This window comes from Nicotiana tabacum, chromosome 19 (assembly GCF_000715075.1).
Source record: "Nicotiana tabacum cultivar K326 chromosome 19, ASM71507v2, whole genome shotgun sequence".
Taxonomy (NCBI): Eukaryota; Viridiplantae; Streptophyta; class Magnoliopsida; order Solanales; family Solanaceae; genus Nicotiana; species Nicotiana tabacum.
Window position 1 is genome coordinate 148,316,223 of NC_134098.1, and position 71,706 is coordinate 148,387,928.

Here is a 71,706-nt window from a genome sequence, read left to right on the forward strand (position 1 = left end):
TGTTATCTCTGTTGTTGCACTGCATATTAATATTGGGACTACCGACGTATTCCGGGAGATCCCCCAGCACTGCATATTTATTTTGGGACTACGGACGTATTCCGGGAGACCCCCCCTCCCCCGTACTACATAATTAATTCGGGACTACGGGACGGTATCCCGATAGATTCCTATGTGGTTATATCGGTGTTCGGAGCTGCTAATCTTCCATGCTTAAGTGTCACAGGGTGACTTATACTCGAAGGATATTACTTGAAAAGTTTATATTTGAAAAGTATTTATCTTGAAGGAACTATGTTTGAAGGATATTTATTTGAAAGTGTTATACTTGAAAAGTATTTATCTTGAAAGAACTATGTTTGAAGGATAATTATTTGAAAAGTTTATATTTGAAAGGTTTTTATCTTGAAAGAACTATGTTTGAAAGATATTTATTTGAAGAAAGTATATTTCAAAAATAATTCCTTATTGGAAAGGATTATATTCTAAAGACCTCAATTTAAACACTTACGGGTGAAAGTTTACACTTGAAGGATTTGACTAAATTATTGGGGTTTGTAGGCTGAGACCTAATGTGAAAACTATTGCAGCTGCTGAGTTACTACTTGCCTTTACTGTATCGTGATTTTCGGATTTGGGTTGTGTTTCCGTTCATTCTTCAGTGTCTTATTATGGTGTTCGGCTGTTACTTGCTGTTTTTCCTTCCTTATTGCAGTTACTATGTCGTTAGCCATATTTCGGGGTCCTTAGATAGATGTCATGTCCTGTCATCCCTATACTTATGCTTGTTCAGTTTATTAGACCAGTGGGTGTCTTGACTAGTCCTCGTCACTACTTCACAGAGGTTAGTCTTGATACTTACTGGGCACCGTTGTGGTGTGCTCATGCTACTTTTCTACACATTGTTTTTTGCAGATCCAGGTATTTGTTCGTTAGCTAGCTGTGTGGACTGTTGCTGCGGAGACTCAAGGTAAACCTGCCGCTGCGTTCGCAGGCTTCGGAGTCACCTTCAAGTTTTCATTTTGCACTGTTTATTATTATTTTTGGACAGTTGTATTTAGAAGTTTTCTAGCAAACACTCTGTAGAGCATATAACTTGTACTACCGATTTTGGAAATTGTAAGAGATTTCTATTTAACTTGTTAGATGTTATTTAAATAACGTTGTTTCAATTAATGTTAGGTTTACCTAGTCCCTAAGACTAGGTGCCATCACGATACCAAACGAAGGAAAAAATTGGGTTGTGACAAGCCGGATCCTAATATCTCGTCCTTTTCTTAAACTACACCTGTTAGCCCCCAATAGGGTATAACTGAGATGGGTGTGACCAATTCTACATACTTTTGTTACTGTTGAAGGTAACTCACAATGCTTATATTTTTCTACCGGAGTTGAAAATACCGATAATCTTCATTAACTGGGTACCTCGTACCCTTCTCATCTTGCTCTTTTTACTTGTTGAAGATTGTATCTATCTTCTGAATATCTCATTGCCTTTCACCATAGGGGTGGATAGATATTCTTTCCCTTAAGGCTCCTTATCAAGAGACTTACACGTCTTAGTACACACATGATCTACTGAAGACCTTACATTTACTTATTATAAGAATCATGCAAAATCGAGTTCCTCTGACTCAACTCTTTCACATCCACTTGCAATCTCTTACCAACCGTCTTTCTAGATGCAGGCATCGTCGTATTATGAATAAGATAGAGTTTAGGAAATTGAATTCTTACAACTGATCTCTACCACACGATCTAGAGCAATAAGAAAGAGTGACAGTCCTAAATGCCATGTAGCCTCCTGCTTATAAGTGTGGTGCACAACAGACCAATAAACAAGACTCTACTAGACACGGCTTGTAGACTCGCTAGGACAGAACTGCTTTGATACCACTTCTGTCACACCTCGAACCTAGGGGGCGAGACCGGCACCCGATGCCTCACCTATCCTTGCGTACCAACTTGCGACTAAGGGAGTCTGAACATATATTGTCATACTTTGGCCATGGGCCACATTGCAATACAATTTGCGAACGCTGACTAAACATCAATATAAAGCTGGGCCAACAAGGCCGTCATAACTACTACAGCTGGCAAACCAACAAAATATACATACAAGGCTTATAAGCCCAACATACTGCACTAACTGGCAGGATATGTCTACAAGCCTCTACTGATGGATGTACTGTGATCGGAACAGGGCCCCGACCTATCCATAACATATATATACATATATACACAAGATGTACGCAAAACCCTAGACCCGGCAACTCCGAAGGACGTGGAGCTTACCGATCAAGCTGAACTCGGGCAACACCTACTGAGGAGGTCTACCCGTCTATCTATCTGACTGAACCTGCATGCATGAAATGCAGCGTCCCCGGCAAAAGGGACGTCAGTATGAAATAATGTACCGAGTATGTAAGGTAACAGAATAACTGAAAGTTGAGACTGAACTGATAATATAATAACTGAAAGGAACTGGGAATCAAAGATAATCTGAAGATATACTTACCTGTTGATACCGACTCAACTCTCTCAATATAGTAAGTAAAATAGCGGTTTGGCCTTATAGGGCTCGGTATATATAACTGCTCTGCCCTGGTAGGATCACTCATAGGCGCTCGGCCACAGTAGGCTCGCTATATAACTTACCAGATCAGAGGTTGCCCAATAGGGGCCTGCCCACCGATTATAGCTCGATAGTGGTGAAAATACTGTAATACTGTATATATATATATATATATATATATATATATATATATATATATATATATATCTCTGCTCTCTTGACTGGAATAAGACAATACTCAATTGAATATAAAGTCCCGATAAGGGAGAATACTATAATTTATAAGACTAGGATAATGTACATAAGTTCAGGAATACGAACTTCTCTTTATGCCTCGTTATCAAACTCGTGTAATTATGAGATCATCCCAAAATGAAGGAAGGGCTTAGCCTTAACATACTTGGAGTAGGGAAAACTCCGTATGATATTCTTGAGAAATATTGCATCGTACTCCCTTAGAATCGCAAAATCTCACGTTGCTTAAGATGTTATGAAATCAAGTGCTCCATCGTGTGTTATTTTGGTGTTGTAGTAGGAAAATGTTATGTATTCTCTTAATATATTCTAACATGTCTTTGTAATAGAAAGAACATTATAATTGAATCACTTGAACATCTAAAGACCAAATGAAGCATAATGGTTACAAATCTTCTAAGTATATGTTTTACACATAATGAAGAATGTAGTGGCTTGTGTTTATAACTTTAGTTTGTCACCTTTAAATTTGATTTATGAGTCACTTAGTTTGAAGGGTGGGCTGCAACGTTGAGAAATTTAATCTTTATCCAATAATTTTCTAATTAATTAGGTAATATCCCATTACCCAATAATTAATCAATTATCCACATAATTAAGAATTATCTCAAACTATTTAAAATACTACTCATTTTTAATACACCCTCTACATCATACTATCATGGTCATGTAGTACCTTGTATGGCACTAATCCATAAATACGGGATATTGTAGCTTGGACCATATTTTATCTCAAAATGTCCAATTTCGACGAAATTTATTTTCTTCAATTTGCTTACCCTCTCACCTTCATGAATTTACTCGTCACTTGTTTGAAATAGCATAATACTCATAATCTCTAAATAATCTTCTCCTTGAACTGATGTCAATTATCTTACGACAAATTCAACGTACAATACTACAGGGTATAACATCGTCGTAATATAATACTGCGGAGCGTAAAAATAGTGCAAATATATCATAAGTTATGCCTCTTTCGATTATATGAACTAGTGAATATAGATGCAATAATTAAGTCTTCAAAAACGATTCAAATACATAAAAATAGAGTTATAATCTACAAACAACCATCAATACACCAAATCCATCAAAACCCAAAAGGAACTACTCCATAGACATAGAGAAGTTCTTCACAAATGAAATAAAAGTAGAGGAATACATAAATACAATCCAAACCCGGATCTTGAGTGAGGAAGAAAGGATTAAATCTTTGTGCTCTTTCTTCTCCTTTTCTCCTTAGCTTCCCTAGGTCTAAGGTATGTCAGATTGAAAAACTCATTTCTGGCCACAATTTGCACAACTGCCCCGCGGGGCGCGGGGCGCTAGTGCAAAGAGTGGCCAGAAATCATATTTTGAATCGTTCTGGAATTTGATATAGCTTAGACCTAAGGAAGCTAAGGAGAAGAAGGAGAAGCAAGAGCACAAGAATTTCATCCTTCCTTCCTCACTCAAGATCCGGGTTTGGATTGTATTTATGTTTTCCTATACTTTTATTTCATTTGTGAAGAACTTCTCCATGTCTATGGAGTAGAACCTTATGGGTTTTGATGGATTTGGTATATTGATGGTTGTTTGTGGATTATAACTCTATATTTATGTATTTGAATCATTTTGGAAAGATAAAATTTTTGCATTTATGTTCACTTGTTCTTGTAATCGAGAGAGGCATAACTTGTGATATATTTGCACTATATTGTTGGTTGAGTTCATAGATTCTTTGAAGTAATCGAAAGAGGCTAGTTGAATCCTTGATTAAACCTAGTTAGGAGGATAATCGAAAGAGGTTCTCCTAAAGACGAATCCGTTACAAATTATTGCATATCTTCACCGAGCTTAAATTGGTTCATATTGTGAGGTTGAAACGTAATCGAGAGAAGAGTTTCTACTAAATAATTATACTGATAATTAAGTGAATTCGAGAGACTCACTTAAACATTAGAAGTGAATTATCTAGAGTTAGATCTCGAATAATTATATTGCGTCTATCCTATCAACCCATATTTTCTCCCATTCATAACACCATTGCTTACCTTTTTTGCGATTGTCATTAGTCAATAGCTGTATATTTTAGATTATTAATTATATAAATTCCCATTGTAGATCCTCCTGGATAGCAATCTAGCTACGAAATATGAGAATACTGTTTAAATCCAATCCTTGTGGAGACGATATCATACTATACTATCTTTGACTAGCGAGCACAATTTAAGTATGTGTTTTGCTCTCGTCAAATGGCGTTGTTGCCGGGGATCGAACCCGGGTCACCCGCGGGGCGGTAGTGAAAATTATGGCCAGAAATGAGGTTTTCAAATTTTTGACATCCAGACTTGGTTTTCGACCCCCGAACGTGATCTCGATTTAATTGCTTGGGCTTCTACTCATAATTCAAAGCTCCAAATAGATCAAATTAGCTCCACAACATTTACATAACTCGGAATCAGTCCTACAAGGCATAAAACACATAATAAGTGCAAAAACACTACCAATTAAAGCTCAACACAAGTAAAGTACAGTGAATTAGAGTGTAATAAGCGACTAAAATACGTGATTATAGTCTACCATCAGTGCAACTGTTTTGGGGTCAATTTTGAGGCTATTTTGATGGAGATTCAAGGATTATTTTTGGGTGGTTTTCATGGGTTTTGTGGCTGTTTCGAGGTTGTTTTGGCTGATTTAAGAGCTTGATTATTTGGCCTTTTTTGGAGTGATTTTGGGGTTGTTTAATGGATGAAGTTTGGGGCATTTTGTCTGGTATTTTAGGCTGTGTTTTGGTTATTGTTTAGAGCTGGATTTGCGGTTGTTTTATGGTGTTTATACAGCTGGTTTTGAAATTGATTTCAAGTGTTAAAGGATGTGTTATACCGAGCTGGAGTTTGGGGTATTTTCAGTGTGTTCATGGCCAACTTGAGATCTGATATTAATGGATGAAAATCAAGTATTATAATGGAAGTTTCATGGTGGAGATAAGGAAAAAGAAGAAGGTGAAAAGCTACTGATTTTTTTGCTGGAGTATGGTGGTCGGCGGTGAGGTTAAAATTGTAACCCAAGAAGAAAGGCTCCTCTGTCTCTTTTGCGTTTTTAGCTCTCGGTCACCTCTAACTGTTTCTATTTGCTCTGTTGTGTGTGCATATATGTTTATAAGTAAGGGAGAATGAGGGAGGAAAAAATGAATTGGAAGGAGCAGGGGTATGGAAATTTCTTGAGAGGAATTTTTCTCTCTTTCCAATGCACTCAAAAGAAAAAAAAACTGTTAATGAAGTGTCTGAGAGATGTGAGGCACAAAAATGGAATTGGCAATGCCATTGTGAGGGAATCTTTTCCAACTTGGCCATTTCGGATTGGTTCTTTTTATTTTTATTTTTTTGTATTATTTTCTTTTCTTGATAATAGATAAGCAAAATAAAGTTTACTCCTACTAAATTTAAAATAGCAAAATAAAATTACTACCTACTCAACATTCATTTGTTGAAAACATCTAACTTAAAAATTGCACTAAACTAAATAAAATTATATTTTTTGAAACTTTTCTACCCTTTGCAAGAACAAAAACTACAACTCTAAGCATGCGACTCTTTTTGTATGATTTTTAATTTTATCAAATAAACCTACTAAAAAGCGAAATACATACTAAAATATCAAGATTAAACTTAAAAGATATTTAAATACTAAAAAGTAGTAAAAACTTAAATATGATAAAAAAAAATTAGGTGCTCACTGTACAAGATCTCTCACTTTGAATTATTCTTTTATCTTACATCATGTGCTTTACATTCCTACTTTCAAGTACAATCTCATTTCTGTACATAGATAGATTCAACAATTTCATAGTATAGTTATCTTTACTTCTTGTTCTTGTTTGGTACAGGACCTTTCCAGGAAGAAGCTTCTGGTTCTTGGTAGACTGCACCAGGGTCTATACAAGCTTCATCACCTTCCCACCTCATCTCCTCCATCTTCTTCTGTTTTAGTTTTGAACACTATTATGCACAATGTGCCTGATGTACCTAGTTCTACTTTGAATAATGTTCTGCAGTCTATGCATGATAATCATGTTTCCTATTTGAATAAGCCTATATGCAACTTGAATGAGAGTGTATCTTCTTCTTCTATCTTTTCTATTTCTTCTGAGTAACACATAAATGACCTTGATGTGCTTTGGCATCATAGAATGGGTTGTGAAAATGAAATGTATATCTTTTGTTGCTTGTGAGTTGTCTGCTAAGCAGTCTTTTACTTGTCTCACTTGTCCTCTAGCTAGACAAACTAAATTGTCTTTTTCTGATAGCACATCTACTTCTACTTCTTTGTTTTAGCTTGTTCACATTAATACATGGGGGTCTTATCATACCCAAATGTATTTTGGTGCTAGATATGTTTTAAAAATTATGGATGATTTTAGTAGAACTAGTTGGACATACTTAATGAGTTCCAAAAGCAATGCATTTACTTTGCTTAAAGCATTCATTGCCATGGTTAAAACACAATTTAACCTTTCTGTACAGAAAATTAGAAGTGATAATTCCTTGGAGCTTGGTTCGTCAACCTTAGCTTCCCAATTTGTTTCTTTCTGACAATGGAATTCTACACCAAACTAGTCCATGCACACCTCAGCAAAATGGTATTGTTAAAAGAAAACACAGACACCTACTCGAAATATCTAGATCTTTATTATTCCAATCCAAACTTCCAACAAAGTTTTGGGGGGAATGTGTCCTAACCGCTACTTATCTGATAAATAGATTTCCCTCACATGTTATCTCTAACAGGACCCCATTTGAAATTTTATATGGCAAAGCTCCTTCTTATAGTCATCTGAAGTCTTTTGGTTGCTTGTGTTATGCAACAGTACCCAAATGCCACAGAGATAAGTTTCAACCTATGGTTGTCCCGTGTGTTTTTATTGGTTATCTTTTTGGCAGAAAAGGATACAAGCTCTATAATCTGCAAACCAAGTCTGTTTTTTGTCTCCAGTGATGTCATCTTCCATGAGTCTGTCTTTCCCTTTCAACTCAATTCTTTTATATCTTCTCCTTCCTCTCTTCCTTCCTTTACACCTACTTATTTTGATGAACCTACAGTCAATCTTTCTTCTTCCTTGTCTCATACTTCCCTTTCCTTCTCTCCTTCTTCTCCTCCTCCTCTTGCTTCTGATTCTTCCCCTCCTATTTCTGGTCTATCTTGTCTTGTCCCATCTAATGTTTCTACTCTACCTGCAGTCATAAAGTCTACCAGATCTCATTATCTTCCTTCTCATCTTCAAGACTATGTGGTTAACCTTCTTCGTTTTGTTTCTTGCTCCTCTGCTATCTTTACTTCTATTGCCTCTCCTGCAGCAGTTGAGCCTCACTCTTATGCTCGGGATGCTGGGATGCTGCCAGTCCAGCTTGGCAGAATGCTATAAGGATGGAGTTTGAGGCATTGGAAGCTAATAAGACTTAGGACATTATTGAACTTCCTAAAGGGAAGAAACCAATTGGTTGTAAATTGGTATATAAAATTAAATATAGAGTTGATGGGAGTGTGGAGAGATATAAAGCAAGGTTAGTTATAAGGGGTGATACTCAGTCAGAGGGTATTGACTTTCATGAGACGTATTCTCATGTAGTTAAAATGTGTACTATACGATGCATTATAGCTTATGTAGTCAAACAAAAGTGGTCCCTATTTCAATTACATGTTAATAATGCATTTTTACATGGTAACTTGGATGGAGAAATGTATATGAAGCATGAAGAAGTGTATATGAAGCTTCCTCAAGAGTTGTCTGTTAACTCTTCTTCTTCTGCTTCTGTCCCTCATTTGGTGTGTAAACTGAATAAATCTTTGTATGGTTACAGGCTTCTAGACAATGGTATGCGAAATTGTCCCAAGCCCTTTGTTCTAGAGACTATAGCCATTCTTGGAATGACTATTCCTTGTTTGTCAAGAAATCAGCCCAATCCATTGTGTTTTTTGCTGTGTATATCAATGAAATCATCCTAACTGGGGATGATTTGGTCAAGATTGCTGCAATGAAAAGTTTTATGGATGATCAGTTTAAAACTAAGGATTTGGGCATTCTTCATTATTTCTTGGGTATTGAGCTTCATTATCATTCTTCAGGGGTTTTATTACATCAAAAAAAGGTTTATCTATGATTTACTGGTTGTTTTCAATTGTACTGAAATGTCTTCTGTTGTTTGTCCATTGGATTTAACTGTAAAGCTGCACTCCGATATTGGTGATCCTTTACCTAGACCTGATGCATATAGAAGCCTCATTGGCAAGCTAAATTTTCTTACCCACACTCGTCCTGATCTTTGCTTTGTTGTTCAACACCTTAGCCAATTTTTTCAGTCCCCTAGGGTCCCTCACATGACTGCATCCTTGCATGTTCTAAGGTACTTAAAGGGCACTTCTGAAGTTGGGAATTTTCTAAATAATTCTGTTGATTTCTCTTTGGTTGGCTATTGTGAAAGTGATTGGGCTGCCTGCCCTGATTCACGTCGATCGATTAGTAGTTTTGTGTGATTTTGGATGGCAGTCTTATTAGTTAGAAATTCCAAAAAAACAGCACGTGATTTCCTTATCTTCTGCTGAAGCAGAATATCGGGCTTTGAGCAAGGTGGTTGCTGAGTTATCCTGGTTGGTTCGTTTATTGTCTGATTTGGGTTTACATGTGTCTACTCCTCTTCCAGTTTTCTGCGATAATCAGACTGTTATTCATGTAGCAAAAAATCCTATTTTTCACGAGAGGACAGAGCATATAGAAGTTGATTATCATTTTATACGAACCAAATTGGTTGATAGTTTAATTTCTTTAAGTCATGTTCCTACTGATTCCCAGTTAGCTGACATTTTCACTAAGCGCTTAACAGGTGGAACTCATCATTCTTTGGTTGGCAAGTTGGATATGTGCCCACCCTCCAGTTTAAGGGGGGTATAGGAGTTAGGCAGTGTAGCAGATTAGTTTTATTTTGGATTATTTATGTGTATTGGACCTAGCCCACAGTGACTTTGAGATTAGGACCGGGTTTAGCCCATAGTTTTGTGTAGCTTTATTTTTCCAATTTTGCCCATTGTATAAAGGTGATATCTGGAACCTTCCTTGTGGCTTTTGATAGTTGAATAAGAAAATATCTGATTCTCTCAATGCTCTCTTTTCTCTCAAGCCCTAGCATAATCTTCTTTAAATTCCGCTACAAATCAAAGCTTTTCACTAACCTCATTTCCTCCCCTATGGTAATTTGACTATGGCAATAAGAACTCAACAGAGTACTTTTGCCATTGGTGTTCTTTCGTTCTCTATTTTACTCCTCCGCTCAGTCGGAATAATCTCTACCTAGTCCAAGATTAGTGTTTTTTTGTTTAAAAGAATTATTGTTGATGAAATTAAAGATTGGACATGAGAAAACCAAGGCCTCTATTATTAAAATTGTATTTGGTATAGGGAAACCACTCCAGAAAAATAAAAACGCATATCGGTTGTAAGTCATTTTTAATGACAACTTTGAAGTTATATACGCATTACGATAAATTTTTATTCGAATTTATTTAAGTTACACGAGACCTACATTCTGTTTCGTCGAGGGTGGGAGTGTCATTATTGAAATACAAAGTTAAACAGATACCTGTTCACTATCAATGACGACTCTCATATCTTATTCCCCTATTATGAATTATGATATAATTCTAAAATAAACCGGCATTAGGCTATTACTTTTTGGTCCATTTTACGTTTAATTGAGTTGAAATAGCTCTTTTTTTTGGTTATACTACATTATCAAAAAATTAACTCGACATTGATTATCCTTCACTTTTTTGGCCATCCACTTCCTTTTCGTGCACAATTGCGCTTTTAAGTCCTAGCTCATAAACCCTTCATCTCCCGAAGAGAAAATAAGTAGAAAGAAAGGGGGAACAAAAAAGGAGGTCATCATTCAATATATAATTTTTTTTACTAATAAAGTATGTTTACAGAAGTTTGAGTTGTGGAATCAGTCACTAATGTTTACATCAGGGCAAGATGTATACATCACACCCTTTGGGTGCGCGCCTTTTTCGGACCTTGTGTGAATGTAGAATGTTACGTGTACCGGACTGCCATTTAAGTTTTTTCGAAAATACGAGCTCCAACCATCAAGAAAAAAGCATGTAAAAATTGAGACTGGAATTTATCATAGAACCCAACCCTACCAAAAGCATAAAATACCCATTTTCAAAACAAAACTATATCTCATAAAAATGAAAAAAAAAATAATGGCAATAAGTAACAGTATATGAAATGCTTACCTTCCCTCCATAGAGACCCTTGCTAGCCTAATCCCATCAATTTGTTAATAAGTTGTTATCATAGGAGTAATTATTAATGTGAATCTTAACTACCAAACCAAACCTTAACATAAAAATCCAATTAAAAAAGATATGATGAAGGTAGATGACGTGGCTTGATCACTGTCATCATCATCCCTATATTCTAAACCTAGATAATCTCTATATACGACGTCGTTTTACTAGCGACAGTAGAAGGTCCAATGAACAACCCCTATTTCTCAGCTGTAACGGCACGCAGACTTCTAGTTTTCGTTATAATTAATGTATTTTCTTTTGCTAATTAAGCTTTAAATTAAGTTTCAACATCAAGTGAGTCCCCATGATTACCGAAAACAATGACACTTTAATTATAATTTAGTTTTTATTTTATATAAGGTATGATAATTTACATCCCAACAGCTACTAATTGGTGCGTATAAAAAATGAACATATATCATCAAGTTCAATTCATGCTCAGAAGCTCTTGATTTCTGGAACCACGTACAATGAAAAGAGAAATGTAAGAAGCTGTTATACTCATGGCTTTTATTTTTCCAGATTTTAAGTTATTAATTATTTTCATTATGCGTTGTATCAACCTTTCTTCTTCAGGTTAACCTTTTTCTTTCTCCTTTCTCTTTTGAATTTCCGAGGGTTTAGGGGTGGGGGAGAGGGGCGAAACTAGAATATAAAGTACGAGTTCAGACTAACCTAGTTATTTTTGTATAAAATTTATTATATATATATATATATATATTTAATTGCGAACCAGTATGACGAGCCGTGAGTTTGATAGAAAATCAAAACCCATAAACTTCCCCTCGGGGCTTCGGAAGTTTATGGTTTGCCATTTTGCTTTTGACCGATTTTTTGGAAGGGAATGAAGTATATCCTTGTTTTTGGCTTGTAGTATATGAAATGCCGTTTGTAATTTTAAGACCATTGCCACAGATACAAAAACTAATTTTGGGATATGAGTTCTCCGGCTTTATAAGGAAATTTACGTATTATGAATTTCCAATATGCCATATTAAAGATTAGCTCTTTACTCTTTATTTTTGGTTTGTTGTCAAACCTTGAAAGTCAAACCTTGAAAGCGTAAAATAAGTATATAACTATTTCCCTATTTATTCGGAGGAAATGGGAAATACGTACACGAAAAAGAAGTCGCAAAAAAGCCTTCTCTCCAATGTTAGTTCTTGCATAAAAATGAAAAACTCTATCTTTAAATAGAAATAAAATTGGATGGTTTGCATTTAGGAAGTTAATGGAAGAAGACTTGGCTTTTGTGGATAACCACATTATGAAAAAGTCAACACTCAATTTTCTTATTAGAGAAAATTTCTGTTTTGATTGATTGCTTACTGAGCTTCTCTCTCATTAATTATTTCTTCTTGATTTAAGATTATAACAAATTTAACAAACCATTAGCAACCTATAGAAAAACAATGGCCACGAATAATTCATTCTATTATTTGATGAGTTAGAAGATAATGTAAAAAAGAAATATGTAGCTAGAAATATAAGGAAATGTTGTTACACATCATTAAGAAAAAAGTCAATTAGGTTACCCAACTCTTGCTATTTTACGTAACAAGCGAGAGTGTTTTTAGTCTAAATCGTTTAGCTTATTTAGATTTCTTTCTTTTTTTTCTCTATTTTAAAAGGAAACCGTTTTTTAACTTTTCTCATACTTGTGTAGAAACCTTACAAATGGCTGGTAATGGCTTTATGATTCATTAATTATGATTTCTAGTTTCTCTATGTACGTTCTTTTTCTATTATTTCTTTTCTTGGTTTCTACTAAAAAAGATAGGTGTAGTTGAAGAGAATTAGTTGGTCATTTTAATTAAATAGCCAGAATCTTCATTTTAATTTTCAAACCACACAAAAGCAAAAAGAAAATATTAAATCCCCATAGTCCTAAAATACGAGGCTGAAAATAAAACCATAGGAAACCCCAAATTCCTTAGGATTTTCCATTGATAACACGAAGCTAGTACATATCTTTTTCTGCCATTATTATTAATTACAAAATCCCGAAACGATAGAAAGTTATACAAGGAATTTCTTACAGAAAGGCTATATAAGGAAAGGTCTTAGCTAAAATGAAATAGTGTCATATAATAGAAAATAAATAAATATTATTTTGACCATGTTCTTACTTCTGTTTTAACTCTTCTCATTTAGATATTGTCCTATATAAGATTTCCACAAAAAGTTTTAAATAGTAAAGAAAATAATTTATACACATATCCTATCTTAGGCATAGGAAATCTTAAAAAAGAAAGTTCTTTTTGGCGTGGATAATATGGAATTATTAAATATTAAACCAAAAAAAGTTTGTTAACCAAAAATACACTAGTAGTCATGATATATATCATTGCAAAATTATGGATAAAAGAAAGTTTCTCTAGGTAGAACAAAAAGATGGTCAAAAGCTGCAACACCCCCACCCCTCAACACACCCTCAAGTACGTGTATGTATGTGTTTATATATGTATTTCCTTCGTATAAGTTGAGCATATCGCGGGAAATCAGATAAAAACTTTCTTGGAATACCTAATTTCTCTACTTGTATATGGTTTAGAAGCTCTAGATCTACTTCTTTATTTTTCTTGATCATAGCATCAAAAACACACCACTCTTTCTCTTTCTTTCTTCGAATCAAAAGAAACAAAACATTAAGGTAATCTCCAAATCCAATGATCATTTTGATTAGTGTGTAAGAATTTTCATCATTTCAATGACTTTCCCTGTTACAATACTTTAAATAAATTGAACTACGACGCCTGCACTGCAACATGTTTAATTTATTATTAGTTAAAGTTCTTGGTTAAGCACGATAAAATTCGTTATTCGCTTTTTTGTTATTCTTTCTTTTGTTAGAGCAGGCCGGCATAGAGACAGCGATTTGTCTCATATTCTTGATACTTTAATTATTTATTACTTTCTTGAATTTCTTAATATTATAATAGCATGCCTAGAAAGAAGAACTTTTGTTTTGTTTAACTTTGGTTGTACGTAAAATTAACAGAAGATTAATGGAAGCACAAACTCAAGGAGGTGCAGAAGTTAGAAGACTTCACATCATATATTTTCTCAGTAGAAAAGGTCGTATTGAACATCCTCATCTTATCAGAGTTCATCATTTTTCTAGAAATGGCATTCGTCTCCGAGGTTTGTTCTATAATTAATTATATATAAATTATTTTTCCCTTTTTGTTTTTCACTCGAGATGAAAATTTTACTCCTCGAATACTAATTAAAATGATTTGACATATATAAGCTTTGATTAATGGGGTTTAATTTCTTCAATGATTGGATAATTATAGATGTTAAGAGATGGTTGGGAGAATTGCGAGGAAAAGACATGCCTGAATCTTTTGCTTGGTCATACAAGAGGTTAGTGCAAGTTTTATAATATAATCTCATGAAATTGATTGCTCGTTGAGCTGTTAGCTTAAAATTAAACTTAGTGTTCTTCTGTCAAAATGAAAATTGGTTTTTCTTTTTCATTTTGTTTCATACTTAAAAGTCATTAATTTTAAGGTGTTTTACTCGGAATTCATTCTTAGAAAATTACAACCATTAATTATTTCTTTTTCAAGTTCATTCTTACTGCGCCACTTAGTAGTGTGTTAATTGAGTGAGCCATTTAAGAGTAAGATAAATGATACTAGTAGTTTAGATAAATACTTTTATAAATAGGTGTTCAAAAATCTTAAATGACCATAATAGAACCGAAGGTACATGGGTGCTTAATTGTAGGGGTCGAAAGATTACATTGTACGTAAAATTCGTTTTGTGCTTTTACATATTATATTTTGAACCCTCTTGCCACAACGTAAAATTATAGCTCATCGCTCAAGGGGTTTCAAAATCTTTGTGAGATTGTTAGTTCAATTCCCATTTGGCAACATTTCTTTTTAATTTTTTTAGTACCTTGTTAAAAAACTCAGCTAGTCTTGAGTGTATTATTGTGTGGTATAGTTGTATATTTGTATCTTGTCTAGAAAAATCAAAATTGAAGCACAAATCTCATTTACCAGTAATTAAAATTTAATGTTATGATTCTTATGCGATTGAGAATCAAAATCAGCATCTCTAGATCAATCTCGCAAAATATTGTGCGTTTGTGCTGGAGAGATATATATGATTGGGAAGTTATGATATTTCCTAAAAATAGAAAAAATGAGGAAGTCAAAAATGTGATGCAGGAAATACAAGACAGGATATGTATGGCAAGACTTGTTGGATGAAGATCTCATTACTCCTATCTCCGACAATGAATATGTCCTTAAAGAGATTATGATAAATTCAAGGGAAAATACAAAATTATTTGCATTCGCTAGCCAAAAAGTGTATAAATATGTATTTGTTTTGTATATCATACACATATATACAAAAAATACATATTTTGTCGGCTATTATTTTTAGGAGCGGCTAAAAATATACATTTATCTAAATTATTTCAAACCCAAACCTACATGAACAAACTTCACCATTCTGATTGCTAAATAACCAACCATTTTTCTTTTTCCCACTTTTAATTATATGGAATAATTAGTCATTTTCTAATGTTTTCAAAGGGTACAAATATGCAGAATGTATAAGTCCTAAGCGAATTAAAATTTGTAATGGGAGCATGATACATGTAATTAAGCACATAGTACAGTAACTCCTGTACTATCTCTTCTCATTAAATGAATTGCTTAGCATAAATTTAGTTCATTTTAGTGTTGGGAAGGACATTCAAAATCAGTAGTTTACGTGTTTTACTTATTACAATCACTTCCAAAAATGCAAATCCATTGATTTAGTGAATAGTTGTCAATTAAGTGAACTTCTCTGTATAAATGTTTTAAAATTGTGCAGATGTTAAATGTGGTGAAAAAGGAGTACTAGCAACCATGCAAAAGGAACAAACCAAACAAGAAGATCATATTCAAGATCCATTCATGGATTCATCAAAGAAAACCCCTTCAGAAATTGAAGAAGAATCTCAAAATATTGCTTCTGAACCTTCCACACTCACCACAGATTCACCAGAACTCCAAGAAGAAGAAGAAAAAGATTCAGAAAACAAAACTATACAAGAAAAAGTTAACAATTTTGAGAACAATTCTTTTTCCTCTTCTTCTTCTTTTGGCTCAAAGAAAACCAAGATGAAAACTGAGGATCACGTTAAAGAAAATGGAGAAAAGATTAGTGCTCAGAGTTCAGAAAAACCAACGAAAAATCCAAGTTTTAACAAGAGTAGAAGCTATTCAAATGGAGCTTCAAGTATTTTCAGGAATTTGATCACTTGTGGAGCTGTGGATACTAATGATTCTGGAATTGTTCCAATTAGAAAAAATAGGTCTTCTTTTAGTAGTTCTGGTGAAAAAGCAGTGAGTTTTTCGTCAGAGATTTGTAGAGCTGAGAAAGTTGGAGGATCTCAAAGGATTTTTGGCACTGCTTGGAATCAACAGCATCAACATACTAATGGAAGGTAACTTTTCGCATTTACATTCACTTATTTATCAAATTCCTTTTTAATTTCTTATGGTAAATTAATGATTGGTTTAATTAAGTGCAATTAAGAATGTTTTCTCGTCACTTAATAATCAGAATATCGAAATGTATAATACACTGTTGAAATCGCGAGAAGAGAAATATTATCGATATATTCACTCTCTTTAAAAGGGAATAGTACGTGAACAATAATGATATTATCCTTGACATTGATGTCATATTTCTTGACATACATTATATTTTTTCTTTCCGAACATTGATGTAGTTGGTTGGCAGTTTCTGTATTTAAATGAATAGATTTTATTTTTCGGTTGAGAGCATAATAATTACTCGTACTAGTATTACATATGGGTGTACTTTTTATTAAAATCAATGTTTCGTAAAAATGATGTAGTACTTTAACATTAATTAATTGTGGGTTAAAATTTGATTGCAGGAAAAGTTGTGATGGGGCATACAGTTCGTCAAAGAACAAAAATGAATTTGGTAGTCGTAGATCAGTTTCTGCTAATTACAAGCCAGTCAATGGACCCAACTGCGCGTAAGTTCCTTGGCAACAACTACATATCAAAATATTCCTTATTACATTTATCGAAAATCATAGTCAAAATTTTGAAGTTTGAGTGCCTTTGAAATTAGACGTACGTAGGGAATTGAAGAGTACGACATTTTTTGTGTAGTTTTTCTTTTACCTCTTGTCTTTTCTGTTCCTTATCGTGAATCTACAAAGGCAAAGTTCTTGCACAAATACATAAAGTTCCATAACACATTCTACTTTGAGTTTAAGTGTTTACGTAGGGTTTTTTTGTGTATGCGATAGCTTAGCACACTTACTATTCCTCGTAATATTTGTTATGTCCCACTTATACAAATATAGAGTAACTTTGCCGACCAAATCTTAAATAGTAGAGAAAATCCCTTAGCTTTTTCTGAGTTGCGTGTTTAGTTCGTGCAAAGAAAAATCGTAAACTTGTAAGTGGTAACTTTGTGATTAAGACCCTAAAATGTTTTACTAGATCTTTCTTCTGTGCCAAATCAACCAAAATGGGAATCTGTAGGTCAAAGATTCATCTTTTTTTAGTTTTACTTTTGACCTTTTCAGTCCACTTGGCCAAAATATAATCCTTTGAATGTGATTTTATCTTTTTCTTCTTTGTGTAGGAAAATAAAAGACAAAAAAGGAGAATATGTGAGCAGTATTAATTTTATTACATTGGTTGCAGGCAATGTGGGAAGCCATTCAAGCCAGAGAAACTTCATACCCACATGAAATCCTGCAAAGGGATGAAAGCTCCGGCAAAGGGTGCTAATTCTGTTACTTCTGCTACTGAGAAGACTTCAAAAGTGGATTCTGTTTCTGGAACCTTTTTGACTCATTAAATGCCAGCTTTCTTTTTTTTCTTAATTATTTTTTTCCAACTTCTTTTGGAATTAGAGTATGTTTTTTTGTTAAAACTTTGACAAGCCTTCCATGTAAATTTGAGTAAGAAGGTCCATGCAAAAAGCCTATGCAATTCAAGAATATAGAAGTATATTCTCCTTTACTTGCATTCAGTTAGTTTTAAGACTGGTTTTCCACCTTAATCTCAACTATAGACACAGCAGAAGCTCAAACTACCATATGCAAACCAATTTAGTCGGGCCAATGAATACGGGATACCAGATGGTTAAACAAAAACTATAAAGAGGCTCAAACTTCCCAAATGAAAATTCATGGCAAATATGGTGTGTGTGTGTGTGTGTGTGTGTGTGTCCCATCTTTCTGCAGCAGTCAGAAAGATGAGACAATCAACTAGGAATGGTGTTAATGACCAGACCATATTCATGTTACCAGAAAATATCTAAATCTAATGGCATCAGTAAAGAACAACCAGATTTCCAGGCTGTTAGTAGTCAAGAGTTAAGACCAATGCCGATTACTTACCTCCAAGAATGGAGGAGTCAACATGATCAAGCAAAAATCTATATAACTTCTTTCTTAATCCTTCCACCCTCTCATCTACTCGGCTTCCTAACTGAACCATGTCATCCAACCAATGATTGACCCTTTTCAGCTGACCAAGAAGACCTGCAATTTCAGAATTCCCTTCCACGGTATTCAGCCCAAATCCCTTGTTCAAAGAATCTTCTAAAAAGTTCAAGAACCAAGCACGAGACGAAGCAAGCAACTTTTCTGCTAAAATTGCAGCCTCCTTCAGCCCACTCCCTTTGAACCATTGTTCTCTTTCAATGTTCGTTCTTCTTGTAGCTGGTAAATGCTGCTTCAATTGAGATACCGATCTTCTTCCACTAGAATCAGGACCAGATGGCCCATTGGTTTTAGGGCTTTGCTTGTTTTTAGGTGACTGGTTCTCTGCTTCACTATTCTTACGATTGTTCTCTAATATAACATAATGAGACTTTTCATTATCTAAATTCCCCTTCTTGCCTTCCTTTATGAACAAACAGAAATTGGAAAGCTCGGAATCAATTGCAGCTTGAATCCAAGAGGCAGCATTCTTATTTGTAAAATTATGGCAAATTTCTGGAAAGGGATTCTGCAGAAAGAACTTGTCACTGCCTTTTGCTTCAGGAGTTCTTCTCATCACCAATGATTTAACAACAGCCGCCGCTTTCTGCATGTTTTCATGAAGGTTCAAATATTGCTCCACCAGCTGTCCAGCAGGTACTTTCTTAGATGATTCACATAGTTCTGCAAACATACTGTAAAGAGGTAGCTGGTAAGGAAAGTGTCTTACCTTTTATGTCTTAAGGACTGAACATAATTCAGACAAAAAAGAAGTTATCACCAGTGGAGATTTTATATCACAATATCAGTTCAAGGCAGTATTTATATAATAACCAATCCTTGGCAACAATGCCTGAAGAATGTTGCCCTTAAAAATTCAATCTGATGATTACTTTTGGGTAATTATTCATGTGCATAACACGAGCCAATGGGCAACTATTAAAGAAAGGTATACATTGATCCTAACACATAGTCTAGCATGGATCCCATATATAAACTATGTACCTGTTGCAAGATAGCATTGTAGTATGAACACTCGGTGGAGCGAAATGTAGTGAATGAAAATGGAAATATCTAATCAAGATTGGGCTATATAGCCGTATAGTAGAGCTAAGCAAACAAGACATTACGTGGAATTTATGTATGAATACACATCAATAAATTATGTATTTCATATATGCTCAAAAGTAGAGCTTACGTTCCAGTAGTCTCTAGTCAAGTATCCATATAAAATACGTGAAGTAAGTAGAGATATCAAAAAGAAAAGATGAACCATTTACCTCATGCACTGGATTACACCTTCAGCAGCAGCAGCTTCTTCCAGTGCATGCATAGCAGACAGACACGCGACATTCCTATAACTTGTAACTTCCTGAAGAGATTATAATTCGCAATTTGATAAACAAGCATAGTACTAACATAGACTAAAAAACTATAACTTCATATTCCTTATGTACCTTGCCAAGATCACGACCCGTTGATGGAAGTGAACTCCATGAAATCCTTGAGTCAGACCAATTCTTAAAACTGAGTGCCACCTTAGTCAGATTGTATGGAAGAGTCTCATCTTGTAAAAGCTCTAGATCTTTTCTTGTGGGCTTGGTAATTGATCTTGGTGAGACAATAATATTCTTGTTTGTAAGTGGTGAAATGCTTGCAGTTGAATGCCTTGGTGTTGAAACTTTGTCAAAAGAAGGCTTCTTCACATAAGGAAGCTGCAAAATATCGACTCATCCAATTCAAACACAATCAACACGACATAGGCATGATATTTTTCTTAAAAGGACTTGGTCAATATAAAATGGCTAACTAAAATTTCAGGTTCTTCAGATAAAAACAGCACCAGTAACATGATTCTTGATGATTCACTATCCGTGCTCTATAAGATACTATGAGAAGCCATACAGGAGCAAGCCATGTAACTACAGGATACAGTTCTTAGCATTTCCAAGGTGACGAAACAGCCAAGGTAACATGAGCTACAACATTGTGTTACAATATCAGGATTTAGCATGAACAGATTGATCCAGTAACCAATCCATCCGTTCATCCATTATCGAACCGAAAGAACCTCTATATGGTTTGGAACCCTTCTTACTTTTTTTATTATATCGGGGAATTTTTTCTCTTGAAGGAAAGGGGAATTTTAGGAAAAAGATCTTTTTTTTTAATCTTTTTCCCCTTACTCTTTAATATCATCGTAATTTTTTTGCTAACCAAGAAACAGACAAGGACAGTGAAAATAACCTAGTGCATTATTGTCTGACCATTTCTTCCCTAGGTTTAATAGATTAATAAGTGTATTGACCTAAAAAGAGGAAGAAAAAAAAGGACCCTCCTACCAAACATAGCAGTAATGGTATAGATAAACAGTAATAATAATACAGTTGATAACAACATTAAAGCGCAAAACTAACACCTAAAAAGTAAAACTTTACTACTTTCTCAAGCCTAAAATAAATGAAGTCACATTCTGCCAAAAGTCCATCAAAAACCTACAAGTGGGGTAACTTACAGAATCCGAACCCGAGAACCCGCTTTTGGATTTGGACCTAGGTGTAGCTCCACCACCATTTTTCTCACCAGGGCTCCTGTCCCATCCTTTTCTCACTGAATCCAAACTCAATCTCCTCATCTCTAACCCCTCCACCTTCCCATTTCCAATGGATTGCCTTCTTGCTTTTATATCCCTATCTTCACTCACAACCACTCTGTTCACCTTGGTTTTAGCCTCGACCCTTTTCACTTCAGCATTCTTCTTCCCCCTTTTCGGGTCGGGTCGGTTCCTGGCAGTCAAAAAATCACTGGAGATCAAATCTTTAGGATCTCCAACACATGGACGCCTCTTGGGAACCGGCTTCACGCCACGGAGAACCGGAACAGGGGAACCGGAGTCAAGCCGGTTCACGTGAATGAACTGACCGAGTTGGATCTTGTCACTCAGTATCAACTCAACATCTTCTTCTGATACAGAAACGTAAGCTGAATGCTGAGAATCTGATACCCTTAGATAAAATCCCCTGCTTTTCCATGGATCATCATCTAGTGATGGAACTATACTAATTACCTGAAAACCCCATTAAATAAAAAATAAAAAATTGTCCTTAACAACGTGTTAGATATGTATAAATGCACTAATGGCAGGCCTAGCGGTGGATTAAACATGAATGAAAAAAAATTTATTTTTTGGAAGGAGCTTAAAATAAGGGGGCATGTGACTTGCCTGAAGAAGAGCAGCGCGGTGTTCACCAGCAACTTTGGTTTGTTTATCATCGAGGTGTTGCAAGAGTTTAAGCAAAATACCAGGCGTTAGAGACGCCATTAGTATTACAATGAGGAAGAAGAGGAACAGAGTTCAGAAACTGAAGCACAAGGAACAAAGAAAGAGTAACAAACATGGCAGTGTAAAGAAGAAGAAAGTAAGGGGGGGGGGGGGAACAAATGGAATAGCAGCTGCAAGATTTGAGAGAAGTATGGGGAAGAGTGAGTTTTGAGGGGGAATCTCAAAACGGTGACATTGGAGGTAGAGCTGAAGGACACGTGTCAAATGGGGATGTGGTCTTTAGCTGACAGAGAGTTGCAGAAATAAGAAGAGAGACGGGAATCAGGAATGGGCGCAGATATCAGAGAGTACAACCAGAAGCCCAGAAGTAAAAGACAAGATTCAACTAAAAAGGTAGTAATGCCCCTATACGTGACATTGCCAACTATTGTTTGTTTCAACTGCACGGTTTTGGATTCCCTAAATTATTAAATGTGATTATTCTGGTCCTAAGTTTTTGAAAAAAATGTTTGGGAATAATTTTAGAAAAACTTTATAAACTGAGGAATTTCTTCAGTTCAATTCACCACCTGGCATACTACGCCGAAATTAGCAAAGCAAAACCTATATTAACTTGGCCTTAATGCGCATGGCTGTTCATTTTTTGACGACAACTCGTATTTGTAAGTAGTCACCGCTGCTTATTAGCTAGGCCAAAATTTTCCACAATATTTTTTGTGAAAATTATTTTTCATTACAAGGAAAAAACACTTTTCCCACTTACGTTTTTCTCTGATTATTCATTTGAAATTGTTTCTAATTTTTAGTCGAGTTAGATAGTGAGACAAATTGGCCAGAAAATATCATAAGAAATGAAACCAAACTAAAGGACAAAGAGGTACTTCAATAAATGATACTCATGATACGATTTATCCCAAAAATAAATTACCATAGACCCTAGTCAAGATAGTGACTCTTCAATTGTGGTAACCTGACATCTTTTTATATTGATACCAGGAAGTTTTTGAAAGCAAAAGATTTTTGTACTATATTGAAATCCTTTTTTTCCTTCTTGATGGTCAGTTCGTAAGCTGTAGTTTAAAGAAACTGGCCCTTGTAGTTACTAAAAGTTGCATACATCTCCCATTTCTTTTTTCTTTTACCATTCTTGTGTTCTCTATTTTTTTGGGTAACTAAATCTTTCATTAATCACCAGTAGGAAAGTTACAAACCCATAGCTTAGCTTAAACACAGCTAGCTATCTAAACAAAGACAAAACACCACCGATCAATAACATAGTTTACTACATTCTAAAATATTCTTAGAAAACATAGTGTTGTAGCATAGCTCTAGTTCCTGGAGTAGCTCGGACATTGCAGACATAAGCAATCTGCTTCGCAATGTTGTCCCAATTGGTACTCTACTTCTCAAATATTCGTTGGTTTCTCTCCATCCAAATGGCATGGATACACTCGGCATACACCATCTTATATGCTTAAGCTGCTTGAGTTCTTCCCTTGAAATTCTTTATTGCCCATTCCACAAATTGTTCCCAGTGCATAGGTAGTACTGGACCTCTCTGTAACCATTGCATTAGCTTGTTCCATAGATTCCTGGTAAACACACATTGAACAAATAGATCCTCACATGTTTCATCAGCGCTTTGACAGAAAACACAACTCAATGTCATAGCTAATCCTCATTTAACAAGCCTATCACAGGTTAGCAGTCTTCTATGCAGCTGGAGCCACATAGTGAATCTTGCCTTTGGTCTAGCAGCATTCTGGAAGACTAGACTTTTCCATGGAACTCTTGGATATTGGTGCAGCGGTTGAAGATATATGCTCCTTATTAAGCTTCTTTTAGGAGTAGGATTACACTGAACTTGCTCTAGTATTCTCCTAGCATCAATGATTTGTCTGACTATCCAACATGCTTGATTTGGCACTAACATCTCAGTCAGTTGTTGCTCTTTGACGTAATAGGAGTGAATCCATCAGACCCGTAATTTATCTTGCTTATGAGCAAGATCCCAATAGGTCATTGCTACAGCACCCTTTTTCCAAATGTGCAAGTTGATCAAATTTAGTCCTCCCATTGACTTTGGAGTACACATTCTTTCCCAGGCAACTAGAGCTTTTTAGGTGATAACACTTGTTCCCGAACAGATATAGCTTCGACAGTATGAATCAATCAGCTTTATGCCAAGCTTAATTTTGAGAAGTACTTTTTTTAAAAGTTCTTTTGAAAAAAGTACTTTCGGAGAGAAGCAGTTTGTGTCTGGCTAATCACTCTGAAAAGCACTTTTGAGCAATAATTTGTGTTTGGTCAAAGTTTTCAGAAAATACTTTTAAGTATCAAATTACGAATAAGGACATTAATAGATTTACTTAATAGTTAATATTATAAGTAAATAAATAATCTTAAAAATTTGTTATTACAGGCAATAATTAAATCTTTTCATTTTATTTAAGTAAAATATGAAAATAAAATTTAAAAGTACTTAATTCTTTTAATATAAGTTAAATATATTAAAAATTATTCAACAAATATAAAAGCATTCACCCCTAATATAATGTTATCTGCAATTTTTCTTTCCGGGATAAATCCTGCCTGAGCATCACAGATGATAGTGGCTATAACTTTTTGCATTCTTGAGGCTAGGATCAACTTGTATAGCACTGTACAACAAGCAATTGGCCTATACTCTTTGATTGTAGTAGGATTTGCATTTTTGGGAACTAATGTGATTGAGGTACAATTACAAGCTCTGAAAATCTTCCCAATGCTAAAGAACTCTTTAACAGCTGCTATCACTTCCTCTTTAATGATATACCATGTTTTCTTAAAGAAATGTATGCATTAAAACAATCAATACCCGGGGCTTTATCATCTCCAATAGAGGTCAGTCCCTCATATATTTCTAGCTCAAAGACTGGTGCACATAGTTCAACTTTTTGTGCTTGTGTTAGCATTGGTCCTCTCGGCATTGTAACTTTATTAACTGCCGGTAAGCTTGGGGCAGACGACCCCATCAGACCTTTATAAAATTGTATAATCTTCTCCTTGATGTCATCTGGATCAGTTAACTTGATACATGTCAAGCAGGTAAGTTCCACTATATGCTTTCTATGATTCCTTTCCTTCACTACTGCTGCAAAGTACTTTGTATTTGAGTCGCCTAACTTGATCCACATAGTCCTGAATTTTTTGCTTGAGGACACTTTCTTCAATCATAGACCATCTTTCTAGAAATCAGATTTACAACTGGTAATTTAAAAATAGTCACGGTTTTAAAAGTAATTGAAATTCATCCACTTTTTTAAGTAAAGATAAAATCTGAACAAAAATACCCTTAAAAATTCGGAAAAATTTCAGCATAATATGCTGGAGTTCGAAATTTTTACATATGAGATTCCAGCATAATGTGCTGGAGTTCCAACATAATATGCTGGAAGTTTATACGCATCAACTCCATAATCCAGCATATTGTGTTGGAGCTTTTCGTGTACTGGAGTTCCAACATAATATGCTGGAAGTTTATACGCATGAGCTCCATAATCCAGCATATTATGCTGTAAATTTTCGTGTTTCGGCAAAATAGTAGCTATTTTTCAATGACTTTGCAAACGATGATTATTTTTTACCAGTCCGAAAACTAGCTAACCCGTGTTATTTTCACCAAATTTGAAGGAAAATAAACCAAAAATATTTAGCTAGCATTTGGACATAGATTTGGTTGAAACTCAAAAAAAGAATTTTTGAAGTTGTGTTTAAAAATAATTTTTGGAAGTTGAAGTTGTGTTTGAACATGCATTTTACTTGAAAAATTGTGAAGTTTTATGAGTGGAAGGGCCAGTTTTTGGAACTAGAAAAGAAAAATTCAATTGTTTTTCAAAAATCTGGTTAATTTCCATGAACAAACAATGTTTTTTATTTTTTTTATTTAAAAGGTTGCCAAAATTTATATCCAGACAGCTTAATTATCTGAAAAAGGCTAGCAATAGTTAAATATATTGATGATTCCCATGTGCTCAAAAAAGTCCGTCCATATCTCTTAACCCTATACGATTCTATGATCTATAGCTATATAATTTTCTTTTTAGTTTCTAAACTACAATTTTACCATTTTCTCGAAAAGTTTAATATTTTCTTCGATGCCATTATAAAACAAATTGAATAGAAACAACGAAGGTTCATATCAATTAGTTATTCATCATAGTTTATAAATTGATTTCATGGTAGTAAAGTAATACATGTATTGTAAGAACATTTCATTCTAAATGGGCACTGCTCTCTCGTTGAGCCTTTAGTAATTGCTTTTCCTTCTCATGCTCCTTAATTTTCTTGAAAGAACGTCTTACATAAGTTCCATAAATTTTAAACAAGATTTATATAATCATGTCACTTATAAAATAATTATAGGTAATTTTAACCATGAGCATTAATTAATAATTTAATAAATTGATAACTAACTTATTATTAAAGGTTAAACTACATTAATAGGGTAAAAATTTCTTGACACCATTAGCGAAATTTAGACTGCCAAGTAAAAGTAGATTTGAGTTGGATCACCTATGATCGGGTCAATTTTTTTCTCTCTATCCAGTTATTCCATTCTTTATTTTTGATACTACTACGACAACAACAACAAAAAATTCAGTGTAATCCAGAAGTGGAGTCTGGGGAGGAAGTGTATACGCAGCCTTATTCCTACGCTAGAGAGACTATTTTCGATAGACTTTCGGGACAGAAAAAGCATAGTAACATCACCATTCTTTATTGTTTATACATTATGTTGAAAATTAGTACTAACTAGTTTTGTTCAAATTAAGGGATTTTTGCATGAATAGCCGGTTAGATTCACTATCTATTTTTTCTAGCCAGTATACATAAATTATATATTGATTATATATAACTATACACATATTACATATAGATTATACTTATATTATACATCAGCCGACTATTTTTAGATTAAGCAGTTGGGTGAGAAGCTATTTAGGTTAATTCTTCTCAAAAGAAAATATTGATTGGGTTTCACTCTTTTAGCCCAATCTTTGGCAATCCATCTTGAGTTTAGCCCATTTTGAACCGTCCATAATTACCCGTATCCCATTCAAATAATAACCTATCTAACTTTAGACGAGTTGAGCATAGGCTAACATTGACACCTCTTGCATCAAGAGAAATAAAACAGGATTTTTAAAGTAACAATAAGTATTTAGAAATATTTTACCAGATTGATTATGTGCATAGGCGAAAGAGATCGAGTATAACATAAATTATAAGCAAATTTGCTGCATATATAGCAAAACATTAATCTTTACTAACATCTACGCATTGCTAGGAATAACAAATACCTGGAATAGTAATGCTGAGAACCTATGTATTACTCCTACACATCTACGTATGTCTTTATTTAGTTTTTCCATGTTACGAAATACATTAGGTTTAATGTGTTTTCCTCTTTTTTTATTGTTCATAGTCTATTCCCAGTTATATTATACAGTTGCTTAAAAGCTTCTCGATAATTTGTATTCTATAGCTTCGCCGAAATGCACGTCTCGACTCAAGAAAGATGAAAAGAAATAATAGAAACAAGCAATATCAACAACAAAAGCCAGAAAGATAACAATAGCAATTAATCTAAAAGCCAGGAAAATAGATGGAAGGAAGTAATAACAACGAGCAGTAACAACAACAAGATACTAGTAACTGAAGCAGATCGTAGGAAAACAACATGTAACACTAGCAATCTTAGAACAAGACACTACCAGACTAATCATGATACCCCCGTACGGAATAGAAATACGTTGGACTAAGCTTCTATCCTAATTCTCGACCTTCACACCCTCCTATCAAGGGTCATGTCCTTGGTAAGTTGAAGTCGCATCATGTTCTACCTGATCACCTCTTCCCAACACTTCTTTGGTCTCCCTCTACCTCTTCTCATACCCACCAAAATTTATCGCTCACACCTTCTTACTGTGGCATTTAAGTTTTTTCACTTCACATGCCCAAAACTGCGATGAATATAAATGTGGTGACAGAAATATTTGAATGGCAGTGTCCAAAATATTGATTAACGAGAGACAGTAAAGAAAGTTCATGAATTCAAAAATAAAATACATTTAATGAATAAATTGTTACGTTTTGCTGTTCCCCCACCTTTGTTGAGTCTAGGATGCTGGCGGACAAAGAAGGGGTCCATGTATTAAGACCTATGTTGTTTAGTGTTTGTAAAAATCTAGCCGAACTAGTCAATATCGATGCCATAAACGACATCTGTTGCCTCAGTATTTAATACTCCATTTGTTCCAATTTGTTTGAATACTAGAGTTAAATTAACTAATTTTTGGTGTGAATTCACATAGATTCTTTTAATTTTTTAAAATAAAATTGACATCTTTTGAGAAGCACTATAGGTTACCATAGCTTAAAAACTATTTGCAAAAATCATAATCAAAGAAAACCTTATTTGAATTCGCAAAAAATGAAAGGTTTTTTTTTTTTTTTTTTGAAACGGAGGGAGTATATAGTATTATTGAATGTAAGAGTGTTTCTGCATTGTGGTTGAAGAGAACAATTATATTGCATGCCTACCAAGTGTTTTTTGCATTCTGGTTTATATTGCATGTCTACCAAGTGTTAATCATATATGTGGAAGAGAGCAATTATATTGCATGCCTACCAAGTGTTTTTTGCATTCTGGTTTATATTGCATGTCTACCAAGTGTTAATCATATATGTGCATACTTAATTTCATGCCTCTTAAATGCCCATTACCCGCCCTACGTTAGTTTTGAGGAAGCATTTTCATGAATGCCCATTACCCGCCGTGTTAGTTTTGAGGAAGCAACAAAATTAAATGGAGAACTTCCCCCAAAAAAAGAAAAGAAAAAAGCACTGAATACAACAGTTCAATTCGGCAACCGGATTAATATATATTTGTGGATGCAGAGGAGACGTTATTGTCCTGTAGCTGGAGGGGAATCTCAGCCAGCAGACGCCTCTATAAAAACCAAGTAATTTAACCAGTTGTTGCAACAAGGAAGTTCATCTTGTACTCGCAATGGCAAATAAGCTCAGGTAATTATATACATAGTGCCAATTGTCCTTTTAATTTCTTTTTGTCTTTGGTCTCTTGCTCATTTGAATTAGCTAGCTGTCTCAAATCTGTGTCGTTTAATCAGTTAATAACATCCTATCACCATCAGCAGGACGTCTCTAGCGTACATGTCTACTCCATTTTACTTTATACATGCATTTGGAAAAGATGCAAATTATTTAGCTTGGTACAAATTTGAAGTGTAAAATGTGCATGCATCACAAAATTAAAACTTAGTAGTAATATTTGGTTTATTCATTTTATTGCACTAGATTGGAGGGCAAAGTGGCTGTAATTACGGGTGCAGCAAGTGGTATAGGTGAAGCAACTGCAAGATTGTTTGTGGAACATGGGGCTCGCGTGGTAATTGCCGATATTCAAGACGAACTTGGTCTCCAAGTAGTGGCGTCCATTGGAACAGACAAGGCCAGCTACCGCCACTGCGACGTCACTGACGAGAAACAAGTCGAGGAAACTGTCGCCTACGCTGTTGAAAAATACGGCACTCTCGACATCATGTTTAGCAATGTCGGAACGCTGAACTTCTGCAGCGTTCTCGACATGGATATGACGGCCTTTGACAAAACAATGGCCGTCAACGTGCGAGGTACGGCATTAGCCGTCAAGCATGCAGCTCGAGTCATGGTTGCTAAACAAGTTAGAGGCTCCATCATATGCAACGCGAGCATTGAGTCTATTCTTGCTGGGGCAGCCTCGTTGGCCTACGTAGCGTCGAAGCACGCAGTCGTAGGCATTGTGAAAGCGGCGGCGCGCGAGCTAGGACTGCACGGTGTCAGGGTGAACGGCGTGTCGCCTTATGGCATTGCGACGCCACTCGTATGCAAAGCCTACGGCTGCGATGATGCCGCTTCGTTGGAAGCTGGAATATCTGGAAATGGTCACTTGAAAGGTGTTACGTTGAGCACGGAACATATAGCACAAGCAGCACTTTTCTTGGCGTCAGATGAATCCGCTTACATTAGCGGTCATAATTTGGCTGTAGATGGCGGCCTCAGTTCTATGTTGAAGCTGAATTACTAAATCCTCTCATTAGTGTGCAATGTCATCTTCTTAATAAAATAACTGCTAGTAACTTGCAGCATAGCAAGTTTGGTTTGTCTATCCCGTCAAATAGGCGTGTTCTGATTTGGTTCAGCTTTTATTAGAAAGAAATCAGAACTCTTTCATTAATGTAATAATGTTCGCACATTCACCTCCAACCAATTTTTAACAATTCAAAAGAATGAACAAATAACTCAGTAATTTTTTTATAATAGGATGCAAAACTAGTAATGACTATCGGGCAATTGCACAAAAAGGATTGTTTGGTGCCACCGTTTAAATTTTGCCCCCGTAAAGAAAAGTGGGGAAAGTAACCCCACGCCAGACTTTTGAAGCACGTTGCCAGAATTCCTATTGATTCAAAAGTCTGGCGCGGGGCTATTTTAACAAAACAGTGGCACTTCTTTTTTGATGACTATTCCAATAGTACCTGCTAGGACCTGCATATAGAGGGTCGCACCATTAAATTTTTGAATATTCTCAATCAACAACTAGACTTCCGTTCAGTGTCTGAAATTTATATCACTAAATAGCTTCTAAAGTAACAAAGCATGATCCATACTGTACTGAACTTATTGATCAATATCAATGATTTCAGAATTGCATACTCAATGATTAGGGCAAACTATAGCAACAACCCCCCAGCTATTATGGAAGACCATGTCTTCATCAAATCAACTGAATTTGCATCCTCCGGATGAAGTCTACAACTATAATCATCTAGATGGTCTAACTACATCAAGTGCTGATCATCACAAAGAAAAGAAACCAATTTCACAAGAAAGGATCGGCTGCATTAACAAGGTAAAAGTTACACTGTAAAGTGGATTTTTGACTTTACACAACATACTTCCTTGCAACAACATATGACAACTTTGAGAGAAATATCACACTAAGACTGAAGATCAAAACATGAATGGAACAACCGAAAAGAAGTCTCCATGAAATGATACAATACAGCTTTGCTGGCTGCATTTCCCCACTCTAATATTCCTAACATAGGTTAGAATATGACTTAAACCAAGGGGACCTGGCCTAGCATATTACAAGCTTCTTAGTCCATGGATTACCTCCCAAGAGTAGATAGCTTTGCCATAATTATGCTCATATCTCGACAGCAGATGGAAAATATAGCAAAACCAGCTATTGGTAGACAACGGAAATGGTTCTCCATTTTATAAGAAGTAATCAGGGGTTCGTCGTGTTACATCCGGTTCTCCCCTTCTTGGAGCTGGATCAAACTGCAATGACATGGTTTGTAATTAATTGACCACATTAGACCTTACATTTCACAGTTACATTCAAAAATTGCAGCGAGATGTCAGTAGATTTAAGGCTTAATTCTGGGAATATAAGACTCAAAGTTAGATTATAACAAAAGGCATTTCTCAAAGGAGAAAGACGGATAAGCACCTGGATAAACGTGTGCCCTCTGCAGTCGTCAACCTCCAAAATAGAGGCCATGTTTCCACATCGATAACAATAATTTGGTGCACTAAAAATAGTGACAACCTTTTGTTCCTGTGGCAGATGTTACAATCTCAAGGGACTTTCAAAGGAATGGTATCGTAAGATGTATAAAAAGGAGGAAGTAATTTAAGTTACATGGCTCCAGTTATATCCCTCCATGACCAGCTGATGAGCTCGAGCTATCAGCTTTAGATTGTTGGTATGGTGAAATTGCTCAGAGATGTCCTGTATTACAGGCAGGTGCGGCATTTATTTGTTTGCGAGATGAAAATCTGAAAAGAAATCCTCAAGAATAGAGGATGGAAATAAGAACCCTCAAGTATACAGTAAAAATACCTGCCCAAAAGTGTATCCAGCACCGCGGGGTGACATCCCCCAACCACAACGATCATCTGGGTCTGACCACAAAAGATCGCACATGGCCCCTTCATGGGGGACTTCTTGGACACGGTCAAAACTTCTTACATTATCAAGGGTTTCAATAGATGGAGATAATCCTCCATGCAAACAAAAAATTTCGGATTCAACCTAGAATTTGACATTGGCAACACGAGTAAACGAAAGCGAATTCTTCCACTTACAAGAGAGATTTATCATGGTAAATGTCCAAGTGCAGTCATAAATATATCAAATGGGTCATCAACAGGCAGTTGTATCTTCCAAAACCACAGAAGCCAATCTGAAGCAACTGCACTTGCCGGATAGAATGTAGGAAAACTTGGTACAGACGATTAATCTACAGCGAAGTATTCAACCTAGCCATGGCTTCTGATATTGGAATGCAGATGTTGAGCTAACAAGAAGAAGGCATTTTTCCAAAATTAATTCTAAGAATGCATGCCCTTAATAAATCCTCTGCTATTCTTTCCTAAAGAAATGAGGAAATTCTAACTTGCATTAAATTCCTATGAAATTAATGTGAACCGCAAAGCAGTAGCACCCTGTTGAAGGTTTATTTCCGTCCTGCAAATAGTGGAACCTCTTAAATGCAGACATTCCCCCTCGTAATAGAGATTTGGATAAACAGTGTCGTAAGAAGAGAAAGAAGGAATGCTAAGAGGAACAAGCTCTTAGTCCATCCCAAACCACCGTCAACCTCCAGCTCCCCCCCCCCCCCACATATCCCAATTTTCTAGATTGTCTGGCTTGAAAAGTCTAGGTTTGGGGCTGCAACTGCCTAGCATTATCTGATCTAAGTTGGTACAATAATTTTCTATTGCTTTCCATGAAGCTCTCTGTTTTATTTGTTTGGCATTTACAAGTTACTGAAGAATGTATGAGTAAGAAAAGTGAAGCAGCTCATTAAGCAGGAGAACATGAAGCAGTGCCTGATAGCTTCCATCAACAAACAAGAAACTAACACTTTAGACAACAGGAATTAAGGGACATCTTTAAGCAGCTACTGTGTAGATTTAATAGTTTTAGGAAAAGTTTATAAGACAATGTAAAAAGCTTAAACTATGAGCTCGGATACAAGGTAATGTTATAGCAGGCTACACATTGCTGTTAAGATAAGATGGTGTAAAAGAATGTAAAGATTAAGCAAGAGTGATGATTGTCTTTCTTTATTTTTGGATAAAGTTTCAAGAGTGATGATTAACTAACCAATGCTGTCAAAGGTAAATAATCAAATAGATCAGTAAATGTTTTCCAGACATTAGCATTGCCGTACCTGTCAAGAAAACAAAATGCTTTACATATCAGCATCAGATGTATATAAGAGGAAGAGAATACACAAATGACCACACCATCAACCAGAGCCACAGAAATCAGCTCTATATCTAAGTATAAGCTCTCATATCTGTGTGCAGGCAAAATATATGCAGCTAGCTAAAATTAAATCAGAATAAATCCTAACAGATAAAGAAGTATTAAACAGGTATAAAAGAGCAAGGACAAAAAAGTCAAACAACACAATATTTCTCGCCCCCCGAAAGCAATTTTTATAGATCTGCCTCCTTATGGGCATTAATTCCATTCCCCACTCCACACCCCCAAATATCATGAAAGGGTAACAATTATAAAAACCTTCCACATATAACTTTAGCACACAAGAATGAATTTCTTTTTTTTAAAATTCCAAGTTCTCATTACCACTTGTAGATGTAAAAGTTACAGTTTGAAAGGAGGGTATAGCCTGGCCTTCTTATAAAAGCTAAGAATTTGACACAGCAAATTCATAAAAAAGGAATGAACAATTAAATGAACTAGTGAGGATAAACTGGAAGCCACTCCTAACTTTAGGAGCAGTATTTAGCTTGCAGCTTTATCAAATAGGCTTATGAGTACTCAACCAGCATTTGACAAATATATATAATATTTCTTAATGCATAAAAACTGTTATAAGAGAAAAATCAATGTATGAGACATAATGCAACAGCAAACACTAAACTTGGTATATGGTAAAGAAGCCTTGTTACGAGTCATGAACTCTTTTTTTACTTATTATTACTATTTCAGATTTTGTCTTCCCCTTTTTCCCAGTAGGTGCTTTTAGTTTCCAGATTTTTCTCTCGGCGATAAATTCTATATATAGATGTCCTGTGCTCAACAAATAAGAGAAGTGTAGAACACCTGACCTTTACATGGTCTGGTGTTCACATGCTTATCTTCGGAATGAAGTCAGCTAAGTTTTACCAAACATTAAGCAACATTAACAGCAAGATAGAATTTACTTGGGACTGGATATAGCACCATAGTCTAAAGAACTCACTTCCGCAAGCATTCATCATAGAACCCATAGACTTGTGTGATCTGCATTAAGGATGTAACATTCAGAAAATGGCATTCAGCAAAAGTTTAGCTTACTTTAAAAGAGCCAGAGAGAAAAAAGTTCCTCGTTAAATTTTCACTATATCCTCAGTCAACAGAAAGCTATGACATCTTCCTCCCATCAGTTTGCCAGTGACCAAGTACTCCTTGAAAATGGAGGAAATTGACACCAAAATGTAATCCAAAAACAGGTAAACTGGGCCAGAGTTAGCAAATAACACTTTGAAAATCAAGGTAAATGAAAGCTCAGAAATGCTGGGCCAGGGTTGGAACTCAAGCAATCAATCTAGTATGCCTCAATCCCAAATCAAGGTTGGAAGTCAAAGCACCTAGCAGAAATTCTACCAGAAAATTATGCTAGAAGATATTCATTGGATACAGATATATGGAGTGTAACAAAGATCTTGTGAGAATAGCTTTAACCAGGTGCTACTAAAAAAAAAAATCAATTGTCAAAGTAAATGTCCTGTACATGGCCATTCCTGTCCACAGCCATCAACCCCCAATCCCAAGGAGGGGAGAACTTATATAAAAAGATTGGAGCAAAGAGGGGAAAAAGAAAATCACAACGAAAAATGGAATGAATGAGAAGATCTATTATAAAAGATCATGAGGAAACCATCAATGCACCAGTATTAGCTAGAATGGAAGATGAACCTATATGTAAGGCTGTAAGATAAACTATTTAAACTAATTCTAACCAGAAATCTGTTTCAACTCCAGTGAAAAGGATGATTAAACCAGAAAGCAAAATGAAACAATTGGCCCAACAATATTAAACTAAGCAAGAGATCTCGAAAAATAATCTCATTGATACCTGTCGGCTTTCATGATTTCCTCTGAGAATTGTTAATCGCTGAGGATAACGTACTTTCAGAGCTACCAATAGCTGTAAAATCAAGTTTACATGAACTCTTCAGCTACTCAGATTTTAAGCCAAAAGTTATTCAGATAAATGCAGGTCTTGACCTAATAAATCAGACGCTATTATAGACAATGAAAAGGTGGAAAGCCCTCGTATGTTTTAAGAGATAAAATCAAGAAGACCTATAGGTCACGTGTTCGAGCCAATGAAGCAGCCATTAATGCTTGCATTATGGTAGGTTGTCTACATCACACCCCTTGGAAGCAGCCCTTCCTCGGACCCTGCATGAACGCGGGATGCCTTGTGCACCGGGCTGCCCTTTTAAAATCGAGAAGACAGAGAACAATCATATGACATATTCCACATCAAATTTTATTCAGCATCCCTCGGCCAGCATTGAGATAATGGAAGTTCGGATAGATGATCACATTGAAGGGAGCTAGGGATTATTTAGTATAGTAGTAATTGAAATGAGTGAAGACAAGATAGTTTGTTTTGAACTTAACTAAAAGAAGGAAAAAAAGCATGTGAAGGTATTATTCTGTTTTTGTTTTTTAATTTTTACCTGCTTACTATACCCTACATGAGTACTCAACAACTGGTCAAAAACTTATGTAAAGGAAAATCTCAACATTACATGATTCCGGCAGAATCCTTTACCATCACCAATTCAAATGAATAAATACAGCAATCTCCCCATATATATTTATATGGAGAGACTATTACTACATTTGGAATCTCACGTGAAATTATATGCAACAAATGCAACAGATTAAGACATTCTTTATTTACTTACGGTAACAGTTTCAACTGAATAGTATCCACGGTCGACGTAATCGCCCATAAACAGATAATTTGTATCTGGACACTGCCAATAAGAAAATTAAACTGAAATAAGAACATGATCAGATACGTAATAAATGCATTAGACATAATAAAGGTATCATGAAAATTACATGGATATAATCCCTCTATGAGAATGATGACTATGTTCAGAAACTAGTCAATGGAAAGTCACAAGTTTTTATTTTACCTAGTTAGCTTTATATATCCACGGAGAGAGAGAAAAAGATAAAACCTTTCTTTTCCTCTTGGGCTCACATTAATTATTTCAACAAAGGTGAAGCTTATCATATATTTGTGTCTACTTATTTCCACTCAACCAAACAAATGAAAGAAAAAAACTTTCCTTCACATTCCTTCCTCCCCCCCTTACCTTTTCTTTTAATAGCAGTGGTGTTCAGACTAGCTTGTGCCCACCTGTTACCTCGCACCAATAAACCCACCAAGGTTTAGGCAGATGGGAACTCAATTGGGAATCCCCCTCCACTTTGCTTTGCTTTTTCTAACTTCCCTTAGTTTTCAAAGAAAACAAGCCCAATTATGCAACTAAGTGCCTAAAGTTTGACACCGTTCAGATGGGTGATTTTTACATGCACTTACCTTCTTATTTTCCAATTATTTCTTCAATTAAGAAAAGGAGAGAGAATAAGATTCTCTAAACTCATCCAGAAGGATCTTATAATCTAGTTATCCACGACTATTTCGGTCTCCATAATAAAAGAAAACAAACGACGGTACGTCTCTGTAATTTCCCATGCATAAACGCAGTGGCCAGCAAAGTCAAGCCACTAATAAGTACAAATGGGCTTGAAATGAAATTGATACAGTAATCAAACAGCACGTGTTGCTATTGCAAGCTAGATTCGTACTAGAAAGGTAAACCTATAAATGTCTAATATCCATCACGTTTTATTATCATATCATAGAAGAAAATCTCATGGTACAAACATAAGAAGACAGCCATTTAACAATGCAAACATATATGCTGTAATGCTGTAAATTAACCACTTGCCACCTCCAATTTAACAGTGTTTGGTAAGAGAGATTTCTATTCTTAAGATGAACTAATTGCATCTTGACACTCAAATTAGTTTTTACCTTTCTGTGTGCAAGCTGGCCCGGACACCACGGTTATATAAAAAAATTAGACATAATCTTTTCCTTTTTATTCCAACATTTTTTTCTTATACCTACATAAACAAATGCCTTTATCCATCATCCAAAGAAAATTAGTAATAAAAGTGTCTACACCAAGAAGAAATTAGCAATTACCTGTCCGCCAATCCTAAAAAGCTCGGCGAGATCATGGAATTGTCCATGGATATCACCACATATAGTCACAGGGCTTTTTACTGGCTGCAAAACAAAAAATAAGAACAAATCAAAATCAGGCCAAAGAGGGCAGCAGCCCGGTGCACTAAGCCCCCGCTATGCGCGGGGTCCGGGAAAGGGCCGGACCACAAGGGTCTATCGTAAATAAGAACAAATCAAATTCAGGCCAAAGAGTAAATACATAATCTCATGAAATCGGAAGACATAAATTTATAGCTAATATAAGCAGATCAGTGCATCATACAGATATGCGGTAAGAATACTCTTGTCACAAGGGGAAAAATAACTAGTCATCACTTAGATCTTGAAATAAAAGAAGGCAAAAAGGAGAAAAGCGAGCACAAACCGTGGGACTTTTTATAACTGGTAAAAGACAAAAAAGTGCATCTATTTGTACTGAACTGTAACTGCCATATAACCAAAATAGATATAACTTTTCAAAAAGACGGGGATAAGAGCAGTGAGAAGAGCCTACATCTTGGTAGTAATTTTCGAACACTCAGTACAAAGCAACAGAAAATTTTTGAGCATGTAAAAGTTTATACCTGAACATTACTTTCTTCCATTAGTATCTCTTTGGCCTTCTCGCATAATGCTCTAACCTAAATCAGAGCACACGAGAGATTAGCTGTGAATACCTTTTTCATTCTGCTGACATACACTAACACCGAATAGAAAATAAAGAAACAATGCATGAAACATCATATCCAAAGAGATAATTTGCAATCAATTGAGCTTCATGGTCAGTCTAATATCACGAGCTTATTACAGAAATTCCACACTGGAATAACTGCAAGCTCCCCGAAAGAGAATATTAGAATATAGCAAGCAGAACTCTGGCAACTTGAGAAACTAAACAACACTCACGAGTGGACTAAATCAACAAAAAAGATTTGAAACTTCTACCCTTTGTGAAACTTCGGACAGTGCTTTGCCAAACATCAAAGGAATAGACAACTATTACTCAAATGTAATAAAAATTATTACATTGCCAAAAAACAGAACATATATATCATTTTTACAGAAAAGAATTTGCTTCCTTTACAAACTCAACTCAGAATTTGCCAAAAAGTTGATTTTTAAAAAGAATATTTAACATTAAATGACTCACAACAAGTTCAGAGTTCAATGAGTATATAAAGAAATCTCAAGAATCCAATCTATATTCTGAAGTATCAGCAAATACGTTATATTAATCCTTTATAAATAATATTGATCCTAGAAAAGATTTCTTTTTCTTAAAACAAACAGCAAGAGGATATAAAGAAAATAAATATCATCTCAGATCCAGAAATGAAAAAATGTGTAAATAAAGAAAAGATAGAAGTAAATACATCAGGCTCAGAGAGAGGCTTGCACTGCATTAGCTGAGAAATCTGCTCATCCAGATTACCCTGTGCGCTCGCTGCTACCAGATCCGAAGAACTCATTTTCTACAACTCAAAATTTCAACTTCAAGAAATAAGAACCTTTTTTCCAATATATTTCTTGAATAGATTTTGTGAATATTTTTTCCGCAACCCACAAAAGCCCTTTGCTTTTCTTTTCTTTTTTTTCCTTGCGGGAAAGAAGAAGAAGAAGAAGAAGAAGAGGAAGAAAAGAAGAGAAATGAAAGAGAAAGCCCTCGAAATTTGTCGATCTACTCTTTATCGACTTTACGAAAATTTGATTTATTTATTTGAAACTTTCGATCTGCTACGTACCGAGTCCTAGAGATTATAAAAAAGAAAGAGGAAACAAACAAAATGAGAATAGCAATCTTGAAAAGAAATGAATAATGGAGCTAGGAAAGGAAAAAGAACAGACTATTTGAGGTGGAAAGGTTTGAAGAAAAGAGGTTTTATGATTATTCAATTATTTAGTATTTATTTCGCTTAATTGTTATTATGTTAGAAAATTAATGAAGTAAATTTCTTTTAGAGTGCATGTGCGGCCTAGTTTTCAAATTTATTTATTTTGAAAACGATTATTGTCAAATGAAACTTCAAAACAAAATATTTTTAGATAGTAGCATATTGTGTTTGATCAAAACATTCGAGAAATACTTTTGTTAATATTATAGAAATAATTTTGTTTGGCCAATCTTTTTAAAATAAGTGATTTTGAGCGTCAAATAAAAAAAAAATTTAAGCAAAGATCCACTCTTAAATCATTATTACTTAAATAGATTTGAAATATTTATTACGAGAAACTTTAACTACTTTAAATTTCATTTAATTCAAATATAAATATAAAATTATAAAATAGAGAGATGGAGTATGTTTACCGGACCTTGGTCATAAATTTAGAGTTATTGATATTGCATGATATTAGTATTTGTTCATACTTGGAAATATCTTTGACAATATGAATAAAGATTTAGAACAACTTTTATTTTTATTTTAAAAAAGTTAGTTTTTTCGGCTTCTTCGCAAATAAAATAACTTTCTTTAACAAAGATCCACTCTTAAATCATTATTACTTAAATAGATTTGAAATATTTATTACGAGAAACTTTAACTACTTTAAATTTCGTTTAATTTAAATATAAATATAAAATTATAAAATAGAGAGATGGAGTATGTTTAGCGGACCTTGGTCATAAATTTAGAGTTATTGATATTGCATGATATTAGTGTTTGTTCATACTTGGAAATATCTTTGACAATATGAATAAAGATTTAGAACAACTTTTGTTTTTATTTTAAAAAAGTTAGTTTTTTCGGCTTCTTCGCAAATAAAATAACTTTCTTTAACCACGCTCTAATCCCCCCCCCCCCAATAAATTGGCCAAGCAAGGGAAAATCCGAGATTTGAATATTATAGGTTTGAGTACTCTACTCGGCTTATTTGATTTACTAGGTTTAATTTATTATTTAATCTATTAATTTAGTAACACATATATTGTTAGAATGAAAGCTACATTATAGAGTAAATTCGCCCTACAGGCTATAGCCAAGCACTTTAAGTCTCCAAAATAAGCACTTCTTTTTAAATTAAAAAAAAGGCACTTTTAGTTTAGTAGAAGCTTGTAACAAATTATTACTCAACGAGGGAAAAAAAGTAATGTTCTGGACTGTTCTGATTTTCAAGAATTTGCAATGTTGCTATAGATCTCATAAGTTTCTTGAAAGCTACAGATATGATCAAAAGTTCAGTGACATTTGTTGGCAAACAAATGGGTTCAGTCACTTTCTTTCCATGCAAAGCCAATCTACTAGGTATTATTACTGATAGTTTCTGGTTACATGTCACTTTAATAGTTTATCACAGGACTGCATTTTCTTTCTTTTGCATAAATTAGTACTTTCTCCACTTTTTGGCAAAATTTATTAGTTTTATATTATTCACGAAAGAGTTGTACCTAAATCAAAGATCATAGTTCTTCTTCTCCACTCCTCCCTTTCTTTTCCTTGTGGTGTATAATTTGTAGTATCATAGTATTGATGTGGTGGACCAAATAGGAAAAGGACTCTATGCACTTTGGAAGATTATATAGGAGTTATTTATGTGATAGGAAAATGACTCTATGCACTAATTGCAAATTTATTAGTTTGCCTAGCTTTGATGGGTTGATGATGATAGATGGGGATTTTTCCTTAGCAATGGGGCAAATAAATCATATGGTGGAGCTGGAGCTGGCTGCTTCACGAAATTTAATAAAAGAAAAAAGAAAGAAAAAAGAAAGAAAATAGCATATAGTAAGATTTTAGAAATTTTCTACAACTAGTTATAGTAGGTCAAGTTACACATGTTTAGTTCATAGGCTTGATGCATAATTTCGTATCTCCTCCTCCAGACATCACATAGGGGGAAAGAACTCATACCTCCCACGTTGGTGTAGTATATTTTCATCCTCAAACTTTCCACACGCTAGCAACTTTATCCAATGTATTATTTTTCACCATCTTCCTTCCCGTGCAACGCCATACAAGGGAGAAAAATCCACACCACCTCCGTTATATTGAGGATTTTTTTTTTTTTTTTTTTTTTTTTTGGCTATCTAAACAAACTTTATTCACCAAGTAATAGTTATGTACAAGACTCAAACAAAAAAAACAAAAAAAAAAAGTTCCTTGGACATATGTCCCAAGTATCAGTCATAACAAGTAGGGACTACACAATCACCTTTGCTATCACCTATAGAATTAGCCTTCTAAACAGACGTAGATTTAGTTCAGGGATAATACTTCATCTCTCTCAACTTGCAAACAATGCTTGGTTTCTATAAATAACTTCTGAAGTTCTCTGCTTCCTCTGAAATCCCTCTCCTGCCAGATGTAATAGATACAAGCAGTAACAATAGTTCTGTATAAGTTCAGCTGGACCAGTCTTTCCCTTCATGTGATTCACTGCCCAGTTCATCTCCTCCATTATATTGATGTTCATCATTTACTCTTTCAATTCTTACTTCATTGTGACCACTTCACTTGGTGTATGTATGCTCTTTTGCCGTAGTAGATTGTAGGGATTATACAACTTACTATGATCGGGTGAGGTCAAAACTCAAAAGCATTTTTGGCTTATGAATTGGGAGTACTAAAGCTTAACATGCTGATTGCATCCTTCTGTAGGAGCTGGAAAGAATTTTCACTCTTGAAAGGTAACATTGTTACTTTAATTATTTTCTCTGTTGCTTCGTTTAAATGGAGAATTTGGTAAGATTGACTTCATTACTTCATATGTATTGCGATCTTTCAAATTACCTCCTCAATATTCAGATATTCTAATCATTGTACTACTGAATAATGAATAAACAAAAAAGCAGATATAACATAAGCCAGAACAGGAAAGCTCTCATAATTCAATCATGTTACTGATCTTCAAGAGTTTTTACAGCATTTAAACCTTTCAAACTCTGTACATTTTTGACAGCTTAGGTTCAAGCCTACATTTCTGCAAATCATTGAACTGATAATGGATCCGAATCTATACAAATGATTTGTTGTTAAGGGATCCTAATTTGGTTGAAAAAAGATACTAAGGAGAGTACAAATGGAGTTAATGTTCTGTATAATCTTGAGCTAACTGGTATCTGCATAAATATTCATCTGTATAAAACAATACCTAACAGCAGCAAGGCTTGAATCCCTTTCTTTAACATATGACTGATTATTAGATCAACAGCTCTTTAGGTGTTAACCCAGTAGAGGTTCCTCCAGAGGTTTCAATGTGGGTGTCTGGAGGTCCATACTGCAGGTGACTATCACCCCAAGTAGTGCACAAACCGCTGGAACGAGACCTAGTGCATACCGATTGAGGGAGAAGTATGGGCATCTCGTACTGCAGTTGTGCAATTCCGGAGAGGATCCTGCATAAAAAGGTGACAGTTGCCAAAGTAAATAAAGAGTTATCTGATGAAAAGAAACTACAAAAAATCTAAGTAAGTAAGAAAAGTGAAATGAATTCCGTACCCTATTTTACAGATTTCTTAACAGAAACTTTATTGTAACAAGTCTATAGTAAAGTAAAAGGATCTCTGCTAGAGGTTATTACAAAGGAATAACGAAAATAAGAGTTCTTGGCTGATAAAAAGGCGAAACTGTTAACTACTTAACTCTGTTAATGAACTTAAGGTGGAGCGAATTCATTGGTTTTCCACAGACACGCTCAGTAATGGATGTTGAAGAATTAGAACGACTACACATAGAAGCTGGCCATTGAACAAGATAACAGAGAAATACAGGAGCAAATGCTTACTCTGATATGACTCGAGAATGAACAAAGCCAACCCACATATCATTTTATCCAGAAAACTCAATGATCCGTACACAAAAGCACAGCCATTTAGATCTCGGCCAACCAAGACACTTTGCATGCCCACTCCAGTCACCTGTTAAGCATATAGGAAAGAGGTGCACATGAAGATTGTAATTGTAGGCTTTCTGATCACATTGCATGTTTTACAATTAATCAAGCATTTTAAATCATTATTTCTTCCAATCCATGTCACAGCAAAGAGCCTGGCTTCCTCATTGAATAACAGAAACTACATACATGTATGCACTTGGCTTTTTTGAGAATGGTGAGGAATATATACATGTATGCAAGGCTTAATGTAACTGAACATAATTCCACAACTCAGAATATTATTGCCCACTCTTCAGTTAAACAAGTCCATGGTTAGTTAAGAACTTAATAGATACTCAATGAGTGTCAAATGTTAAGCAAAAACCACAAGAAATGGCTAGACCTCCTTTGTGAAAAGAGAGTCATTGAGAAATAAATGGAAAATTGTCCTATCTAAGGAGATAAGTATTTCCACATATATAAGGTCACAATTTAATTAACCCACAGTAAGTCCATCAATGCTTAAAGGAGTATTTGGTCCATATAAATTTATCATAAAGGAATTTTGCGCTTAAAGATAGCCCGAGCTGTTCCAAAATGGTTTTGTATCATGCTTTGATTAGAAATTGATGACCATCTAGAAATTGATATGCTACAACAGGATAAAGTGCTAAAATAAAGTTTCAAGACTCAAGATTCAACGTAAGCTCACAGAATATTAACCGTACCATTATCAAGGCATTTGCTATGCCAATCAATACCGACAAGATATACATAAGGGCATTCATGTTTCTTGGAAGCAAGAGTATTCCTGTGCCACAAAGTACCCAAAGGAGACCTCCTACAGTATAAAAGCCCTTCAATCGCTGGCTTGTCCATGTAATCTCCTGCATATAACACAACTATAAGGGAAACAAAAGAGGCAAAAAAAAAGGCTTTGGAAAATTCAGAGATAGAACTGACAAAAAAGTTCTGTTTTGTATGGCACCTGTAGCAGGACAGATACAACGAAACTGCAGATATAAATGATTGCAGGGACCTATCCACACCAAATAAGAACAGGAACAAGAGTTAGTACTATATTTCTTCCCTTGCCAGTTCCTAAATATCAAGAGTTAGTGATAACTTGGTTGGGATACCAAAGCTTTTGAAGACTGACTCATCTGCAGGTCATTGATCACATAGAAAGCAAGAAAGGCCTGCAACCCAAACAATTATAAGAACTGAATCGGTTAAATCCATTTCAGTTTTCTGATATCTATCCAAAAGGGCCAAATCCAAAACAAATAATATTTACCTGGGAGACATTAGTCACAAGTCTGGTAAGCAAGTAAACAAGAGCAACTTGGTGATATAAGATCTTCTTAAACCAATACATCCAAGAAATTCTAACATAACCTTTGACACGAGCTTCTAAATTCAACCTGGCCAAGAAAGGCATATATTAGTGATTAACATCTAAGCAGAGAATTATCAAGAACCTGCCCTTATATTCAACCTAACTTGTTCTCCCATTCCAAAATTAGCATAATTGTCATTTTCTTTTCTGAAAGTACATAACCTAACTTGTTCTTCTGGGATGGAATATTATTTTTCAGCTGGGTTTTTCACAAATGAAGCTATATTTTATGGAGGAGGAAGAAAAGCTGAGCTATATGCATAATCTGGTTAGTGGTTAGCTCCATCAAAATTCTCAAATAAAGTGATTTTATCTCCAGTTCATCCAACCAATGAAATAATAGCTGTGAGAAGGCACGGGAGAAAATATGTTATTGATATTAGATGATAAATACAATACAAGAGGTCCCTATTTATAGCTATACACTACAAGGAGATATTACTCCTCTTCCAATGTGGGACAAGACTACACTATATATATCTATAAACTAACACTCCCCCTCAAGCCGGTGCATACACATCATATGTACCGAGCTTGTTACACATGTAACTAATACGAGAACCAGTAAGAGACTTAGTGAAAATATCTGCTAGTTGATCATTCGACTTTACAAACTTTGTAACAATATCTCCTGAAAGTATTTTTTTCTCTGACAAAGTGACAGTCGATCTCAATGTGTTTAGTCCTCTCATGGAACACCGGATTTGACGCAATATGAAAGAGCAGCTTGGTTATCACACACTAGTTCCATCTTGCTGATTTCTCCGAACTTTAACTCCTTGAGCAACTGCTTGACCCAAACTAACTCACACGTCGCCATAGCCATGGCCCGATATTCGGCTTCGGCGCTAGATCGAGCAACTACATTCTGTTTCTTGCTCTTCCACGAGACCAAATTACCTCCTACTAGAACACAATATCCAGACGTAGAACGTCTATCAAAAGGTGATCCTGTCCAATCAGCATCTGTGTACCCAACAATTTGCTCGTGGCCTTGATCCTCGAATAGTAATTCTTTGCCTGGAGCTGACTTTATATACCGAAGAATGCGAACAACTGCATCCCAGTGACTATCACATGGAGAATCCATAAACTGACTTACAACACTCACCGGAAAAGAAATGTCAGGTCTAGTCACTGTGAGGCAATTCAATTTGCCAACCAACCTCCTATATCTCGTAGGGTCTCTAAGAGGCTCCCTATGTCCAGGCAGAAGCTTAGCATTCGGATCCATAGGAGAGTCAATAGGTCTGCAACCCATCATTCCAGTCTCCTCAAGAATGTCTAAGGCATACTTCCGCTGTGAAATAACAATACCTGAGCTAGACTGAGCGACCTCAATACCTAGAAAATACTTCAATCTGCCCAGATCGTTAGTCTGGAAGTGCTGAAAGAGATGTTCCTTCATATTAGTAATACCATCCTGATCATTACCAGTAATAACAATATCATCAACATAAACCACTAGATAAATACACAGATTAGGAGCAGAATGCCGATAAAACACAGAGTGATCAGCCTCACTACGAGTCATGCCGAACTCCTGAATAATTGTGCTGAACTTACCAAACCAAGCTCGAGGGGACTGTTTCAAACCATATAGTGACCTGCGCAATCTGCACACACAACCATTAAACTCCCCTGAGCAACAAAACCAGGTGGTTGCTCCATATAAACTTCTTCCTCAAGATCACCGTGGAGAAAAGCATTCTTAATGTCTAACTGATAAAGAGGCCAATGACGTACAACAGCCATGGACAAAAAGAGACGAACAGATGCTACTTTAGCCACGAAAGAGAAAGTATCACTATAATCAAGCCCAAAAATCTGAATATATCCTTTTGCAACAAGACGAGCCTTAAGCCGATCAATCTGGCCATCCGGGCCAACATTGACTGCATAAACCCAACGACAACCAACAGTAGACTTACCTGCAGGAAGAGGAACAAGCTCCCAAGTGTCACTCGCATGTAAAGCAGACATCTCGTCAATCATAGCATGTCGCCATCCTGGATGAGATAGTGCCCCACCTGTAGACTTAGGGATAGAAACAGTGGATAAAGAAGATATAAAAGCATAATGTAGTGATGACAGACGATGATAACTTAAACCGACATAGTGGGGATTAGGATTAAGTGTGGATCGTACACCTTTGCGGAGTGCAATTGGTTGACTAAGAGGATACAAATCCGCAGTAGGTGCAGAATCTGATGCGGGGCGTGAATCACCTGGGCCTGATGCTGGATGTGGACGACGATGATAAGTCAAGAATGGTGGAGCTGCAGAAGGTTGAACTGGATTATGTGGAGGAACTGGAGCTATAGGTGGTGGAGCTACAACCGTAGCTGTAGGTGGTGGAACTGGAGCTATAGGTGGTAGAGCTACAACTGGAGCTATAGGTGGTGTAGCTACAACTGGAGCTGTAGGTGGTGGAGCTGGAGTGACTGAATCTCCAAAAGATGAAACTGGTAGTACCTCAGAAATATCTAAGTGATGACCTGAATCTGTGAAGTATGATTGGGTTTCAAAGAAGGTAACATCGGCGGACATAAGGTACCGCTGGAGGTTAGGAGAGTAGCATCGATACCCCTTTTGTGTTCTCGAGAAACCCAGAAATACGCACTTAAGAGAACGAGGAGCTAACTTATCTGTTCCTGGAGTAAAGTTATGGACAAAACAAGTGCTTCCAAAGATACGGGGCGGAAGAGAGAACAAAGGTAAGTGGGGAAACATGACAGAGAATGGAACTTGGTTCTGGATAGCTGAAGATGGCATACGATTAATAAGATAGCAAGATGTAAGAACGGCATCCCCCAAAAACGCAACGGAGCATGAGATTGTATGAGTAGGGTACGAGCAGTTTCAATAAGATGTCTATTCTTTCTTTCAGCTACCCCATTTTGTTGAGATGTGTACGGACAAGATGTTTGATGAATAATCCCATGAGATTTCATAAACTGCTGAAATGGGGAAGACAAATACTCTAGGGCATTATCACTACGAAAAGTGCGAATAGAAACCCCAAATTGATTTTGAATTTCAGCGTGGAAGGTCTGGAAAATAGAAAACAGCTCAGATCGATTTTTTATCAAAAATATCCAAGTGCACCTGGAATAATCATCAATGAAACTGACAAAGTAGCGGAATCCTAAGGTGGAACTAACCCGACTAGGACCCCAAACATCTGAATGGACTAAAGTAAAAGGTGACTCTGCTCGATTATCAAGACGCCGAGGGAAATGGGAGTGGGTATGCTTACCGAGCTGACATGACTCACACTCTAGAGCTGACAAGTGAGATAAACCAGATACTATTTTCTGAAGTTTTGACAAACTGGGATGTCCCAACCGTTTATGTAATAAATCTGGTGAATCAGTAACAGGACAAGTTGTAGAAGGAAGACAAGATGTGAGTCCATGTGATTTAGCAAGGATAAGGTAATAAAGTTCGTTTGATTCACGTTCGGTACCAATGATCCGCCCCGTACTGCGTTCCTGTATAAAAACATGGTTATCAAGAAATAAAATAACGCATTTAAGTGATTTGGCTAGGCGACTAACAACTATGAGATTAAAAGGACTATTGAGAACATAAAGGACTGAATCTAAAGGTAAGGAAGGAAGTGGGCTTGCTTGACCTATTGCAGTTGCCATAGTTTGAGACCCATTGGCCATTGTGACTTTTGGAAGAGATTGAGAATACGAAATAGTAGTGAAAAGAGATTTGTTACCAGAAATATGATCTGATGCACCTGAATCAATGACCCAAGACTCAGAGGATGAAGATTGGGAGAAACAAGTCACGCTATTACCTGTTTGAACAACAGAAGCTATCTAAGAAGATGTCTGCTTACATGCTTTATACTGAAGGAACTCAATATACTCTGCTAAAGAAACCATCCGACTATTCAAAGCATCGGTTCCCATGTCGCTACAATTTGTAGTAGTAGGGTTAACTTGAAATAGTGGAAATAAGTAACTCCTGTGAGAAAACTGAAGAAATAGCTTGAAAAACACTGCTTACAGTAGGAAAACAGAACACTGTTCAGTGCCGGAACACTGTTCACGCCGGAAACACTGTAGCTCGCCGGAAAATTTCAAAGTTGTCGGAATTTGTTGTAACCAGGATGGATAGACTCATAATTCCTTTGCGAGCAAGCTGTCTTGAAGAAATATTTTCAAAAAATGGCCAGAAAGGTCACTGTTCACGCCGGAAAAATATAAAAGTGGCCGGAATTTGATTTGAATTATATGGGTACGCTCGGAATTTTGAGGAGAGCACACTGTCCTGAAGAATCTTCACGAAAAAATGGCCGGAAAGTGGCCGGAACCCTCGCCGGAAAAGTCGTTGCCGGCGCGTGGAGGAGCGTGGCGGCTTTTCTGCCGGATAAAATTTCAGGGGTTGGTAGCCGGAGGGTGATCTACCTCGTGGTGGTGTTGGTTTTAGGTCACCGGAAAAATTACACGATGACTAAGTTCTTTCTTCCCGGTTAACGCTGGAATGACGCACAGCGATCTTTTCTCACTAATGCTCTGATACCATGTGAGAAGGCACGGGAGAAAATATGTTATTGATATTAGATGATAAATACAATACAAGAGGTCCCTATTTATAGCTATACACTACAAGGAGATATTACTCCTCTTCCAATGTGGGACAAGACTACACTATATATATCTATAAACTAACAATAGCAAACAACTACATTTCCTTGAAAATCAGTCCCAGAAAATAATGCAGCCAATAAATTCAGTCAAAAGAGAGAAAATAAGACATGTGCAGACCTTGGCTCTCTGGTTCCAAGATGAAACACGCCCACAAAGCAGCTTCCAATGAAAATTGATATATATGCAATCCAACGATACTGCATATTCAAAAAGTAATGAGAACAAGCCAAAAGAAAATTTAGAGTAAGCAGAACAGCCACTGAAAGGTAACATACCTGATTTTCTATAGCAGCAGGTGTCCCTGCTCCGACGACATTGAACACGGCAAAAGCAACTGCGTATAAGCTAAGGTTTGCAATCTTCAAATTCACCAGAACAAACCAAAAGTTAATGATTTCTCACATGCGCAAGGAAATATAGCATGAAGTCATGGAGGAGATTACCAACCATCGTAAAAGCATTGCGACAACTAGCTAAAACTACTCTGCTCGTCGAGTTCAGTGTAATGCAGTTCACCATCGACCTACAGCAAGCATCAAATATTCTGTTACCAACTTCCAAAGAACTATCAGCTAATGTTTGAGTTATACTTGGTGAAATTTCATAAGGTGTTCATGTGCTTAGAAATTTAAAGTGGTTCTTCAAGTTATTTACAGTTTAGTTATTTTACCTACATCGAGAAATTCAAGAAAAGTTTAGCATGTTGGCAGAGCAATTACTTGTCAAAAGATGGTAATCTCATGATTATTATCAGGATTCTATGTAGCTGCAGTGGGCAAAAGTGATGACCATTCCAGCTGGAGGGTAGAAGAGTGATAACTTCCACAATCAAAGATGATCTCCTTGGGTTTAGGGGCATAAGGGTCCTCGATATAGCTTCATTAAAAAAATATGTGTGGTTTTGAGGACATTTGAGTGAAAGAAGGGAGTTCTGGAGGAGGATCAAAGGAGATAAATATGGAATGGAACTTTAGTATTGAAGAATGAATGCATGGTTGTCCTTATAACACTGTTCTTTGAGAGGAAAGAATAAAGGGACAGGCAGACATGTACGAAAAATATTGAGTTAAAAATAGGGAGGGGGGAAAGTTTTTCATTAGGGAATACAAATGGTATTGTTAGAGGAGTCCAGAGCAAGTAATATTTACCAAGATCTATACAGTTTACTATCTAAACCAATCAGGAAGCTGTTGTAGGGGAAATAGGGAAGAGCATATCACAGACCAAGCCCATGGTACATCTTGTCCGCTTTGTCTTAACAAGCTCACAGCTTTGTCCCTTGGACAACCCATATAGAGCCCGAAAGTGCGTGTACCATGTGAACATGTTCTCTGTACTATATAACCCTTCATTTTTCTCTCCCGTTCTGATGTGGGATTTTCCTAAGATGTCATACTACACCCCCTCTTCGGAAGTTTGCTAAAGTAGAAGCCTACCAGTCTTCTGTCATGGCCATCACATACACCTTTTTTAGTGACTCAACGCCCTCGCTGAGGTTTGCCCCACCATCGTATTGCTGGAATCCGACTCTGATACTGTATTTGTTAGCACAGTCCACTAGTTATACTGTCCATTTCGGGCCCAGACCAACACGGCTTTAAACACGTCATTGTGGTCTAAGGCTTGCTTCCTTATATATCTAGCATCTCTAATGAATTTTGCCAATGATGAATTTTGCCTAGGGTGTTACCGAGCAGTACGAGGAATTTTGGAAGCGTACAATTTAGAGGTGCTGCCAGGGATTGGCCGATGGAGAAGCTGGAGGAATTTCTAACTTGTTATATTCATCAAGGTTCAAGCCCATGGCAGAACCCTGTCATTCTCATGGAAATATTACTATCCAGTCCTCTCATTTACTGCAGCAAGGGGAGAGGAGAGTTTTCTTCTTCAGCAGCATGGAGAAAGATAACTTTTTGGGGTGGAAAGCTGCATGGATTACCATTCTTTTTGCTCATAACTTGAGGAGGAGGAGGAGGAGGAGCACAGCCGTTAGCTGGTGTTTTTTACATAAAGGGTTGGGTGACGATGCAGATCATTCACTTAGTCACAGAAAATGTTCCTCAAAATTGCGGATTAACATGTTAAACCCTACCCTTGGAAGGTAAGTGGAAAAAAAACTTTCAAACATATTAATAAATTCAACAAACCACTAACCAGAAATAGAATGACAAGTCTTTATAATGCCCGGCACAGTAGTATTGTAACATTTAGCAGAAGAAGATAGGTAAGAGCAGACAATTACATATGTGATACTTGAGTAGCAGCCCATCCCACATTGAAGATTGCAGCAAACACACTGTAACCGATTGTTTGCAGCATAACCGAATCGGAACCAATTAGTTTGCAAGGCAAGCAACCGCCAAAAACTGAAGAAAATGAGACACCAACCAAGACAGATCCTGCAAGATGCCATACTTTGAAATGCCCAAACCTGTCTATCTATCATGTAAAATGACAGATGTTAGTTAGAAGGATAAATTTAATGTCGAAAAAAAACTATGTGCTACTAGCATGGGATTGAGGCGTAGTTGTTATTATTTTTGTAAAAAATTATGTGCTGCTATTATATCAACAGTTACTTATTGCATTTAACCAATCACTGTGTTACAAGAAAATGACTGCATAAACCATAAATTTAAATACTCATAAAAGAAAAACTATACATTTTATAATGGATAAGTGTAAGCTTAGATGAGAAAACGGTGAAAATGGCAGAGCATGTTCTCATTCAGCAATGACTTCATGATCTCTCTTAGGAAGTGAAATTGGAAATATCAGAACATGTTTTTCTTATGTCCTCTCCCCCGTTATCTGGAAAAATACAAGTTGATGCTTTGAACCGGCTAGGTAGTCAAAGTTAGCAAAATTTGCATATATTTGAATTTAAGTTTGTATTTTGAGCTAAGTGTGTATCAAAGATGTTCTGCATATAGATTTGTAAAATACATGTGTTATAGCAAGTGACGGAGTTTGGTTAATACAGCAAAGTTTTTAAAAAGTGTGAAAAAGGAAGTGAATATAATAAATTATTAAGTTGATGCTCTAAGATAAGGTAGTAGTTATGTTATGGAGAGATACCAGTTCACCAGCAAATACAGTGGTCAATCCATCTGCAACTTGACCTGAGAGCATTACAACTGCAGCATCACTGAGAAACAAACAAGGTACACATGAGCACACAACCAACAACTTCACAACCTAAGGTCTGCTGGAGTTTTACCCTTTTTCTTTAAGTTTATTGAGGAGAGGGGTGAAGGGTACTGAAATGTGAGGGATGCAGGAGTGCAGAAGTCACATGCTTGACAAATTGTGGAGGGTGCAATAATGGCCAACATGAATGGGGTGAATCGGGAATGAAATTCCACTATTGGACTTGAGAGTCCAGTGGCGCCCTTTAAGTCTGGATTGCATTACCAACCGGTATCTCTTACCAGTTTAGGCTACAGATATACCTTATGATATTTGTGTCCATAAAATGAAACCAGTCTTTCTAATTTGACTAACTAGAAGCTACGCCCTATCAGGTAGGGCCACTCCACTGAACTCATAATATTCATGAAACACACTCTAAAAGAAGTACATAAAGTTGTGGGAAGCATTAACTCAAAATTTGCAAAAAAGGTGCGCAGCAGACATTAGATAGCTATCAGCAGCCAAGCTAGATCACGCTAAAGTAAAAGTAGTACATGTTAGTTTAAAAACGCAAGAAGCGCAAGGGTACAATTCCTTTTTTCCTAATGCTAAATCGATCATTGGAAGACGCGTGCTTACTAGCATACCTAACAGCAAGAAAATGAGTAACGAACCTTGGGGATAATCCAATATCTGTCAGAAAAACTAAGAGATAAGTGAACCAACAGGCTGATGTTATGTCGTTGAGCATGTGCCCAACACCGTAATAAAACACTGAACACCTTCCAAGGGGTTTTGTACATGATTCATCATCCTGATTATGATTAACCATTATGTTATAGAAGTTTCGGCAGTGGTTTGGTGAATAGGAAACCTGCAATCCAACAAATGAGACTTCAAATGCAAAATTACAATGTATAAGAATGAACCCTGTAAAAATGACGTTAAATTCCCTCAGAGTAGACATGACTTAAACACACACAATATTCAGTGAGAAAATCGAACCATACAGCAAAAACCAACAAAAAAAGTAATGAATGGGGATGCAGTATACACAACATTATCACTCGTGTGCTAACAGGAAATTTACATCTTACTTGCAATCTTACGCAAGTATAATGCTAAACACATCTTGTCCGAGGTAGACTGTTACATATTTCACAGTATAAACACCAAATACAGCATAACCTAGAAACTAACAAAGTACAATAAGTGAAGACTTAAAATAACTGAACCACCTCAGATGCATGATGGAGACACAAGTATGTTGCATAAAACCCACATCAAAGAAGGGTATCAGATTGTGAATTCATAGCCAATGTCAGACACTTCCTTATTCTTACTAATAGTGGATATTTAGGTGAAATACCTTACTCTAATAGACTTCTATTAGCTCTTGAATTAGACCAGATATCCCTGAATGTTTTTAAGTGATGTAACGTTGACATTTTGAAAACTGCATTTATACATCTATCATAGCTTTTCTCCTTTCCTTCCATCAGGACAAGAGCAATTATGACTAAATTTAATGCTTATAATCAACTATCTACTCTCAGAAGTCCTTGCTTATAAGGATCAATTACTACTTGTACTCCCTTAAAGACCACTCATGAAGTCATGAAAATTCACTTAACTAGTAGTACATGCTTATACATTGCTTGAAATTCGAACCAACTGCTTATAAATATCCTCCTATACTAGTCATGACTTGATGCAGAGAAAACAACTAGATTAGCCCAAATCCTTATTCTATTGAAAACACTTGGGATCAAGAAATCAGTCCTTCTAGTAAACCCATCTCTGCCAAAACCCAGAAAGGTCAACCTCTCTAGATGCTCATCTAATCACTCCCAAGAACAAAATGAAACAAGAAAATATAATCAAAGGTCCACCTAAGAATAAGATGGTCTAAAACCACAAAAGGTTCCAACCCATGAAAGCTTAAGCAAAATTAACTCCTCATAATTCATTTAAAATACAATTAAAACAGCTCTGGAAACAAACAGGGGAACAGATTTTGACGAAATTGAAAGAAAAGTGTAAAATTTAAACCTGGGTGTGAACTGAAAGCTATATAGAAGAACCCATGATTTATACAAAGAGAAAAAGAAACTAATCTTGGATCAACAAGAATGGAGCAAAACAGAATTATACTTTCTTGTAATACAAACCAATCAAAAAAGTAAAGAACAGTTACTGGGTATGTAACGTGAATTAGACGCACCCCTTTTGTTGTTTTCTGTTAGTAGTAGTATTTTGCTTCTTCCTTCACTGCCACCGTTTTCCCACCACTGAATTGAAAGCAGCCTCCTTTCACATATGGGAAGTTCAAAAAAGCAATAAAAGAAAGAGATCTTTTTAGTCTTCTTCTAAATCTTCTTTCCACCACTGACTGACAGTCTGAGAATTTTGTTTGTCCTTTTCCATTCTTTCTTTCTTTATTTAGGATTTTAGGAAGATATTAAGCTCTGAAATGAATTGGGATTGTGCATTTTCTTGCGCCTTGACATTGTTTTTGTCAATTTCATGTGGGGCCTCTTCCTTTAACCGCCGAATCTTGGCATTCGCAAAAATATAAAGAAATAAATTAGAATCTTAAACAAAAATTAAAAAAGATTCTTGCCTTAAGTCAATGACAAATCTTTTCCGAAAGTTTACAAAATTACAAAATTACAAAAATTTAAAAAGATTCAAAGTTGGAATGCTTGCAAGATTAAACTAAAATCATGTCTACGTAAGTAATTGAATAGGATTGTTCTTCAGTTAATCAACTTTAAGGCTTAAGCTTGTAAATTATACTTATTATTAATTTCTTTCACCTATAATACTTATTGATTGCAATAATGAGTATTTTTCAATAGATTATCTCGTTCATTTTGATCAATACACTCTCTTTTTGTTTCCATTTAATTGTCATGTTCAACTTAGGAATTTGAACGAGTATTACAATAAGATTTATAAACTCAATTCTCAAGTGAAAAATAAGGAAGCGAGTTATGTTGACAGTTCAAAGGTTTTCGAGTCGTCAATTGGAGATATCTATACCTACTATTCAAATACTCCGGCTAAATAAGATAGTCAATGGACTTTAGCTAGTAATCAACAAAAAAGTCCAATGTTTAACCAAAAATAGATTTCTTGATCAAAATCAATATCTAGAAGAAATCGAGTTACTGATAGCCAAGATTTACTTTACTTTTCCAACAATTTTGAAATAATAGATCAAAGAATGAGAATAATTGACAAAAAAAATAAGAAATGAACTGATAATTACTCCTAAAATTAAGGCTTAAAGCTTGGAGAATAAAGCAAAGAATAACAGTATGAATTTCAATAATTATCGTTACTTGCCCTTACAAATGAGACTTCAGTCATTATATAGGAACATATAATTATAACGGTTCCCTTACATAATTTGGGCTCACTAATGGTATTAATTGTATTGATTGCATGTTACCATGTTTAACCATAACAGAAACATTTATGACTAGAGATTCCTTGTAACTGCACCGATTTTCCTTCCTTATTTATGTCAGGTTCGTGTATCTTCCCTTCTTTGCAGTCTTTATTCATTTCGCTCTTGTTTCTCCTTTTACAACTGTCATGTCCGATTCTTTCTTCAATGTAACCCCGTGGGTGTTTCTCCCGTGCATTTTCTGCATTTTTTAATTCGTCTAATTAAGAGTGCCACTTGTCCTTACATCGATGTTCCACGTATCATACTCCGTCAGCTTGTTGATAGTCCACGTGTCATATTTTTTTTCTACCAATACAGATACCCCCCTCCCCCCCACTTTCTGAATATTCGAGAAGTGGTAAGTTTTTATGGCGGGAATTCTTTGCCGCCGTTTATCGAGTATCATTATGCCTCCTTCAGAATCGATGCGACGTATGTCACATTCATTTAATGCACATGCCACATGACTTCTTATGATTGGTTCTGTAGTTTCTCAGCGCTTTTTTAGGATTTTTTCTGCGGCTGCGTCAGTTACGAAGTGATGGTTCCATTATGATGCTTCATAATGACCAATTTTAATGACAGTTATATCTCCTTATAAATACTTCATACTTTTAGATTTCTTGAAACCTTCTTCCTTCTGTATCCATTATCTTAGCCCTTCTTCATATCTCTGTACCTTTCCTCTGTATTTTCTTTGTTAAACATGTTTTCGTCAACACCAGACTCTCGCAAAGTTATGATCATCAACGAGCTTGCTCCTTCTACTGCCCCTACTAGAAGTAGGAGAGGTGGTAGACTTCGTAGCCTTGGTTCGTTATCTACTCGTGGTTCCTTTTCTCAAAGTAGTTTTGCCAGGCCATCTTCTTCTGGACCTAGGGCTCCTTTGACCCCTAGATCCTCTTCTAGAAATAGAGAACTGAATAAACATATGCGTGAGCCTACAGTTGCTATGATTATTACTCAAGATTTTTTTTTTTGTATCAGATCGTGAGACCATGAGGAATCAAGTCTCTTCTATAGTTTCCATTAACCATGCTGAACTTTACCGAAGTTTAATCACTCTTGGTCTTCTTTTTTTAGTTCGACGAAAATGTCATTGGAGACCAGATTTTCAGTTTTAATCTCTGGTGCATATCAAAGAATCACCTCTTACCATGCCAGTTTTTCTTTCGTTTATACCTACCCTTTCACCTTAAGGTTTAAGCCTCCCATTGATCCAGTGATCATCGAGTTTTGTCGTTATTTTAATGTTTTCTTTGGCCAGATTGGTCCCATCATGTGGAGGGCTATAACATGCCTTCGTTATTTGTCAGATTTGGTCTCCGTTCATTTTACCTTTCATCGCTTACTTCATCTTTACTCCCTCAAGTTGTTTCGTGAATGGGTCTTTTCCCTCATGGCTAGAAGTAAAAGGGTGTTAGTTAGCCCCAAGGATGAACGGGACCGTGGCTGATACGCCCGCTTTGTTGCTGCCCCCACTAGTGGGTTAGTGGGTGAAGAAAACATGCCTTTTCCAGAAAAATAAAAATTTGCACGTAAGTTTTCTTTCTTTTTATATATGTAGTGAATTCATTCATGTAATCACATATCCATTTTTTCAGCAACCATGGAAGTCTTTGAAGAAATTCCCGACTTCCATTCTTGGGTAGAAAAGATGTTGACTGTTGCTCCTATGGATAAAAGATCTTGGAAAGTTCTTTCACAAAAATTCTATTGGAAAGTGAAGACGCACGGTACTCTTCACCCTCGTAGTTCTTCTCCTTATTTTACTTGTTCATATGTAAATTTGTCATCAACCCCCTCTTTTTATTAGGGTTTTCTATTCATGGCATTAGTCCCGCATCTGTTCCATCAACCAGACTTTCCGTAAGTCTTGCTCAGTAACGGATTTTGAGTGCTTCCTCCTCCAAGAGAAAAACTGATGAAGCTCGTGGGTTTGATGATGAAGAGGATGTAGAATCAGGTTCTTTGGTGTGAAAACCGCGTGTCAGGAGACGCGTGGTTTCTGATGATGAAACCCTTATTTCTCACGATCCTCCACCGAGTTCAATTCCTTTCAGGCTCATTGATGAGCCAGAGAATATTCCTTTAGAAATTTTTGGTGAAGACGCTGGTAACACAGCTAATTCCCCATCTAGTCCTGTTGATAGGTTGTTCGCCCATGGCCTTGAGGGTGAAGAAGGCCTCAAGCCTGTTTCTGAAAAATTACCTCTTACTTCCCTTCCAGTTTCATTTACTGTTAACCCCCATGTGTCTTTACCTGATATTACTCCAGAGTTTGCTCCCGTTGCTGCTTCTCATATAGAAGTTGAGCCTTCTAGCAGCAGGAGGGAAATGAGAAAAGTTGTAATTGAGGTCCCTAAGGGTGGAAATTTATTGAGGAAGTTTGGTCAAGCTGATGTATGGCTGAAACCATTGTTAGGACCCGTGGAGAAGAAGAAATTGGAAAGCCATAGTTCCCTGACCTTAATGAATGACATTGTTCATTCTTCTCTTAAGGTAAAATTTCCTTCCTTCTTTTTCCTCATTCGTAACTCTTCTTCTCCTACCTTTTTTGTAGATTAATTTGATAGGCACTAAGCTTATGAAAAGAGTCTCTCAAACTGACCAGCAAGTAATTGAATTGCGTACCAAGGCTGACAACTGGAAAGAACAATTTGAAGGTCTTCAATTGGAGAAGGACGTTCTTACAGAAGAGAAATGAGCTTTAGAACAACAAATGAGAATAATTTCCGTTGAGTTAGCGGTTGAAAAAGCTTTTTTAAGTCAAGTCGGGAAGGATAAGGTAGACTGGAATACTCTTTTGTTGAACAACATTCCAATGCTACTGAATAGATAAGGGGTTTGAAAGAACTCCTTAATCAAAAAGAGGTTTATGCGGGTGAATTGGTTCAAATGCTTACCCAAGCTTAGGAAGATCTCCACACATGTACAGATAAAATTCAGTTCTTGGAAAGTTCTCTTGCTCCTTTAAAGACAACTTATGAAGCCTCGAAAGCAGAAAAAGAAGAGTTGAGAGCCGAAATTGATCAGTGGAAGAAGGACTACGAGGCCCTCGAGGATAAGTTATCGCTAGATATTAGTGATAAGTGGAGATTTTGACTTCTTATTAGTATCTTTTAGCTTTTATTTTAGTCCGAAAGTATTGAATCGTGTTCCCGAAACTAATAAAATTTTGTAAAATTATAGGAATAATGGAAGTTTGGTCTCCCGAGATGAAATCCGACTCAAAAAGAAGTGTTCCGAAGCACAAGGCAATAAAAGGCGTAGAAGCACAAATGTGCGGTCCACCGAAGAAATTGCGAACCGCAAAATTCCATCTGCGGCCACAAACCAAGAAGAAAAATTTAGTAGAACTTTCAGCAATGTGTGGACCGCACATGAATTGTGCGGCCGCAGAACTGGGCTAAGAGTTTAAGATCATAGAGTATGCAAAAAGACCAAGTCTAGGAGCCTTTGTGAATTGCGGAGCGCACAGTAATTGTGCGGCCGCAGAAGATTGCCTTGCGGCTGCTGTCCAAAAATGTGCGGCCGCAAAAGATTACCTCGCGGGTGCAGTTCAAAAATGTGCAGCCGTAGAACCCCACTTCCTGCCAGCTCAAGCAATGTGCGTACCGCACATGGAATTGTGCGGCCGTAGAACCTCCCGAGGGGCATTTTTGTCTGAGATTTTCCGCCATGTATAAATAGATGAGTTTCACAAAATTAGGTCAAGTTTGAACATCTGAAGTTGTTGTAGCCGTTTTTCTTTACTACTTTAGGAAGTTTTACATTATTTTGGTGTATTTACATTAGATTTCATTATTTTAATCTTCTATTATGAGTTTAATTAACTTTCCTTCTTTATTTTCTTCAAATCCCATTATGAGTAGCTAGACTCTTACTAGGGTTGTGACCCAACTCTAGTGTGTAAACCTTATGGTATCTAATTTAGTGCTTGTTTATGATTGGGTGTTGATTATTTAGCTTAGTTCATGCTTCAATTTTAGAATTAATGATTGCAAACATTGATTTATGCCTATTTGACTTAGTCTCTACTTGAGAAAGAGGGACAGTCTAGAAAAACTTAGCTAACAAGGAATTGGATCAATTGAGAGATTGATTAACCCAATTAAAGAGTTCAACGTAGAGATAGTAATAACCCGACTTGAGCTTTTATCAACTATTTTGGTTGATACTCATTTGGTCTTGAGAAAGCTAAATTGGGCAAAACCACTCTCTGACCGAGAGGTATTGAGTAGATAATATAGAGTTATGAGCTACAATATACCCCAATCAACAAAACAAGCATTACCGTCTTTACCCCATTAGGCAAACACCTAGGTTATGATCACAACCCTAGGCCTTTAACCAAATTGGAAAAAACCCTCAAAAGCATTTATCTAGAATCTATTTTCTTTATCTTTCATTCATTAGAGTAAACGTAGAAATAGAAAATAAAACCTTATTGTGGAAGTGCAATCTTAGATAACCTATTTGCTTGCTTCAGATATATACTCCTAACTCCCATCATAACTCCCAGTGGATTCGACCCCGACTCCTAGTTGGGTAATTATTATTGCATTTGACAGTGTCATATCTCTTATTGAGGTGTGTTGTGGACTTGATCAGTTAGATGGTCTTTTCTGAACACTCGTCTCGAGACTTTAACTGAAGCCAGCCATGAAGGTTTTGACCTTAATGCTGAGAATTCTAAGGTTTTGACCTCTTCTCTCCAAGTTGATCCCTCTTCTCCCGACGATGATGCTCCTTAGCTTTTCCCCTTTTTCCATACTCTTTTGTTGGCTTTTATTTGGAACTCCCTTGTGTTGCTTTTTTCCTTATTTTAACAACTTTTTGGAAGGTTTGTTTTTGCCGCCCCTGTCTTTTTGGGGTTAGATGACAAAAATATCACCCTTATTTTTTTAGGGTTAATATATATAAATGTCTTTATTGGTTTTGCCGCATATTATGCTTTTTTCCCTTTTAATATTTGAGTTTTCTCTTACATTTAAAAATACTTTAATAGACCGTGACTTCGATATACACGGGTTTTTTAAAAGAGGGCTCTTTTATATTAACGACACTGATTAAGATGACGTCTCATTTTCATATTAGTGCAAATATATGAAACATGAAGTAGACATGAAAAGAGAAATAATCTGAGAAAGTTTTATGTTTTGAACTTTCAAATAAATTTCGTACATCATTTTCATAACTGTTCATACAACACATTCATAACTGCTTTCATTGTAGCAGGTTTACAAATAAAAATTCGGGTCTATTATTCCGTGACTAAATTTATGGCCCTAACCTAAAAACTCGTGGGAATATGGAATATCTTGCATCCTTTTCCCGAGTTCGAACTCCTTTGAAATGTTTTCAGGTTTCTTCAAGGTTTTGATTCAGGCTGAACTATGCATTTGGTTCCTTTTGCTTCATTCTATATGCATAGTCTCCCTAGTGTTGGAGCTTTGAAGTATGAAATATCGAACACTGGATCACTCCTTTCTTTTGGTCCATTCCCTAAAAGGGAAAATACGAACAGGACTCGGAGATAATTATTTAGATGATGACTGCATAACCATTTTTTCATCAGAAAAGTTGTAACCTAAACTGGGAATAATTCAGTATTCCGCTTGTCTTTCAGGTTTAATATCATCATTTGGTACGAGCCAGCTTTTTACCTATCATCTAAAATAGTTAGTAAAATTTAAAAGAATAAAATAAAATCGAAGTTGTGTGATACCTGGCCGTGTGTATTTTCCTCGTCTAGAAGTAATACTTTTTTCAAATGGACCGCATTCCAGTTCGATGGTAGTACCTTGCCATCCATGGTTTCTAACTCGTATGCTCCTTTTCCAGCGATGCCTTGAACTCTATATTGGCCTTCCCAATTTGGGCTCAATTTTCCTGCACTGGTCGCTTTTGTTGTTCGGAACACCTTTTTGAGGACGAAGTCCCCAATCTTGAAGTACCTCAAATTAGCTTTCCTATTGTAGTATCGTTCAATCATCTGTTTTTGAGCCGCCATTCGAATTAATTCTGCTTCTCTCCTTTCTTCTAACAGATCCAAATTTACCCGTAACTCTTCCTTATTTGCCTATTCAGTGGCATGCGTGTACCTTGTACTTGGTTCACCTATCTCCACCGGAATTAAAGCTTTTGCGCCATATACAAGTGAAAACAGAGTCTCACCTGTACTAGTTTTTGTTGTTGTTCGATAAGCCCATAGTACCCCTGGTAATACTTCTGGCCATTTGCCTTTTGATTCTTCTAATCTCTTCTTTAAGTTATTGATAATAACTTTATTTGTCGATCCAGCTTGTTCGTTGGCCGTAGGGTGGTAAGGTGCAGATGTAATTCGTTTGATATGCCAACTTTGAAAGAATTCTGTGATTTTCGTGCCTATGAACTGTGGGCCATTATCACACACAATTTCCTTTGGAACCCCAAATCGACATATAATGTTTCGCCAAATGAAATCCCTAACTTTTGTTTTCCCGCACCTGTTTTTACCCATTTTGAGAAATAATATGTTAAAACTAACAGAAACCGTACCTTTCCTTTAGCTTGAGGCAGCATCCCCAAGATGTTCGTGCCCCATTTCATGAAGGGCCATGGGGAAATAACTGAATGCAACAACTTTGTCGGACGGTGCATGTTATTGGCATATCGTTGACATTTATCGCACCTAGCTACAAAGTTTTCTCTTCTTCTTCCATTTTTGTCCAATAATATCATGCTCTTATTAATGTTTTCACCAACGATCTTCCTTCGGTGTGATTACCGCAATGCCCCTCATGTACTTTTCTTATTACATACTCTGTTTGTGATGGACCGAGGCACCGTTCTAAAGGTCCACCAAATATCTTTCGATATAAATTTCCACAAATTAAACAATACCAAGCAGCTTTCTGCCGAAGCAATTGTGACTTCTTCTTATCTTCAGGCAAGATACCATACTGCAAAAAATTCACAAATTCGTTTCTTCAATCCCAAGTTAAATTATTAAAATTTACCTCACTCTTGGTTTGATTGAGTGTCGAATGAAACAAATGTACCACAATAGCATTTTCTACATTTGTTACATCCGCGACAGATGCGAGATTTGCTAACGCATCTGCTTCTGCATTTTCCTCCCTAGGTATCTGCACGGCTTTTCATGTCTGAAATTTTCTAAGCAATTTTCGTACCTTTTCCAGGTATTATTGCATTCACGTCTCTCTTGCCACGTAAGTCCCCTACATTTGGTTAACCACTAACTGCGAGTCACTTTTGATCACAATTTATTCGATACCAAGTTCTCGTACCAATTCCAAGCCTGCAATCACATCTTCGTACTCTGCCTCTTTGTTAATGATTGGATAACATTTTATTGCTTGTCTTATGACTTCACCTGAAGGTGGAATTAGAAAATTCCTAAACCTACTCTTTTAACATTTGAAGAACCATCGGTAAACAGTGTCCAAATCCCCAGATTAGCTCCGGTAAACACATGTAGTTCCTTCTTTGCTTCAGGAACTAAATTCGTGCTAAAATCCGCTATAAAATCTGCCAAAACCTGCGATTTTATTGCAGTTCTAGGCTGATATATGATATAATACTCACTAAATTCTATTTCCCATTTAGTTAATCTAACTGATAATTCATGTTTATGCAGTATATTCCTTGGGGGAAAGAAGTTATAACAGAAATAGGATGACATTGAAAATAGGGTCGTAACTTCCTAGATGCCATAATTAATGCTAAAGCAAGCCTTTTCAAGTGTGGATACCATGTCTCAGCATCTAGGAAAGATTTATTAACATAATAAATTGGGATTGTTTTTCATAGTTTTTCCTAGATGTTCTTGAAACATTTTAATCACCAATTTTTGATATGTGGCTCCAGCATTTTTCAAGCCAAATGGCATAATTTTATAACAATAAGTCCCCCTGTCTGTGATAAACAAAGTTTTTTCTTCATCTAGAGGGTCCAACTTTATTTGGTTATATCCTTAATATGCATCTAAAAAATTTAAAAGTTCATGACCTGTAGTGGAATCAGTTAGCTGATCTATATACGGTAAAGGAAATGAATCTTTAGGACAAACTTTATTTAAATCAGTATAATATACACAAACAAGCCATTTTCCATTCTTTTTGGGAACTACTACGGTATTAGCTAACCAATCAGGGTACTTTACCTCTAGTATTGACCCAATTTTTAAAAGCTTTTGTACCTCATCCTGGAGCACTTGATTTTTGAAGAATCCCTGCTTCCTCTTCTTCTGCTTGACAAGTGGGTGTAATGGATCCTCATTTAGTTTGTGAGTCATCATCTCCGGTGGTATATCTGTCATATCTGAGTGCGACTAAGCAAAGCAATCTGTGTTAGTTCATAAAAATTCAGCTAACTAACCTTTCATTTCTGGGCTTAAATTTGCTCTGATGTAAACATTTCTATTTGGTCAATGGACAAATAATATAACCGCTTCGAGCTCCTCGGTAGTTGTCTTAATATTTTCATTTTCTTCTGGTTCTTGAATAACATCGGGTCTTGAATCAACATCAGTCTGTCCTTGCGTGTCTTCAGTTGAGGTTTTCGTAACAACGTCCTCAACCAAATTCTGTAATTGCTATTTTGCGTCTGCATCATTGGTTACCGTGCTTGCGATAAGCATTGAGTTGATACTTCTTGAAGCTTGCTGATCTCCACGAATTTGGTGGATTCCCCACTATAAAGGAAATTTGATAACGTGATACAATGTGGAAGGGACAACGTCCATATCGTGAATCCACGGTCTTCCCAGAATTATATTATAGGCCATGTCCGTGTCTATCACCTGAAACTTTGTATCCTTGACAACCCCTTCTGCAAATGTGGTGAGTACAACTTCCCCTTTTATGATAACGCTTGAATTATCAAACCCGAATAAGGACCGCACTTTTGGAATGACCTTATCATTAACTTGCATTTCATTTACCACCCTCAGTAAAATTATGTTTACTGAGCTACCTGGATCAATCAAAATTAAACTCATTTTACGTTAGTATCATGTCTAAGTAAAGTTATTACCAGTGCATCGTTGTGAGGAATTATCAAGTCGTCCGCATCCTCATCATCAAATGTTATACTTTCACCATCCAAGACTTGGCAAACTCGCTTCCCATGAGTGACCGTGACTTTTGACGTCTTTTTTGCGGTTGTGTATGTTACTCCATTGACCTCATCTCCCCAGTTATTACATTGATTGTTCTTTTTGGTGATGGAGGTTTTAGGGGCTCTTGTCTGTTCTTCATATGTAATTGTCTTCCTTTCTCACTGAATAAATCAGTAAGATAACCTTGCTTCAACAAATGTTCGGCTTCTCCTTGCAGTAGCCTACAATCTGTTGTTCTATGGAAATGATCGTTATGAAACTCGCACAAGAAATCTGGATTTCTTTTGCTTGGATTTGATCTGATTTCTTTAGGCCACCGCACCTTATCCCCCATATCTCTTAAAACAGCTACTAACTCGGAGGTGCTGATGTTAAAGCTATAATATCCTATCCTTGCTTGCGTATTGGAATCATTGCTTCGGGCATCTCGTTCCTTTTTGAACCTGGATGAAGAACTTGTGTTCTTTTGCCTTAGCTTTGAATCGCATCGTGCGCTTTCCTGTTTAGATCAAGAGTCTCGCCCTGCAGGTCCCATGTACGGCTCATACCTATTTTTACCTGACCTTTTTCTGATTCTGAACGTCTCAATCCTGTTTTTTATCAGCCCTTGGCTGTGCGACCGTATTTTCTTCTATCCAAGTTGTTGCTGGAAATTCTCGCAATCTTTCCTTCAGCCTCCTCGTAGATTCTAAACTTTTCTCATTCAAGTTGCTCACGAATGACATAGCCGCCCAGTTATTAGGTACTCGAGGTAGCATCATCCTCTCCCACTGGAATCTATCTACGAATTCTCTAAGCAATTATATACTCCCTTGTTTAACCTTAAAGATGTGTTCCATCCCCCTTTCAACTTTTTGAGCTCCCGAATGTGCTTTTATAAATGAATCTGCAAGCTCAGCAAAAGAATCAATAGAATTTTTAGGTAAAAGGGAATACCACGTTAACGCTCCCTTTGTGAGCGTTTCACCAAACATTTTAACCAAAACCGTTTCGATTCCCTGTTTGGGTAAGGCGTTGCCTTTCACGCCAGTAGTGAACACAGTCACGTGATCTCGAGGGTCAGTTGTTCCATCATATTTGGGAATATCAGGCATTTTAAACTTTTTAGGAATTGGTAAAGGTGCCGCACTTGGCTTCCCGGGTTGTTGTGAATATTTGTCAATATCTACCCCTTAAATTACGGGTGGTACGCCTGGTATCTGCTCTATACAATCGTTTTGTTCCTTTAACTGTTTCTATAAAGTTAGCACTAAATTTTGTAAATTCAAATTATTTGGAGTACTTGACCCTCCATCACGAAATTCATTAGGATTTTCTCCACTTCCGTAATTATCAAGCCCTGAAGGTGCATTCTCCAAAGCTGATGTATTAACTAGTGGAGGAGTTTGCACCTGATTGGGTAATCCTCTGATAAAAGCTTGTAGCGCACTATTCACATGCTCCGCAATCAATTGCTTTAGAGCGCCTTGCTCCACAATTTGGTCGTTTCCCTACTGATCATCAGCGTGAGAAGTGGACCTTTCTGGCAAACTTCCGCATGACTGTTGAGGGATCCAGTAGGTGTGTGGTGTGATGGAGTTGCATCTTGTTGGTTCAGCTAGTTGTTGTCGTTTATGGTAGACATATTTGATTGTTAAAGATTGGAAAGTGAATAAATTATCATATTCCCGATAACAGAACTAATCTGTTTAACCAAAAATAGATTTCTCATTCAAAGTCAATATCTAGAAGAAATCGAGTTACTGATAACCAAGATTTACTTCACTTTGCCAATAATTTTGAAAGTATAAATCAAAGAATGAAAATGATTGACAAAGAAAATAGGAAATGAACTGAAAATCACTCCCAAAATTAAGGCTTAAAGCTTGGAGAATAAAAGAAAGAATAACAGTATGGATTTCAATAATAATCGTTACGTGCCCTTACAAATGAGATTTCAGTCCTTATATAAGAGCATACAATTATAACGATTCCCTTGCTTAATTTGGGCTCACTAATGGTATTGATTGTCCGCTACCATGTTTAACCGTAACATAAACATTTATGACTAGGGATTCCTTGTAACTATACTGATTTCTCTTCCTTATTTATGTCAAGTTCGTGTATCTTCCCTTCTTTGCAGCCTTTATTCATTTCGCTCATGTTTCTCCTTTTACAGCTGTTAGATCCGGTTCTTTCCCCAATGTAACCACGTGGGTGTTTCTCCCCTTTCTTTTCTGTATTCTTTAATTCGTCTAATTAAGAGTTCCACCTGTCCTTACATCGATGTTCTACGTATCATGCCCCGTCAGGCGTCAGCATGTTGATAGTCCACATGTCATGTTGTTTTCCTCCAATACATCCTCCAACTTTCTTCATAAACTCAATTAATATTGTCGGAAATTCAATAATTATTTAAAATTATAAGTAACATGAAAAATATTGAAACAACTAAATAATTTTTTTTTATATTATGATAATTTAGACAAACATGAGATTTTTGTACTCATTGAAATGAAGCAAGAATTTCAGTAATAGCATTTATTAAGCATTTTAGTGATAAAAAACCTTTATGTGCCATTGAAAAGGAAAATCTAATGATATAAATTGGTAAAAGTAGTAACTTTCTGCAATTGGCTGCTACTTTCACTGTTAGCACTTAAGTAAAATGCCCTTGCTACTATCTTGTTTTCACAATTCAAACTCATGACCATCAAAAACGTGTAATGAATGAGTGTCTTGTCTTATATAATAACTTTTTCTTTTCTCTCTTTGTTATGTGGTATTGCCTAACTCTGATACCACTCTATCACAGATCCAGCTCGATAACCAACATATTATTTGCTTTGGCCTAACCACTTGAGTCACCTCAAAACTTTTGGACTACATGGTTATATCCCATGAGCTTAACTGAAAAACTGCCTCAATATTTGAATTTGGAAGTCGTCCTTGATTATATGGCTCATAACTATCCTCTTTGTAACGACCCGATCGGTTATTTTGAGAATTTAAGTCCCGTTCGGCGGCATGAGGTCGTGAGCAGCTTCGTATTATGCGTATTGACTTGTTTACGTGATTGAATTCAGTTACCGGATGATTCAGAGTCAAATCGGAATGAGAGTTCAAGTTTTGGAAGCTTAAGCGGTAAGCGTTGACCGAAATTTGACTTTTATATAAACGGCTCCGGAATGGGTTTTGGATGTTTCCAAAAGCTTAGAATAGTGATTTTGGTCTTAGGCGTGCGTTCAGATTTGGATTTGGAGGTCCGTAGGGTAATTTGGAGCATTTCAGCGAAAGTTGGAAAACTTTAAGTTTTGAAGGTTGAAAGGTTTGACCAAGAGTTTACTTTGGTGGTATCGGGGTCAGAATGCGATTCCAAGAGTTGGAACAGTTTCATTATATTATTTGGGACTTTTCTGCAAAATTTGACGTCATTCCGGGTTGATTTGATAGGTTTCGACGCAAGTTTTAGAAGTTGGAAGATTTGAAAGTTCATAAGTTTGATTCATGGTGCGATTCGTAGTTTCAACATTGTTTGATGTGATTTGAGACCTTGAGCGAGTCCATATTTGGTTATGGAACTTGTTGGTGTGTTTAGACGGGGTCCCGGAGACCTCGAGCGAGTTTCGGATGGGCTACGGGCCATATCTTCAGGTTTTGAATTGCTGGTTTCTGGTGTCTCATGTCCTTCTTCGTGATCGCGAAGTGCATTTCGCGTTCGTGTAGTGTTCTTCTGACCTGTCACATTTTCCTTCTTCGAGTTTGCATAGTATGTCTCGCAATCACGTAGCTCTGCACATCCCCTTCTTCGCGTTCGCATCCTCCTTTTCCGCGTTCGCGTAGTAGAAACCAGGCCCTAAGTACTGGTGGTCATTTACACTTCGCGTTTGCGTGTCCCCTTACGCGTTCGCATAGGTTCTTGTCCCTTGTTCTTCGTGTTCGCGTCTCTTCACTCGCGTTTGCGAAGGGTCTTCTTGGCAGCCCTCATTTTTATTCGTCGCGAACTCGATCCTTCTTCTGCGTTCACGATGCATAATCACCTAGGCAGCATAATATATTTTCCAAATCGAGGGTTAGGCCATTTTTATCATATCTTGACTTGTGGAGCTCGGTTTTGAGCGATTCTTTGTGGGGTTTTCAAGAAAATCGATTGGGTAAGTGTTCTTCACCTAGAATTTATTATATTCCATGATTTTATCTTTATTTTTATTATTTAATTTGTGTTTTGAATTGAGGAAAATAGAGGTTTTGAAGAAAATTTTCAAAATGAAAAATCATGATTTGAGGGACAAATTGGTATCGGAAATTGATAATTTTAGTATGGTTGAACTCGTATCGGAATGAGTGTTCGGGTTTTGTAAAATTTGTCGGGTTTTGAGGTGCGGGCCCGAGGGTCGACTTTTGGGTCGATTTTTAGATTTTGATAAAGATTGAGGCTTTATGATCCGGAATAGTTTCTTATGAGTTTTATTTGTGCTTTGAAGTTATTTTGGTTAGATTTGAGCCGTCTGGAGGCCATTTCACCCGAGAAGTTCATTTTTGAGTATTGATCTTTCTTCTTTGACGTAAGTATCTTGTCTAACTTCGTGTGTAGAATTACCCCTTAGGATTTGAGTCTTCTATGCTAATTGTAGTCCGTATACGCGAGGTAAAGAGTACGTGCTCAGACTTATTTGTGGAAAATTGGCCTTTTAGGGTTCTTAGGCCCTTGTATTCACTGAATATGCAGTTGTTCTTGTTATAATTACGCTTCTTAGTTACTAGGTTCACCTCTACCTTCTTAATTAGATTTAATTGCTTCATGATTCACTCTTATTGCTTATTTGATTCATATGTGCCTTAAATGAAATTGTTACCTTTTCATTGCCATGTTCTCCTTTCCCTAGTTGCTTATCTTTATTTGAAATTATTACTATCTCTTCTGTAATTGTTTAGCCTTAATTGAGGTTATGGTTATCTTTCCGCTGCTTCTTCTTAGCTAAATTTGTTGTATCTCTTTCCTAATTGCCCAACCTTAAAAAGAAGTTAGATATCCTATATTTTAGTTGACTTGTCCTTATTTAGAATTATTCGACTTGTGTTAGCTCCCTTGTTGTCGAACGGTATATTGTGGACCGTTGTTACATAGTATTTCCTTTCTTGTTGAGCTGTTCTTATTATGACTGTGATCACCTAATTTTTGACTATATTTAAATTTTTATCACCTTCTACTATGTAAATAATTTTAGAAATATATATATATATATATATATATATATATATATATATAGGGTAAAATTAATAATAATTTAAAAGTTAAATTATTACTATTAGCATTATTTTTAAATAAAATGAATTAAAAACCCGAAAATGATTTTTTATTATTATTTAAAAAAAACAAATTTCGGATGGGAATTAAAAAAAATAGTAAAAGTAGAAATATAAAATTAAAAATTAAAATTAAAAGTAGGTAAAAATTATTTAATAAAAAAAGTAAAAGAAAGTGGAAAATTAAAAAAATAAATGTAAAAGAATGTGGAAATTTAAAAAATGAAAAGTAAAATAAAGTTGGAATTAAAAAATAAAAGTAAGGGTATCTGATTTTTTTTTTAATAAAAGTAAAAGTAAATGGAAATATTAAAAAAAAAAAGTAAAATAAGTAGAAAATAAAAAAAGAAAAGTAAAAAAAGTGGGATTTTAAATATATTAAAAGTAAAAAAAGTGAGAAATTAAAAAAATAAAAGTAAAGAAAAGTGGGAAATTATTTGTTTAAAAAAAAAAAGGGAAACAGACCCCTTTTGTATAGAAAAATAACAGCCCCGAACCAACTAGAAACCAAGCTAAAACTCACCACAAAAACGAGCCGAAAACCCAGCGAAACAATCACCTTTTGTATAAAAAAATAACAACTCCAAAGTTGTGTCGTCGAGTTCGAGCTCCATTAGTCGATTTTGGTCGAGACTCCATTTGCATCCTTGTCCATTGTCCGAGCTTCAAAATATTCTTGTAAAGGTCCATTTCTCCCATCATTGTTTTATTAAGATATTATGCTTGAATATATAATTTGATCTTATTTAGATTCATGAAGATTAAAATTTTGTTTTCTGTATTAATTGTTAGGTCTCATTAGTTTTGTTAATTTTTGCTACTTTCTTGATGATTAACATGAAGATTGATGAAAACATGATTTTTGGGCACGTAGTGAATGTTTGAACTTTGAGGATAAAATCCTCTGCTAGTTGAAATTGGAAAATGAGGTTTGGACTTTAAAAAATAAATAAATGACTGGGCCCGGTGGTTGGGCTTTGCTTAATGAAACATGTACTACTGCAATTGACTAATTGATAAAGGAGTAGCTTGATGAACTAGTAACTGAGCATACTCATTAATTGACTTTAAATGGTCAATTGTACTACTATCCAATTTAATTTATCTGGTCCAAAATAGTTTCTGTCAGACCCAATTTAGTAAGAGCAAATGCTGACCCATTTTCCACAATTGATTTCCATAGCTCTTGACCTTACTCAGATCTCAAACCCATAAGGAAAAATAAATCATGAACACATGCTAGTTGCTTTAGGCGCGATTAATAAATTATAGTGACTATGGGTACGGTTCCCGTGGCATGGTCACGATACGTAAACCCCAACTCAAGTGCACGTTTCACGTGACTTGACTTCAACTTCGAATAATAATAAAAATAAACATTTTATAAATTGCGGGTGCGTTTCACGTGACGCGATTCACAATATGTACAAAAACAAATGAGTTTGCGACATCGCGACTTGTTCAAATAAGTTTCATAAATAATTAAAAGCGCTTAAAAGGAATAA

At 36.0% G+C, this 71,706-nt stretch overlaps 5 protein-coding genes across 7 annotated transcripts; 2 read left to right on the forward strand and 3 right to left on the reverse strand.

The window, feature by feature from the left end:
- The first annotated feature begins 13,497 nt into the window (after positions 1-13,497).
- LOC107812939 (protein SOSEKI 1-like) lies at positions 13,498-18,187 on the forward strand. The gene is made up of 7 exons (XM_075238872.1): positions 13,498-13,596; positions 14,160-14,302; positions 14,458-14,527; positions 15,343-15,446; positions 15,995-16,616; positions 17,076-17,180; positions 17,863-18,187. Exons 1-7 carry the CDS (start codon positions 13,553-13,555, stop codon positions 18,017-18,019), a joined length of 1,245 nt encoding a protein of 414 aa, XP_075094973.1. The 5' UTR covers positions 13,498-13,552; the 3' UTR covers positions 18,020-18,187.
- A 116-nt stretch (positions 18,188-18,303) lies between these two features.
- On the reverse strand, positions 18,304-22,721 carry LOC107812938 (uncharacterized). Its single transcript, XM_016638128.2, has 5 exons — positions 21,871-22,721; positions 21,163-21,714; positions 20,105-20,362; positions 19,928-20,019; positions 18,304-19,342 (listed from the first exon to the last, which is right to left on the reverse strand). Exons 1-5 carry the CDS (start codon positions 21,967-21,969, stop codon positions 18,556-18,558), a joined length of 1,788 nt encoding a protein of 595 aa, XP_016493614.1. The 5' UTR covers positions 21,970-22,721; the 3' UTR covers positions 18,304-18,555.
- Positions 22,722-28,879: 6,158 nt separating this feature from the next.
- LOC107812935 (short-chain dehydrogenase reductase 3b-like) lies at positions 28,880-30,140 on the forward strand. The gene is made up of 2 exons (XM_016638126.2): positions 28,880-29,001; positions 29,293-30,140. The coding sequence occupies exons 1-2, from the start codon at positions 28,985-28,987 to the stop codon at positions 30,059-30,061; spliced, it is 786 nt and encodes a 261-aa protein (XP_016493612.1). The 5' UTR covers positions 28,880-28,984; the 3' UTR covers positions 30,062-30,140.
- Positions 30,141-30,854: 714 nt separating this feature from the next.
- Positions 30,855-39,141, reverse strand: LOC107812934 (serine/threonine-protein phosphatase PP2A-5 catalytic subunit-like). Its single transcript, XM_016638125.2, has 11 exons — positions 38,699-39,141; positions 37,910-37,966; positions 37,305-37,388; positions 35,986-36,057; positions 35,142-35,213; positions 34,266-34,306; positions 33,158-33,224; positions 31,889-32,080; positions 31,688-31,777; positions 31,496-31,603; positions 30,855-31,323 (listed from the first exon to the last, which is right to left on the reverse strand). The coding sequence occupies exons 1-11, from the start codon at positions 38,792-38,794 to the stop codon at positions 31,258-31,260; spliced, it is 945 nt and encodes a 314-aa protein (XP_016493611.1). The 5' UTR covers positions 38,795-39,141; the 3' UTR covers positions 30,855-31,257.
- Positions 39,142-42,119: 2,978 nt separating this feature from the next.
- Positions 42,120-54,842, reverse strand: LOC107774742 (uncharacterized). 3 transcript variants are annotated; one of them, XM_075238873.1, is made up of 13 exons: positions 54,556-54,842; positions 53,006-53,205; positions 52,278-52,347; positions 51,442-51,638; positions 49,647-49,722; positions 49,475-49,558; positions 49,317-49,396; positions 44,431-44,557; positions 44,273-44,332; positions 44,122-44,172; positions 43,862-44,020; positions 43,044-43,176; positions 42,120-42,654 (listed from the first exon to the last, which is right to left on the reverse strand). In XM_075238873.1, the coding sequence occupies exons 2-13, from the start codon at positions 53,161-53,163 to the stop codon at positions 42,482-42,484; spliced, it is 1,368 nt and encodes a 455-aa protein (XP_075094974.1). In that variant the 5' UTR covers positions 53,164-53,205; positions 54,556-54,842; the 3' UTR covers positions 42,120-42,481. The 3 variants fall into 3 exon arrangements, with proteins under 3 accessions (XP_075094974.1, XP_075094975.1, XP_075094976.1); XM_075238874.1 differs by lacking the exon at positions 54,556-54,842 and adding an exon at positions 54,384-54,519; XM_075238875.1 differs by lacking the exon at positions 54,556-54,842 and adding an exon at positions 53,701-53,724.
- Between the last annotated feature and the right edge of the window lie 16,864 nt (positions 54,843-71,706).

Bases quoted from the DNA above. Each gene is read 5' to 3' on its own strand.
- LOC107812939 (XM_075238872.1), top strand. From the start codon at position 13,553: ATGGTCAAAAGCTGCAACACCCCCACCCCTCAACACACCCTCAA. The intron at 14,303-14,457 runs GTTTGTTCTATA...GGATAATTATAG, and splicing joins AAATGGCATTCGTCTCCGAG to ATGTTAAGAGATGGTTGGGA. The intron at 17,181-17,862 runs GTAAGTTCCTTG...CATTGGTTGCAG, and splicing joins GTCAATGGACCCAACTGCGC to GCAATGTGGGAAGCCATTCA.
- LOC107812938 (XM_016638128.2), bottom strand. From the start codon at position 21,969: ATGGCGTCTCTAACGCCTGGTATTTTGCTTAAACTCTTGCAACACCTC. The intron at 21,715-21,870 runs GCAAGTCACATG...TGGGGTTTTCAG, and splicing joins ACCGCGCTGCTCTTCTTCAG to GTAATTAGTATAGTTCCATC. The intron at 20,020-20,104 runs GTACATAAGGAA...TAATCTCTTCAG, and splicing joins CGGGTCGTGATCTTGGCAAG to GAAGTTACAAGTTATAGGAA.
- LOC107812934 (XM_016638125.2), bottom strand. From the start codon at position 38,794: ATGAGTTCTTCGGATCTGGTAGCAGCGAGCGCACAGGGTAATCTGGAT. The intron at 37,389-37,909 runs GTATAAACTTTT...TTTGTTTTGCAG, and splicing joins TGGAAGAAAGTAATGTTCAG to CCAGTAAAAAGCCCTGTGAC. The intron at 35,214-35,985 runs GTAAGTAAATAA...TTGATTTTACAG, and splicing joins ATTCAGTTGAAACTGTTACC to CTATTGGTAGCTCTGAAAGT.
- LOC107774742 (XM_075238873.1), bottom strand. From the start codon at position 53,163: ATGGTTAATCATAATCAGGATGATGAATCATGTACAAAACCCCTTGGA. The intron at 52,348-53,005 runs GTTCGTTACTCA...TTTGTTTCTCAG, and splicing joins GATATTGGATTATCCCCAAG to TGATGCTGCAGTTGTAATGC. The intron at 44,333-44,430 runs GTAAATATTATT...TTTGGGTTGCAG, and splicing joins TTGTGACTAATGTCTCCCAG to GCCTTTCTTGCTTTCTATGT.